Source organism: Pecten maximus, chromosome 10, assembly GCF_902652985.1.
Source record: "Pecten maximus chromosome 10, xPecMax1.1, whole genome shotgun sequence".
Classification (NCBI taxonomy): Eukaryota; Metazoa; Mollusca; class Bivalvia; order Pectinida; family Pectinidae; genus Pecten; species Pecten maximus.
The window spans coordinates 9,324,849-9,396,937 of NC_047024.1; the positions used below are offsets into that span (position 1 = coordinate 9,324,849).

General features: G+C 34.9%; 2 protein-coding genes across 7 annotated transcripts; one reads left to right on the forward strand and one right to left on the reverse strand.

Moving 5' to 3' along the window:
* Positions 1-3,532: 3,532 nt before the first annotated feature.
* On the reverse strand, positions 3,533-44,286 carry LOC117336208. 2 transcript variants are annotated; one of them, XM_033896657.1, is made up of 12 exons: positions 44,160-44,286; positions 42,226-42,301; positions 38,639-38,730; positions 26,139-26,273; positions 19,035-19,143; positions 17,889-17,997; positions 16,721-16,798; positions 13,498-13,562; positions 11,187-11,354; positions 10,171-10,263; positions 9,205-9,326; positions 3,533-8,697 (listed from the first exon to the last, which is right to left on the reverse strand). In XM_033896657.1, exons 2-12 carry the CDS (start codon positions 42,296-42,298, stop codon positions 8,539-8,541), a joined length of 1,203 nt encoding a protein of 400 aa, XP_033752548.1. In that variant the 5' UTR covers positions 42,299-42,301; positions 44,160-44,286; the 3' UTR covers positions 3,533-8,538. The 2 variants fall into 2 exon arrangements, with proteins under 2 accessions (XP_033752548.1, XP_033752549.1); XM_033896658.1 differs by lacking the exons at positions 38,639-38,730; positions 42,226-42,301; positions 44,160-44,286 and adding an exon at positions 29,311-29,402.
* Positions 44,287-44,582: 296 nt separating this feature from the next.
* LOC117336209 lies at positions 44,583-58,822 on the forward strand. Of its 5 annotated transcripts, none has more exons than XM_033896660.1 (8): positions 44,608-44,737; positions 47,716-48,115; positions 49,572-49,680; positions 49,968-50,084; positions 56,475-56,581; positions 56,916-56,992; positions 57,095-57,278; positions 57,975-58,822. In XM_033896660.1, exons 2-8 carry the CDS (start codon positions 47,776-47,778, stop codon positions 58,103-58,105), a joined length of 1,065 nt encoding a protein of 354 aa, XP_033752551.1. In that variant the 5' UTR covers positions 44,608-44,737; positions 47,716-47,775; the 3' UTR covers positions 58,106-58,822. The 5 variants fall into 5 exon arrangements, 4 of the variants coding, with proteins under 4 accessions (XP_033752553.1, XP_033752551.1, XP_033752554.1 ...); XM_033896663.1 differs by having other exon boundaries at positions 47,716-47,808; XM_033896662.1 differs by lacking the exon at positions 47,716-48,115 and having other exon boundaries at positions 44,601-44,737.
* The last annotated feature ends 13,267 nt before the right edge of the window (positions 58,823-72,089 follow it).

Consider the following 72,089-nt stretch of genomic DNA (forward strand, 5'->3'; position numbering starts at 1 on the left):
TAACTTACACGACATATCAGATATAATATAGTGTAGGATACGTTTTACAATAACTTACACGACATATCAGATATAATACAGTGTAGGATACGTTATACAATAACTTACACGACATATCAGATATAATATAGTGTAGGATACGTTTTACAATAACTTACACGACATATCAGATATAATACAGTGTAGGATACGTTATACAATAACTTACACGACATATCAGATATAATATAGTGTATGATACGTTATACAATAACTTACACGACATATCAGATATAATATTGTGTAGGAAGACAATATTAACTATCTGGTAGCATCATACCTCGGTACTTATGATAGTTTAGCGGCGAATCAAGGGGAGACAACCTATGAAAATAGCGCACACTTGTCTTTCTCGGTCGTGTATTTATCCAACCACTGTATGTCGATAAAACATGTTTCATACACGAAAACAACAAAAAATCCATTGTGCGCTCAGGTTTCGACTGATACAAGTAAAAAAATCAAATTACAAAAACAGAAACAACAACATAAAAAAGGCAATAGTTCAAATGTTTTTGTACACCATGTACAAACGTTTATACTTACGGAGGCTGAAGATCTGATCATCAAAAACTGTACCAAGAAGTTAAACACTACCTGTGCAGGTATAGCACTTCCTTGTTTGCAGACCAACCAGGGTGTAAAACGGGTGTAGGCATTTAAAGCCCGCTACGCTTATATCACATACATATTTATAGACTAGATTCTAATCTTAGGTCACACAACTTGTAATGTTAACATTTCCCTTGGACGAGGGCAACTGTACCTCATCACTACGTGGGTCGCAGATTAAACTATCGGTTTTACACAGCGGTTTTTGTTAGTTTAATTATGAAGAGTGCGCGATGTGGTTTGGACTTCTCTGTAATAATTAGACTCAAATAATCTAAACAAAATATGATAAAACGCATGGAGGGCGTATGACAGTGTATTTTTAACACAAGACGAACTAAGGAGATATCAAACGTATAGAAAATGCTTGAGAATACAACAATATAACAGAGATGTAACCAAGTGTTCAAGAAGGGTGAGCGTTTTCTTTAATCGGTTGTTAACTAAAACGAAAGGAGGGAAATGGTATGAATATGTTGGAGGGAGCTGCAGTGTTACTACCAAGGAACGGAAAGTTCATCACGACAGTAAACGTAAAAAGCTTGTAATGAAAAAGACTATGTCATACTGTTGATATGAAGCTTAAGATCAGGAGCATTTCCCATACAGTATTTTGTAAAACGTTTTCTTATTGAAGACAAGAAGTTTAAAAAAAAATACAGTTATTTAAAAACAGAAACATTTTGATATCTGAATAAGAAATAAATAAAGGACCGGTCAAGTATTTTACCCCTTTTTCAGTCACATTGACACCAGTAAAAGTGTCGTATCCCAGTTTTCACTGAAATATCGTAGTTCTGTTGGATTTTGTTTTCGCCAAACCTTAGCTAGATATCACGATCAACCAGATAAACCCTTAAATAACAACTGATACCAATTCAAATTGAAACACTGTAGAATTTTGTGTATTCCCGCAAGACACGAATACCAAACTTGTCTAGAGGAAGGGAGAGAACTCGTGATACCGGAAAGTTGTCATATATTTTATTTACTACAAAATATTTTTGAATAAATTAAGTATAATATAAACTTTCTGCGTAATTCATATAAAAGTTACACAACTCCAAATGACATACAGCCACATAATGGAACCTTCTCCCTGTAGCAACAGTACCCACTAGAGGACTTCAAAGCACCTATCCTCTCACTGTCGGCCCCCACGGATTCTTTTTATTATGTTTCATTCCCTACGTAGCCCTTGAAGCCCTCATTCATATCCTCAGCTTTTATCCTTTATCTTACACCTGTACGAAATAGTAAAACTAATCACTGATTAACCCTGTATGGTCCTATCAGTCAGAATGTTTAGTCGGGTGTCGGGACGAGAGAAAACTCGGCTACACAGACAGTCGTTCTCTTTTCGCTAGTTTGAGTAAAAATTATTATCCCCCGCGAAACGCGTTTGCGGGCGATATTAAATTGGGCTCCGTCCGTCCGTGCGTCCGTCTGTGCGTCCGTCCGAGATTCTTTTCCGGGCTATAACTCCATAACCGTTCAACGCAGCTCCTTGAAACTTTCTGTATATATCAGACTAGTGCCCTAGTTGTGCCTTTTGCTATTGCGGACCTTCCATTTTCGGTACTTTTTCTGTCAATATGGAAACTTAGTCAAGAATACCAAATTACTGTTTCCTTTTGTTTCCGGGCTATAACTCAAAAACCGTTCGACGCAGCTCCTTGAAAATTTCTGTATATATCAGACTAGTGCCCTAGTTGTGCCTTTTGCTATTGCAAACCTTCCATTTTCAGTATTTTTTCTGTCACCATTGAAACTTAATAAAAAATACCAAATTACTGTTTCCTTTTGTTTCCGGGCTATAACTCCATAACCGTTCAACGCAGCTCCTTAAAACTTTCTGTATATATCAGACTAGTGCCTTAGTTGTGCCTTTTGCTATTGCGGACCTTCCATTTTCGGTATTTTTTCTGTCACCATGGAAACTTAATAAAAAATACCAAATTACTGTTTCCTTTTGTTTCCGGGCTATAACTCCAAAACTGTTCAACGCGGCTCCTTGAAACTTTCTGTATATATCAGACTAGTTGTGCCTTTTGCTATTGCGGACCTTCCATTTTCGGAATTTTTTCTGTCACCATGGAGACTTAATCAAAAATACCAAATTGCTGTTTCCTTAATAACTCTTACTTTGAGCTTGATATATACATGTATTTGGGTTTTCATACCAACTGCGGGGCGCGGGGGATAATGCCAAGGTTTGCGGCTCCTTGTTGGTATTTATTATCTCTCTCTATTAACGCAAGTATTATTGAACTGTTCCATTACAATTTCCTCAAAGACGCGCTGACGTCGACCACTGGCCGATTTCAGTAAAATTTTATAGAAATTTTTCATGGCCAACCATCATCGTGAATTTCATGACGCTGGGGTCTCACGTTTCCTCCTGGGGAGGGGGTAGTCTTTACTAAATGTATACTGATATAGGAGAGTCACTCTGTTGGGCATCATTGTTTGAATTGTTATTGAAAATAATTAAAACTTGGTTATCAGTATGGGATGGCAGGCTCATGGCATGCACATATTGGCCCTAACTCACCCAGCCCCCAGGGGCTGATGGGTCGGGCTTTGTCATACTGACTCAGAACGTTAAGGCCCATGGGCTTCATGTTTTAACACATACACGTATCATGTACACGCAACACATACATATATAATGTACATGTAACACATACACGTAACACATACTTGTAACACATACATGTAACACATACATGTAACACATACATGAACACATACTTGTAACACATACATGTAATACATATACATTGTATGTAACACATACGTGTATCAAGTACATGTAACACATACATGTAGCAGAGTTTAACATATGATTTTTTTTACGAAAATATAACAAAAGACAAAATTGCATAACCTTCTTTATTTGTAGAGAAGCTGTAACATTGACAGACATCCAGGGGAGGTTACTCCCATCAATGCTGGTAAACATCTGGTCGTTTGGCAACCTAAAAGTATACTATCATACCCTCATACAATTATTGATCTGACAAAAGGACACGGGAGGCTTGGCCGAATACTGAAAAACTGTATTTTTAGATGTAAACAAGGTAATGGATCTGGTTAACGTTGAGTATGAAGTTTTAATACAACTTTAGAGGTGATTTCAGTTAATGTGAAAGATAGAATTTGAGACATTAATTCTGTTGAACAATCATATCAACTTTCTAAACACTGTGTATGTAGTCTGTATAGTTATGGCATTTTATGTTCGTCAAATTCAGTTTTCAAATTTAGTACTTTATTTCAAATCTAAAATCTACCTTAGTGCCAGTGTAACTTTATCAATCATTTAAAATAAATGAACAAATGGCAATATTCATGTCATTGAGCTTCATACCTTATTTTTAACAGTTCCTATATTAAGCAGTAAAAGCTGTCAATGAATTGATGTAGTCCTGAAGTCAAATTGACACAGCATCACAAGGTTAGACTAGCACAGATGAGTGAAAACGATTGGATCCCACAACCAAAACCAATTATTTACCAACTCCAAATGAAAAATTCTTGAATAACGGTTGTTAGCACATTAAGAACATGTTCAGAACAATCATTTTTACATTGTTGGAGCTTCTTAAATTTTATTTTAATGTCTTAGGGCACAAGTTTCCATGGACTTGTTGAAGCAACAACTACACAAAGGTACCTGACCCTCTGCATCACAGGTTCAGGAGATTGGAAGAACACAGCATGGATTTAAGCAGGTATAAAAACAATGAAACAAATACAACAGCAAGGCATTTCAGCAATATTCCTGTACAGCACCACTAACCACGCTTATCATCACAAGAGCCACATGTGGATCACAGTAAAAAGGTCATAGCGGCCGCTACAAACTCTATCAAACACAACATTTTACCCTATATATTTTTGTTGGCTATATTCTATCTCTCAAGCTGCTGTTTACTTTAGTAAAGACATCATCCAACACACTGTACAGTTGTATCTACAGACCCCAGACAATCCAGTCACTGTGACAGACTGACTTTAGTAAAGACATCTAGACCCCAGACAATCCAGTCACTGTGACAGACTGACTTTAGTAAAGACATCTAGACTCCAGACAATCCAGTCACTGTGACAGACTGACTTTAGTAAAGACATCTACAGACCCCAGACAATCCAGTCACTGTGACAGACTGACTTTAGTAAAGACATCTAGACTCCAGACAATCCAGTCACTGTGACAGACTGACTTTAGTAAAGACATCTAGACTCCAGACAATCCAGTCACTGTGACAGACTGACTTTAGTAAAGACATCTAGACTCCAGACAATCCAGTCACTGTGACAGACTGACTTTAGTAAAGACATCTAGACTCCAGACAATCCAGTCACTGTGACAGACTGACTTTAGTAAAGACATCTACAGACCCCAGACAATCCAGTCACTGTGACAGACTGACTTTAGTAAAGACATCTAGACTCCAGACAATCCAGTCACTGTGACAGACTGACTTTAGTAAAGACATCTACAGACTCCAGACAATCCAGTCGCTGTGACAGACTGACTTTAGTAAAGACATCTAGACTCCAGACAATCCAGTCGCTGTGACAGACTGACTTTAGTAAAGACATCTACAGACTCCAGACAATCCAGTCGCTGTGACAGACTGACTTTAGTAAAGACATCATACACTCTGTACACTGTCAGTTGTTTCTACAAACATGTGTCAATGAACAAGGTAACCCTGTTCATCAATGAGCATGTTTATTACATATCTTAATGTTTAAACTATAAGAACATAATGATGAAGGTTTGATATACCACTATAATACAGCAGCATAGCAATCTCAAAGCAGTTCACAAATGATCATCGGTGGTCAACCTGTCTATAGCAACAAGCCTATGCCTTTTCTCAACTCCACATGGAGCATACAGCCAGAGCTGTCATTTTGGCACTAATAGCTTACACACAACATTTCTTACACTACCGTACGAACTGTACACAACAGAGTAAAGTATCTTATTCAAGGATACAATACAGCGCCTGTGTCACGACTCGAACTAGTGACACTTTGATCACATAGCCCTACATCCTACCACTAGACTACCGTGCCGGGACTCGAACTAGTGACACTTAGGTCACAGCCCTACATCCTACCACTAGACCACTGTGCTGGGACTCGAACTAGTGACACTGAGGTCACATAGACCTACATCCTACCACTAGACCACTGTGCTGGGACTCGAACTAGTGACACTGAGGTCACATAGACCTACATCCTACCACTAGACCACTGTGCTGGGACTCGAACTAGTGACACTGAGGTCACATAGACCTACATCCTACCACTAGACCACTGTGCTGGGACTCGAACTAGTGACACTTAGGTCACAGCCCTACATCCTACCACTAGACCACTGTGCTGGGACTCGAACTAGTGACACTTAGGTCACATAAACCTACATCCTACCACTAGACCACTGTGCTGGGACTCGAACTAGTGACAATGAGGTCACACAGCCCTACATCCTACCACTAGACCACCTTGCCTCTGTAATGTATATCATTCTGTAAGGTTTTATAACACCTTGTGTTATTTTCATACTAAACTATCTAGTGATCAGATATCACAATAGGTCCATGTTTCCTACTGTAAAATGATGATAAAGCATTCCTTGTCTCAACAAAATGTTCGTTATTGAAGCATGTACAGTATCTTTATCATGAAAAACATAATAATTGACGGAATATTTTTGATTGCTTGATGAAAAATATTTTAAATACAGTTTATACATAAACTTTCTACATATTGTATTTACTCGAGAGTTAAATATCTTTTACTTGATTCAGAGTTAAATACTTTCTATTCCAGAGTTAAATGTTTTTTTCATGTACAAAATGTAGAAGTTGGAGTGAAAATGTTGTAAAGTGTATGTCACCTATGATTTAAGTGTTAACCAATAATCAAACAAACAAGCCTTCATTATCCTTTTAGAGCTGTGCAAAACAATCACTAACCAACTAAAAACATGTGCTACATTATAAAACAATAAAAAATAATTATAATGCCATGATGAAGTGATGGGATATCCTACGAATACCATCAATTACTAAACCTTCCTGAAAATATGATTGAGACACGAGGTACAGGGAGATCACTGGCCATGTACATAATTACTATAGTCGTCTGTAACAGCGACCTGTGACCTTTTTACATTCACAGTTATATAATATAGAAATCATATCATATCGGGTATATATACATGATCAAAAAGATGTATATTTAATTGTTTCTAAACATTTCTGTAAGGGCTATGTCCATCCCTGGTGAGGAATTTCCCTTTAGCTTGTGGTAGGGTATTTGTTGAGGGAGAGATCATCATTCGTTCAATCCCCAGTTGGGGCAGGACATTTTTTGTTTCTCCTTCCTGTTAAATTTTTTTTTCTGTAACAGTACTAGTGATAGTAAGATGGTAAGAATTAGGTTGTAAAAAAGATGTTTATGCAAAAGAAATTTACCGGTAAGTAAAAAAAAAAAAAAAAAATTGGAGAAAAAAAAATTCCAGTTTCTGTACAATTCCATGTTTTCAATTGCGACTGTATAATTACATTTTGTAAAGTTAACGACTCACTTAAAGGTAATGGCCATGAGTATTGATACACAAAGCCAATATTTTTTTTACATTTTGTTCATATTTTGAACAGTAAAATACCCAGACATAAAATGTATCCACCAGTTACACAATGTAGTAATATCCTATACAAGTCACATTAAATTTGGTAAAACACAACAAACTCAGCACATGTAACAGAAATTAAAACTTGTTAGTAGTACAACCCGATTCATCAAAACTTTCACTCTTAACATTACCTTTATCCAAATTTCTCAAAAAATACACAATAAAGTCAGATTTATCTGAGCTAAAAAGAAATACCTAGTCTAAGCTCAGTGATTTTCTCACGTATCCAGACTAATCTCTAAAATACCAAATTTTCCAATAACATCTCCACATGATCGTCATGTACAGTAAACAATAACTGCATATAAAAGGCTTTCTATCAAACTTGTGATATAAACAAGGTTTGTATTTATAACATCTTGCTACACACATAAATTTGAAAGATCTATTATGATATTTACTGTATGTTGATGCCTCCACAGAGTCTGTTCACAAAATACTTCCTCTCTGATCTTTGTACAAGACATTGTTAACAAGGCAGGGTTATTGTTAGCCATCCATAGTTCCCAGACATCTGATCAAATTCTGGCATCAGATGAACAAAGGGCCGTAACTCGGTGCATACTGGGACACATGGCTTAGATTCCAAGCAGGTATATTTGTATATAAAATTATTGACTTTTTCTGATGATTGATAGTACTGTGAGAAATGGCATGAAGGTTTCATATGTGATACTCAACAGATCCTTGCATGCAAATTTGGCAGTTTATGTTAAAAGAATATATAAGATATAAAGGATAACCCTGCCTAGGATATAATCGATGGTGTGTAAACATACGGCCTTCTTCATTTAGTAGCAATTAGGGATAAACAAGATCTGTTAGGATGATCTTTCTTCATACAAGATCCCTGCATACATACGATTTATGTAAAAATACTCGCGCACTTATAATCCCTAGACAAGATCTTTCTACGGTAGATATCTGTCTACATCTATCATTTAATAGTCCTCTGTATAACAGATCTCTCTATATGAATGCACCAATAATGAAAACTAGACGTGTCCTCTAAATTGTCATAACAAATCAAAATGAGAACATCATCCACCTTAGGTCCAACAATATCTGCATACGACCCTGTTTCTCAGTCACAAAATTTTAAGGTAAAATCAATGACCAAAATTTTGTAAGGTGTAGTCAACTTGTCCATACACAACATTTTATCTTCACTTGTAGCTTTTCGCATTGAGATTTGGGCGCTTGAAGTCCCCAGTGTTCAGCCTCGGACGTGGTCGATCACCGAAGATGTAGCGTTCATCATTTGTAATACTTTGGGCGAGAGCCTGCATGGAGGCAGCTATCTGATCAGGGTCACTCGGGGTCAACTGAAAAGACGACAGCAATCAATAGCTGGTCATTGGTCTCCACAACCATCATAAAAGGCTTACAGTTTACACTAATGAAATAAAAGAAAATGTGAAAAAAATGGAAAAAAGGTAATTATTTTCCCCACCTAATGATCATTTTATGATACCTAGCCCTGCAATGATAGCAATAATTATTGTGAATTGTGTATACTAAACAAGAGAGTGTGAATGTATTGTTATCAATTTAGAATTTCAAACTGAATTTTAGTGCCAATTTATTTAATGAAAACATACACAAAAAACCAAATCAACATTACATTGCCTTAAGAGCATGCACTCCTAATCCTTTAGTAATTGTTAATTGATGCAAATTATAGGCATTTCAAAAATGTATCCCCCTTAATTCCCTGGCCTTAGGCCAAAACTTGGTTCACTTTGAGGTGATTACTCAACAGGTGAACAAATGAAATCTGGTGTATGACAAAGTCTAGAATCGAGTATCAAGTCAGATTTACTAGTACATACCTTATCACTGTCGGTCACACCATCATCCAGACCAGTCCTATTCCAGATTGGTACAGAAATGGGCATAGAAGAGGAATAGATGGAAGTTTTCATTGGAGTCATACTCCTTCTCTCCCTCGGTCCTTTAAAGATAGATCAGTAAATACTAGAGATATTTTTTATTCAATAGTTTTAAATAGAAACAGACTTCTAAACATTCTAAAAGACAACATAGGGACAGTAATCATTGTACACAACACATATCTGAAGCGCTAAACTGGTTTTCTGTATTAAAACATCTAGCAGATCCTACCTAATTAATCATGTAGTTCACAACTGTTAATGTACATATACAGGTGTGTACTCATGTATTGTCAGATTGATGTTATATATGGTACCTGAGTGTGTTCCGTTTTCTAAAAACATTTTGAGTGTGTGCTATATGTATATTTGTTAGCCCTTTACCCAGAATGATAGAGCCAATATCAGGTCTATGAGCCTCTTGGTTATTGAGAAGAAGTCATGTAAAACTTCATTAAAGATTTCAGCATATTTGACCCATGTGATCGTGAATGTAGGTCAAGGTAATACATTAAACAAACTTGGTTAGCCCTTCACTTCAGCATGCTATAGATTCATTATGAGGTCTCAAGGCCTCTTGGTTGTTGTTAGCCCTTCAACCAAGCATGCTACAGAGCTAAAATCAGGTCTGTGGGGCTCTTGGTTATTGAGAAGAAATTGTTTTAAGATTTTAGCCTCTTTGACCCCTGAGACCTTGAATGTATGTCAGGGTCATTCATTTGATGCTAGACCCCGCACAACAGCATCAGCTCCCTTGCCCTTTGGGAAGGGGAACAAACAACCCATGGAATTTCAAGGATGTTAACAAATAACATTAATCAATGAATGATATTGGACCTAATTAAGGTCAAAATCTCTCACATTCTTAATATTCCAATGATCTTGGTATAAATCTGTATAACTTACTTTCTTCCTCCTCCTCCTCTTCCTCATCTTCATCTTCAGAGGAATAGAAAGCCTCTGGTCCATCGCCCCCATCATCATCCAACATAAACATGCCTAAAACAGTATAGCATTTTACTACATATACAATTATCAATTAAGACTTCAACAACATTACTTTTCACCATATCTAAGTCTATGGAGCTAACATTTAACTAGTAAAAGCATCTACAACAAACATTGAAGCACCGACCATGACCCTAATAGTAATGGATAATTTTATTAAACTATATATATTATACATCAGACATCATTGTATACACGAGTGGAAAATTTCATTTTATTACTTCTGTTCAACACTCCAGATGAATTATAAAAGAAGAATGATAAAAAGTTTATGATTGTATAAATTCATAGTCTGATCAATTGATTATCTGCCCAAAACACTCCAAAGCAGCACGGATCTTAGTTCTAGTTTAACATATGACTCAAGATTTAACTATGAATTTCTAATACATGGTGAAAAGCTTACATGCACAGTTTTGTATACATTTTTATTGTACAATCACGATTTTTACACAGAGGAAATATCTCACACAAAATGCATTGAAATTGCATAGGGCTATTGAAATTAACTTTTTCAATTTATATCTGTTATAATAATCTGTGATTAATTAATTTAAGAAAGATATACAAAATATGTTTCTGGGTCATTATCAAATAAAGGAGAAGAAAAACAAAACAACTGGAGGCATATTTTTTTTAATTCTGGTTTTCAGGTAAACAATTCCAAGTTTTTTTAAATCCATTCAGTCATACAACACAGAACACAAGTAACCTTTAGATTATCAGACCATCAAGGCTAAGTGTAGAGGTATATAATCACCTGTGAGGTTTAAAGCTTATTCTCTTCCACATAGATAGTCACAACATTAACCCATGTATGGCCAGGAAGCTTTTCTGAGCTCATTATCATAAAGCAGATATTATACCAAATCTCCAGACAACTAAAATGTATTAACATGGCCTAGGTAGTATACCTTCTGAGTCAGGATTCTCCTGGTACTCGCTGATGGAATGGATTTTTGGCACCGGTGTAGACTTAGTCCTGTTGACATTTAGGTGTCTGGAACCCTGTCCTGGAACAGCCACAGCAGAGGAAGAACTACCAACTGACTTCCTGTCCAATTTCCTCCCATCTCCAGATCCTAGGATTGTTACAAAAAATGCACAAGTTATCTATAAATAACCTTTCAATACCAATTGAAAGTCAGATACAGTAGAGACAAAGTGAATTTAACTGCATCATACAACTGTTTTGTCCTTCTTGGACTCGTCACAGATGATAGGGACATCATACAACTGTTTTGTCCTTCTGGGATTCGTCACAGATGATAGGGATATCATACAACTGTTTTGTAATTTTAGGACTCGTCAGAGTTGTAAGGGATATCATACAACTGTTTTGTCCTTCTAGGACTCGTCACAGATGATAGGGACATCATACAACTGTTTTGCCCTTCTAGGACTCGTCACAGATGATAGGGACATCATACAACTGTTTTGTCCTTCTTGGACTCGTCACAGATGATAGGGACATCATACAACTGTTTTGTCCTTCTAGGACTCGTCACAGAAGATAGGGACATCATACAACTGTTTTGTCCTTCTTGGACTCGTCACAGATGATAGGGATATCATACAACTGTTTTGTCCTTCTAGGACACGTCAGTGATGATAGGGACATCATACAATTGTTTTGTTCTTCTTGGACTTGTCACAGATGATAGGGACATCATACAACTGTTTTGTCCTTCTTGGACTCGTCACAGATGATAGGGACATCATACAACTGTTTTGTCCTTCTAGGACTCGTCACAGAAGATAGGGACATCATACAACTGTTTTGTCCTTCTTGGACTCGTCACAGATGATAGGGACATCATACAACTGTTTTGTCCTTCTAGGACTCGTCACAGATGATAGGGATATCATACAACTGTTTTGTCCTTCTTGGACTCGTCACAGATGATAGGGACATCATACAACTGTAATGTGATTTTATGACTTGTCAGTGTTGTTAGGGATATCATACAGGTGTTTTGTCCTAGAACTCATCTGAGATGATAGGGACATCATACAACTGTTTTGACTCATCAAAGCTGATCGAGACATCATACACCTGTTTTATCCTAGGACTTGTCAGTGAAGCTGAGGGTATATAAGGAGGGAAGGGAGGAAACTCTCAAGTAGGATCAAAGAAATGTCAAAGTCTGGATTGGGATGTGTAATAGCCCCATAATTCAATAAAAATAAAAAATTATCATTTTTAATACTGGACTTCAAAAGAGTTGTGTATACTAAATGCATTCTTAACTACATTTCTTTTCAAATGAATTATACCATGTCATGATGTGTCAAATATGGGTGACTGATGGTTTACTGAACAGCAGCAATTTATGTCAACAACATAGCACATTATTTACAACAAAAAAATCAGACTGTCCACAAGAAACTAAGACAGTGTCGAGAAACTATTCTTTATTTAGTCAGTCAGATACCCTGCCAATGGAGTCCAGTTATGTGCATGTCTCGCTGAGATTTAACAGGATATCATGAGGTAATAGTCAATCTGGTAATGATGGAATGGAAGTAGTGATAGTCTTGTAAACACATGACATAGTGTAAAGTGGAGGAATTCAGATAATCTGTAGTCAATCATCACCACAGCAGGAGTCATTTAAATATGTTATGGAGATACATGTAAATTCCAGAAAAGACAAAATCAGTGTATCTGACCACTGTTTCTATGGTAACCAAAGAAATAGAAAACTGAAAACTACTTTTCAGCAGAAGCAGTACATGACCACTTGACTGATGTGTGTACCAGAAAGATTTGCTCTGGAAATTCTTAAACCAGTTAATCTGACTCGTGTTTCTATGGTAACCAAAGAAATGTCCAATTTGAAATGCCCCCATAGCAATAAGCACTTCTATACCACTTTAACTGATGAGTGTTCAAAGTTGCATGAATTTATCTCGACAGTTTTACAAATGCTGAAATCAGTAATATTTACTATTTGTTTCCAATGTACACATTAGCTAGCTAATGGTGACCATGAAAATACTGAAACTGAAAACAGCTCTCTACAGCAAAAGGCACAACAAAACCACTTCAATGATTTGTGGAATGTTTTGTGAAGTAATCTTGAACAGATTTCGTGATATGCCACATGTATGGACAAATGGACGGACCGAATCTGTTTGTATATCCCCTGGTAACCTTCACATGACCCACTTTTAACAAATACATGTATATATTCTGAAGCTATCAATGATCTACATGTGTACCTTGATTCCTTTTCCCGCTGACACCAGTATCCTTTGACTGATTCTCAGATGCTGTTAGAAGTAAACTGAAACATAAATCAATAATCCATTAAAACTCAAAGCTATTGAGTCAGTGGCTGCTAATTAGTAATACTAAACTGTACTGTACAGTAAATGTTGACCTTATCATACCTGTAGGATTGACTACAGTAAATGTTGACCTTATCATACCTGTAAGATTGACTACAGTAAATGTTGACCTTATCATACCTGTAAGATTGACTACAGTTAATATTGACCTTATCATACCTGTAAGATTGACTAGAGTAAATGTTGACCTTATCATACCTGTAAGATTGACTACAGTTAAGGTTGACTTTATCATACCTGTAGGATTGACTATTGTAAATGTTGACCTTATCATACCTGTAAGATTGACTACAGTAAATGTTGACCTTATCATACCTGTAGGATTGACTAGAGTAAACGTTGACCTTATCATACCTGTAGGATTGACTTTTATAAATGTTGACCTTATCATACCTGTAGGATTGACTACAGTAAATGTTGACCTTATCATACCTGTAGGATTGACTACAGTAAATGTTGACCTTATCATACCTGTAGGATTGATTATTGTAAATGTTGACCTTATCATACCTGTAGGATTGACTACAGTAAATGTTGACCTTATCATACCTGTAGGATTGTCTATTGTAAATGTTGACCTTATCATACCTGTAGGATTGACTACAGTAAATGTTGACCTTATCATACCTGTAGGATTGACTACAGTAAATGTTGACCTTATCATACCTGTAGGATTGACTACAGTAAATGTTGACCTTATCATACCTGTAGGATTGACTACAGTAAATGTTGACTTTATCATACCTGTAGGATTGACTACAGTAAATGTTGACCTTATCATACCTGTAGGATTGACTACAGTAAATGTTGACCTTATCATACCTGTAGGATTGACTACAGTAAATGTTGACTTTATCATACCTGTAGGATTGACTACAGTAAATGTTGACCTTATCATACCTGTAGGATTGACTACAGTAAATGTTGACCTTATCATACCTGTAGGATTGACTACAGTAAATGTTGACTTTATCATACCTGTAGGATTGACTACAGTAAATGTTGACCTTATCATACCTGTAGGATTGACTACAGTAAATGTTGACCTTATCATACCTGTAGGATTGACTATTGTAAATGTTGACCTTATTATACCTGTAGGATTGACTACAGTAAATGTTGACCTTATCATACCTTTAGGATTGACTACAGTAAATGTTGACCTTATCATACCTGTAGGATTGACTATTGTAAATGTTGACCTTATCATACCTGTAGGACTGACTACAGTAAATGTTGACCTTATCATACCTGTAGGATTGACTACAGTAAATGTTGACCTTATCATACCTGTAGGATTGACTATTGTAAATGTTGACCTTATTATACCTGTAGGATTGACTACAGTAAATGTTGACCTTATCATACCTTTAGGATTGACTACAGTAAATGTTGACCTTATCATACCTGTAGGATTGACTATTGTAAATGTTGACCTTATCATACCTGTAGGACTGACTTTTATAAATGTTGACCTTATCATACCTGTAGGATTGATTATTGTAAATGTTGACCTTATCATACCTGTAGGATTGACTTTTATAAATGTTGACCTTATCATAAATGTAGGATTGACTACAGTTAATGTTGACCTTATCATACCTGTAGGATTGACTACAGTAAATGTTGACCTTATCATACCTGTAAGATTGACTATTGTAAATGTTGACCTTATCATACCTGTATGACTGACTTTTATAAATGTTGACCTTATCATAAATGTAGGATTGACTACAGTAAATGTTGACCTTATCATACCTGTAAGATTGACTACAGTTAAGGTTGACTTTATCATACCTGTAGGATTGACTATTGTAAATGTTGACCTTATCATACCTGTAAGATTGACTACAGTAAATGTTGACCTTATCATAACTGTAGGATTGACTTTTATAAATGTTGACCTTATCATACCTGTAGGATTGACTACAGTTAATGTTGACCTTATCATACCTGTAGGATTGACTACAGTAAATGTTGACCTTATCATACCTGTAGGATTGACTTTTATAAATGTTGACCTTATCATACCTGTAGGACTGACTACAGTAAATGTTGACCTTATCATACCTGTAGGATTGACTTTTATAAATGTTGACCTTATCATAACTGTAGGACTGACTATTGTAAATGTTGACCTTATCATACCTGTAGGACTGACTATTGTAAATGTTGACATTATCATACCTGTACGACTGACTACAGTAAATGTTGACCTTATCATACCTGTAGGACTGACTATTGTAAATGTTGACCTTATCATACCTTTAGGATTGACTACAGTAAATGTTGACCTTATCATACCTGTAGGATTGATTATTGTAAATGTTGACCTTATCATACCTGTAGGATTGACTACAGTAAATGTTGACCTTATCATACCTGTAGGACTGACTATTGTAAATGTTGACCTTATCATACCTGTAGGACTGACTATTGTAAATGTTGACCTTATCATACCTGTAGGATTGACTACAGTAAATGTTGACCTTATCATACCTGTAGGATTGATTATTGTAAATGTTGACCTTATCATACCTGTAGGATTGACTTTTATAAATGTTGACCTTATCATAAATGTAGGATTGACTACAGTAAATGTTGACCTTATCATACCTGTAGGATTGACTACAGTAAATGTTGACCTTATCATAAATGTAGGATTGACTATTGTAAATGTTGACCTTATCATAACTGTAAGATTGACTACAGTAAATGTTGACCTTATCATAAATGTAGGATTGACTATTGTAAATGTTGACCTTATCATACCTGTAAGATTGACTACAGTAAATGTTGACCTTATCATACCTGTAGGATTGACTACAGTAAATGTTGACCTTATCATACCTGTAGGATTGACTACAGTTAATGTTGACCTTATCATACCTGTAAGATTGACTACAGTAAATGTTGACCTTATCATACCTGTAGGATTGTCTATTGTAAATGTTGACCTTATCATACCTGTATAATTGACTATTGTAAATGTTGACCTTATCATACCTGTAGGATGCATACTAACAATTAATGTTGACTTGATCAATGACCTTATCGATATATATATGTAGGATTGTTAAATATTTAACTGTACCTGACCATTTTCTTCTTATCATTTCTGACTTTATTCTGTAGTCTCTGAAAACGTTCTCGCTCTTCCTCTTCATATGTGCTGCAACAAAAAGATATAAGGTGTCACAAACTGATTTTGATGAAAGTTTGATGCCTTGATTTCAGGTCTCCCACTACATCGTTGTGAACCAGCTGCTATCAGGACTTAAATCTGTATTCAGTGTCTTCAAGTGAATTTTAAAATGCAATAATTTCTCTACACCTGCAAACAGGGCTGGTTTGATTGGTACTGTTGGTATGCAAGGTTTATTTGTATGGGGGTCAAATTTTGATAAAAGAAAAAAAGAGAAGTAGAGAATGAACATAGAGAAAATGATTATCTAAAGGGTTCCATCAGGGAAACAGGCAAATTAGGGTCTCTTCAATGTCCGGCAAGTACAGGAGAGACATGGAAGAGAACCCCAGATTCTGCAGGGGTCAACTTTTAGTTGCCTCCTATGATAATCCCATTGTAGGATACAGGTCTTATTCTTGGGTCCTCCAATGTACCCTTACTAATTGATATAGGACATCAGAGAAGCCATCCTAATCCTATAAGTTTGGGGGGGGGCATAAATATTTGTTATAACAACATTCAGTGAGATGGTAGCAGGCATATCCTTCCCCACTCAAGGATGGAATGTTATGATAGGTACAGCTAGTATGATAAAATAACAGCTGTATTTACAATACCTAGTAGATCAGTTATCATAAAGCAGATAAACATGGATTAATATAAATCATGCTGTCATCAAAATCTGCCTTGTAGGTTTATTGACATATTAATATAAAACATGCTGTCATCAAAATCTGCCTAGTAGGTTTATTTACATAGCAGTTGAAAAACAAGCCTGCTGGGTATTGCTAAAGCAATACATGTCCCCTAACGCCACCCGCTAAAAATAGTAACAGTGACCTTGACCCAAAAACTCTGAAACTCGAACTTGATCTGTAGCTACTCATACTGAAGTTACATACCATACCAACTCTCGCCAACACACATTAAAGCATGGCTGAGAAAAGTGTGGAAAACTGAGTGGATGGACTGACAGACGGCTGGCCAGACAGACAGATGGGGAGGAAACCTATCTTCCCTCTATAAATGGAATTCTATTATACTGTACCTGATATCAAGGTACTGTTGTACTTACCGGATCCTGTCTTCCATAGCGGCCTCCTCCTGCAGTAGGTAACTACTCAAGTGTTGCTGGATATTATTGAGCTGAGATTGTAGAGATTCATAGTTACGGGAAGACAAATCTGAAATCATACATGTTCATAACAAAGTAAATACATTAAACAAGTATTTAATCAATTATAACATATTAGCATGATTTATCTTATCAAAAATAGGCTTTAATTATAGTTTTCATATCAGACACTAGACTGGCCCAGGTTATCAGTATCAGGTTGGGTTGATGGGGTCTGATATACATGTAGACTGAGGGCCAATGTATCGTCTGGATGAAAGTTTATCCTTGTTTCATACTTAATCTGCAAGTTGTATATTTTTATTCAAGTAAAGTATTGGAATAGAATTGTCAAAAATTGAAAGTAATTTCACAAAACCAAAAGATAAAAGACGGACCATTTTTGTCCACTTTTCAAATAACATTCAGCAATTATCAATTTACAAAGTTTGAAGCGGATCTCAATTGGAAGAATGAGCCAGAAATGAGAGAAGGTTGTATGTGAAGTTCATCCCTATAGGATTCCTGCACCTTATCAAAAGTTTGTATTAAAGACATCTAAATTAAGTGACGGCAATTAGGTCTGCACACAAAATATACAAAACTGAAATATACTGGTAATGCAGTGGACATCTCCAATTACAGTGTAATGTTGATTTTATATTCAGGCAAATTTAGTTTTGTGCCAATATGTTTACCATAAGAAAGCATAATGAAAATCTGTTGATAGTAAATTGATGATGCTGTATTGGTCTTAGCCCTGACAATGGGCTATTATATAAAGTATGTTTGCATCGATCAAGGGAGGTAATAGGTGATCATGAACTTTGGTAATTCTTAAGTATCATAATCTCAATGATCAGATTATACTAGCTAGAAATGATCCATATATATCATATATGCTTTAAATTTCTTTAAGAAATTTAAAACTGTTTAAAAAATATGCCCCAAACAAGATTGCATCAGGACAACACAGCCAGAAACAAAATGAATACTATATATGTCAACCTTCTATCCCATGGTGAATATAGTAGATAATGTAATCTAGTGTTTTATGGACAACATTTCAAATCTTCCTATTAAAAGCAACTACAAAGGTTCTTTTACCTGGCATACTGCCAGAATGGATATCACTCTCTGCCGTTGTCATGACGATACCAAATACCTGGGAGAAGTCAGGTGACTGCTGTAGTCTCTCTATCACCAGTGAATCTGTCTGTATAACATAAATATATATATATTAGGGTAACCACTCCAGTCTATCTAGTCCAGAAATAATCATTAACTTGAATTTCTGAACATTTTTCCCCGAAAACTGAGGTCTGGTGGGACAATCATGCAGTGTTAATCATTAACCAACACACTATAAGTTAAATCTTTCCGTACAGTTGTCGTCTATAGTTAACATAATAATGTACCCTAGCTCTTCCCCGTTGGTGACTACATAGTCAACAGGCTAATTAGCTGACATTGTTTAAGTGTTGATTTGTTGACATCAGCACCCGACACATACAATTATCCAATACAATGACATAAATCAAAGTACTGAAAGTACTGTAGGAGGCGTTAGTCAGATGTAAAAGGAGATATTTGAAATAAAGCAAGAATACAAATTAAACTGATATCAACATGACTAAACATTTCCACTTAAGTGTGTCAAACCAACCGGACATAATGGTTTTCACAGTCCTGATGAATGTAATGGTTTAGACTGTTCCGATATACATAATGGTTTTAACCATCTTAAAGTTTCAAACCTACTTCTAAAAGTAGTTAAACATTTCTTATTTCAATCAAACCTTTACTTAAGAAGTCAAACATTTTAAATTTTTTCAAATCAACTTCTACTTAGGTACATGTCATTAACATTCATACTTTAAACCATCTTTTATATTTAAGTAGTTCAAAATTTGCATTTATGTGTTTAAAACAAACTTATATTTTATAGGCCTGGGTATTAGAAATGTCGAAACAATATGATATGCATTTCGATAAGTTATAACAATACACGATATGTATTGAAAATACAGGGAGTGTCTGCTACTTTTTTTGTTGAAAGTGTGCAATGTCTTTCAATATCTTGTAAACAAAATTGTTTATTCCTTTCTATTTTGATCTTAGAATAATATCAAAATTAGATTGACGGCTTTTAAAAGTTATTACACTTTTTTTTCAACAAAGACCTCATTTGTTAAGGACAATTATTTTAAAATTAGATATCAATTCCATCTATTTTAATAGATCCAATGTCAATATTAACAATAAACTGTGATTTGTGATTTGTTGCTTTTTAATTTACCACCAAGATGTAGATAATAGCCTAGTAGCTATAGGTACTGTATATAAATATACAGCGTTTTACATGCAAAATATTGAAGAAAACTTTCATATTTGATATCAATTCAATATGATTGTATAAGTCCCTTGGGGTGGGGAAAGAACCCTGGGCCTATTTTTACATCAGGATTGTGTTCATCTCTTGGTCAATTTGGCTTAATTGACATAAATAACTTCTTCTCTGAAACTAAGCAATCGATATAGCTCATACTTGACTGGTAGCATCATTTTGGGTAGGGATTCAAAATTGTAAAAATGGTGGGGTTGACCCCTGGGGGGCAGGGTCAAAAGGGGTCAATTGGTTTCTCTGAAACTAAGTTATGGATATAACTCACATTGGTGTGGTAGCAATCCCTATGGGGTTGTACCCAAAGTCAATTTCATTTCATGGATTAATTGCACAATTTGGTATAAAACCTACATTTGCATCGTAGCATGGTTATGGGGTGGGTATTCAAAATTGTACGAATGTTGGGGTTAACCTCCCGGGGGCTGAAGGATGGGACCAAAATAGGTCAATTTCGCTAAATTGACATTTTTAGAATAACAATAAACCAATGTACATGTTCCCATATAAAATGCTTATGATATATTGACATAGAAATACCAGCGACAAATTAACTTAAGCATCATTCTTGTTTCATATCTCATAAAACCAGGTAAGTGATACAGGCCCTCTGGGCCTCTTGTTTTATCTGTGAAACCATTCAGATCCCAACTCAATAATCTTGCTGGACACCCCTTTTGAGCCAACAATTGAATTGCAATTTATGGATAATTTTTAATTTTGGCAAGAAAACATTCTTTAAAGGAAATGTCTGCATCATTTTTAATAATTTGGCCTTGAAACTTCGCACACACCTTCATAAGAGCCGGTTCTTTAAAATGTGAATGAAGGTCATGGTCAGAGAGATAAACTCAATATTTGTAGCCAGTCACACATGTTACATGTATCTGTTTGCCAAATATCCAGCCTTCATGTGTATGTGCAGTTTTGGGTCATTTTTTCATTTTGGTAGGAATTTCTTTTTAAAAGTGCCATATCTGCGTCATTTTGATTATTTGACATTGATACATTGCACACACCTTTAAAAGGGCCGATTCTTTAAAATGTGACCCAAATTAATAATTTTGAAAGAACTTTGAATTTTTTTCATCATTTGACCCCTGTGACCTTGAATGAAGGTCAAGGTCAAATATAAGTATAACATTTGTAGCCAGCCATACGTTATCGATGCGCCAAACATCAAGCCTTCATGTGTATATAGATAAAAGAGCAGAAACCTTTATTCTGCAATTTTGGATTATTTTTTAATTTTGGCTGGAGAAAATAGCTTTATGATTCCTTTCCAAGTGCCATATCTTTCTGCCTTATTTTTATCTGATGACAATAAAATATGCACATTCTGTTTCAGTGGACTATGTTCTTTCATATGAAATGAAAAAAATAATCAATTTGAGATTTTTATTTTTGACATTCGAACCCATAACAAGTCGTTGGCCTTGACATTCTCTGACAATATGTCATTGAGAAAAGTTTGCCCTAACCACGTGCTAACCAATTTCCAATGAAAATGAAACAAATTATGCTAAAATATGTGTGATGAGTTTCCTATATAAACTATAGTAAAATGTATCCTCTCCCCAGGGAGAATGCGACACATAGGGGGCCATGAAATTAACAATTTTGATAAAACAGCTTAAGAACCTTTTGTACACCATTCTGCGATATCTTGGTCTTAAGAAGAAGACCGACGCATGACGACAGATCAAATTATAACGCATGTGGGTTAATGTTGCGTCCCGTTTTGTTGCTCATTAGTGTATTCATGTAAAATATACATTGTTGTACATTGTTGCAACTTGTACATTCCAATGACGTCACATTGTTTACAGATCCCGCGTTGTGTCTGCACTGCCTGACACGAAAGCGTCATTCTGTGTTTTTTAATGTTTTTGTTAGTTTTCTGATAATTCAATTGATCAGGTATGATTAAACAACCCCAATCAATATGAGGTGTGATTGTAATTTTAAGTTTAAACCGCATGTTGCGAAAAATACTTCAACTTTCACTTTGTCAGTGCATTCGTGATCGCAGCTTCGATCGGCTGTCATGGCAACGACGAGGACGGTGGTTTCATCACAGTGACGAATTTACAAACTTGCATGTGTACAGCCGAAAACTTCTAACTATACCTTATGTCTTTGGAAATCATCTGTAAATAATTAATTGAATTAATTACGATCCATTGCATTCGTTTATGAACGTTTGTTCGTTTCTATATGTCGATTTCGATACTTAAAACACTGAAGAGTTCCAATATTGGAGAATGAACATTAACACTTGCTCTATGAATCGTCCTAGAGCACCCGACTACCCTAAATCAATACGTATGAAACAGGTACGAGCGTGAAGGTAATTGTATGAGAGCAACGAAAAGTGCTGTACATTCTTACGAAAATGACAAACATCGTCAAAATTACTTAAAAAGTAGTCAATTAATCGACATTTCTTCAATTAACACCAGTTTATAACGCCGTTATGTAACCATACTTGAATAAATAGAAGAATGTACAGCACTTTTTCTCGGTTTCTTAGCACGATGAATAAGTGTATCATATTTGTTTGTACGACAAAATACGTTGGTCGGGTGCTCTGGCCATATTTACCGACCAAGTGTTAATGTAGTCCTTCGTGCCGGTCACGTGACCACGCGAAAACACGAGGAACGACGAAAACATCCCGATAAAGACGTTGGACACCTAACATTAAAATCCGATCAAAAAAACAAACAGAACTAACCGGGAAATCATTAAATATTGAATTTATATTAAAACATGATGTTTTTTGTTCTTTTTAATTATAAATGCAACATTAACCCACATGCGAATGGTGTATATTATGAGCTGAATGTCAAAGGATTGTAAACTCTGTACAAATTGTATTATATTATCAGGCAGTCAGCCTAAATGTATGTTTCATATCTACCATATTAGAAGTTTGAGGTTTTGTACGATATATATATATACTTAATTTTTACACATACATTAAATGAGTTAGCTACTTTCATAAATTAAGATGTTTTTTCTAGAGTTTACTAGGCCGGATGAAATATGATCATGAGCAATCAGTATGGTCAATATGAGATTTGATAAAATGCCTCTCGTAGGTCAACCACTCATGATCACTCAACTTCTTTTTGTAGGAGTCAATATTATATGTACGAGAATTAAACTCTCGCGATGTCTGTTGCACATAAGTACAAAGAAATACATTATCACTTAAGCCGAAAAAATTCACACTTAAGTAGCAATAACACATAATAGTCGAAAACCCAATATATGTTATCAGTGATAAGAAACAGTACTTATAAGCATTTTTGGCAATTTATCCTGAAACAGCTATAGCCTTCCATATTTGACATCCCACAGATTGTTGCTTGTATATATATATAGTTTTAAAGGTCAACATTGGAAAAAACCTAAATGGTTATACATGAATTCATAATAAATAGAATTATTGACAAACAAGTTTCATTTATTTTCACACTTTCTGGAGACCAATAAGGAGATTGATGATTATTTTAAGGGATATGTTCGCAACATGAAAATCAAACATTTTTAATTAAATTTCAATAGCAAATATAGATTTATTTTGAAAGTTATGAGGAATATTGATATTTGAGAAAGTCTTATATTATATGGATTTGATATCGATTGCCAATAGATATACATGTATTTATCATTTTACATGAAAACAACAAAAAGTTATATTACATGAAAACAACAAAAAGTTGTACTAATAGGTTAAAATGCAATTGGTATACATTTTGTTAATCTACAATTACTTTGTATTGTTTAAATATTCTATGTAATACAAACATTTCACAGCTTGGTGCATACAAATGTATATATATATTACATGAAAACATTTGAAAAGGTTGAATCGTGAGCTGAATAATATATAAATAAGACAAGCTGGTTCAATAATAATTTAGCATTTTCATATATATTACGAGCGCGAGTAGCTACTGCAGTAAACCTTATCACAGAAATCCAGATTCTGTATATTGTCTCTGTCGGGGAAAGTACAGCACAAATGACCACCAAGACAGATATGTGCCAGTTTTCTTAGTTTTAAAAAATAAACGATCGAATTCCATCACGCCATCACGTAGGTCTACCAATTCATGGATTTGAAACACAGGGACTTCGATCAGTTATCGCAGTAATCCGAAGGGTTCTGGGGTTGATATCGCCTAAAAGCTGATTAAAGTTTGCATATAGTATATAGCAAGATCGTCAGAAAATTCGGACTATAATCGCAGTAGATATTGTGATTTTGTGGTCTGGCCAGGCTTGAACAACTTATCGTAAACAGTTTCGTCCTAAATAAACAAACACTTATTTCAGTGAGTCAACAAACAGATTTAAACTTTGTAAGCAACTTGCCTTTAATTCATGTTGATAGATATTACTTTCTAGCGACAAACATCATTTTGATGCTTCGTGTGAAGCCCGTGTCCACGTGCTTCCATTTTGACAGAGTGCTCGCTCACGTAAACAGACGGAACACGTGATCGCTAAATCTCATAAAATCTCGTGAACAAACTACCAAGTTGTAAACAAAAGAAATGTTGTTAGCCAAAACCTGGAGGGTATTATGAAAATCAGGAATTTGTTTGCGCTTGGTTGTTATGCCATCCTTATTTCTAGTAGTTAAACAAGTGTCCTCTGTAAGGTAACGTCAGAATCTCGCAGTTATCTCCCTTCAAACAGTATTTTCAATATAGATTTGCAAAAATCGATGCAGGTGTAGATATTTACAAGACATTATTCTTATTGTTTATTCAAAATAATTCCTGAAATGTTCAAAACATTATCAGCATAGTTAATACATTTCTGTGCACATCTACTTTGAATGACGGACTACAATGACCTGCCTCATACTTGGAACTAATTATAAGCGAATCATTACCCCTAGTTACAGAAATTACCACCAGAGGTCTCAAATTCCGGGCTTCCGCCGAAGAGAAATTTATACTGAATATACCTTTTTTCATGTAATAGCACTTTATTTGTAGTCTTGATAGTTTTCATAAATGTATATATAGTTCAACTACATCATATATGTACCGAAAGAAACTACAAAATGAACTGTGAAAGGAAATATAACGAAAATGAAAGTGAGAGATTGTGACGTCACAACTCGTAGGTGATTGTAATATGGCAGGCGTAAACGCCTCCATAAAAAGGTGACCATGACTTTTCAAATAAATATTTTGGTTGTTATTGTTTATTTTGTTCAGGTTACGTTTTTTATCTATCAGATTTACAGGTGATATTTTCTCCATCGGTTGTTAATATAAACAAAATGGCAGCTTATACTACATTTCGCTTTAGATATAACTGTCTTGGATGTTGCATAGCGGTCAATATGATATCTATATCTAATTTAGTTAAATATTTCTCAAAAATGTATGTAGATAACACTATAACCTTTGTGTTTCTATATGAGAAAAACAAAAACTCCAAAAACGCACAGATGTGCCATTTTGTTTAAACTTTCAGTACATAATCCGTAAAGAACACAAATATGGAAAGAGTTAAAGTAAAGCATAAATGTTCAGAGTTATTTCAAGATATTGTCTCTTGAACGACATCATAAGAGATACAATTGCAAGTTATCACTCATAAAATGTTTAAAAAGTTTTTTTAAATACACAGACAATCTGAATGTCAAATTTTTACTGATCAACTTCATTAAACAAAATTGTAATTATAGATAGATCTACAAATTTATTTTTCATGTGAAATTATTATATGAATTGTAGGATGGAGGTTAAAATAAAATGTATCTGTCTGATAGTTACCTGAAGCATGTCACTGACCAGCACCTTGGGTGGTCTACTTGTGGAACAAACAGCATGAGTGTCGATTCCACAGCTAAGACAGCGATGTAACACCCAGTCCCCTAACTGTCGCTTATGGAACAGGTAGGACTGCTCCTGGAGATGGAATGACTAGTTTAATTATAGACATCAGTAGAGTTAATTAAACTTAATTCAGGGTAATTTGGTCACTAATGACTTTCATTTTATTTTGTATTAACTTTATCAGGTTGAGTTAATCAATAAATAAGTCATATCAAAAAGAAAACCACTGATTCTAAAGGGGGTACACTTCGTGTCATCTCGGGCCAATGGTCAACATCCAGTGGGGTACAGCTGCTGGGCTCTTCATTGTTCTGGAGTCAGTTAAACAAGCACCCCCAAACCTGAAGGAGGCCCCATAATTACTCGCCTCTTATGTATGTTGACTTTGCTCTTACTCACTTCCCACTAAAGATTTTATTTTTGATGGGAAAAGGATACAATAAGATTTAGAACTACTGTATCTGGCTAAAATGTATACACACGCTCTGCATCCTTTTGTTTCAATTTATCTTGGAGATAATTGTATAACAACGAGGCTAAAAATAGACGGTATATACATGTAATTATAATATTGTATGAGGTGAATGTCAATGCCCTATACTTTCATGCTTGTGTAGATAAATACGTATGTATATGTATGATTGTCATCTGAATTCTCTACAATACATACACACTGAATTTTGATGCAATTCTTTAGTACGTGCATACAGAAATTTAATTTTTACCATTAAAGTTATAATGATGTTGTATGGAAGGAAATTAACAAATACACTGTTCCATTGTTCAAATTGCTATGTCTCACACCAGTACGTAAGTACAAATACAAGAGGCAAGGAAGGGCCTGTATCGCTCACCTGAATATTTTGTTGATTATGACAAAATAGCTCCAATTTAAGTTATATAACAAATACTTTCCAGTCTGGGATCTACCAATCAGTATCAAGCATTACAATCACCACTTTCCTTTAATTAACATTCAGCTTTTTTATTCCAAATGTTTGACATTTGGAGCAAAATTTACATTATACATGTACGATGATGTGACACTTGCTTCCTTCCACCTCGAGCTCTATAGTTTTTGTTTAGCTTTATCTAAACCTTAATTACCTCCCCACTAACAGCCAGGATCATTATCAGAGATACAAATTGTCCTTGACCTTTGACCCAGTATCTGACCTTGATCTGACTCCTTAATTCTGCCCAACGTTGCTTCATAATATCATGACACAATATTCCTCATGGAAAAGATACGAAATTTGACCTAAATCTTTTGAACTAATTACCGTGACATTTGACCTAGATTACTGATGTCAGTATGCATTTCTGTTAACTGAACATCTTGACCAAATTCCATGTATATCGTTCAATAAATACTAAAAATACAATTAACAGCTAGGAACAAAATTTGTCAGTGGACAAATAAATAGAAGGACATGTACAGACAAAGTGAATACTACAGGGCACCTGTATATCCAATGCGGGGACCCAAGACAAAATCTTGTCTTTTCAACCAAAGAAAGAGTTTGCTAAATTTCCCTTATTGGGACCCCATGGCCAACAGTCAGGCTCCAAGGGTCTCAGACCCACTATTAATACAAAATTAATTTCCCTTAACCCATGGATAGTTCAGACAAAAATTGGTCAGAATTCAGGCTAATGAACTGAAACAGAAGAAGGATTTTAAAGAACTCACAGTATTTCTCCTAATGGAGCCCACCTCTCAAATTATAGGGGATCCAGTCTTTCACAAAATGGGTTTCCCTTCACAAAATTATTCTTCAGACCAAAATATGGACCAAATCCTGTCATTCCTAATAGTGGAAATATAACAAATTCTTTAAAATTCTGTAGGCTACGTACAGAATTTTAAAGAATTTGTTATACATGTATTTCCACTATTGTGCCCTGCCCTTCAGTCCCCTGGGGGGGTCAGCCCCACTATTTGTACAATTTTGAATCCCCAACATCTAGGTATGCTTCCAGTCAAATGTCAAATATGAATGATATGGTTTTAGAGAAGAAGTTGTTTATCAAAATATGCCAATTTACCCCCCTTTTGACCTGCCCCTCAGTCCTCTGGTCTCTGTCATACCACTTGAATCCTTGACCCTGTGCAGGCCAGCTATACATTTTATAAATTCAAACGAAGGCTAGTTGATGGTTTCCGGTATGATTAAATGTGCCATTGCTCTCTGCGATATGAATAGAGAATTACCGGTACTTTTAGTAAGAAGATTTTAAAGATTTTAAGATATTTGACCCTACACTTCAGGCCCCTAGGGGCACAGCCCCATAATTCAGATCCCCATGTCCTAGTGATGTTCCATGTGAAGTTCAGTCAAAACTGCCCCAGTAGTTTTGACGAGGATTAAAATGTAAAAAGTTGATGGACAATAAACACACGTTGCAGTATGCATATATAAGCTCACTGAGCGAATAAACTTTGAATTCATTTTCAATGATATATGATTTGCTTTTCAATAAAATCTATTAATATCAATTAAAGGTATTTTTAACAAAACAAAAACAAAAAAATGAAATACCGAAAAGAGATAGCTAGGTTATCAACTCTTATCACAGAAATCAGTTAGTGATAGCTATGTGTTCTGAGTTCAATAAATATGACTACTGGTATTATGTATGTATAATGTATGGGTCAAGATTAAATTTATCGCTTTAATCATTTCTAACATCTGAAAAAAGGATAATTCACCTTAATTTCATTGATTTTCTAATTCCCTTATCTTCCACTTCGAAAAATTGTTAATTTTGCAGAATTGAATTTAGTATTGTTGTAATTGTATTACAGTTTCTTCAGTTTGACTATATATAAACTGACAGTTGTCACTTTACAATTCCTATGTACCAATGGTAAATTCATTCAAGAACTAAGGAAAACACTTTATATACCTGGATTTTTTCTGAAACTTAAGATTGAGATCTAAAATCAAGACACCCTTATTTCTAGGCCTCCAATTGCTGTCAAGCATATACAGTACAGTCCTAACCATGGCATCCGTACTGATAGAGTGGAATAAGGGGAAGTAACTTTGGTAGATCATGGGATTATAAGGATTATCAGAACTTGTTAAGATTCTAATATACTCACAACAAACATATATCCCAAATCTCTTGGTTCTATTCCACGACACACAGAGACAATGACAATGTTACTTCTCTCTCATCTCACGGCCTTGTGATTTGATTACCAAACAATTATTATACAAGTGTTTGTACTCTGTACCTGATTATACTAGTACACACTTACCACTGGTGACCATGATAATACAGGTGACCATGATAATACAGGTGACCATGATAATACAGGTGACCAGTTACCACACACATACAGGTATCTACGTCCATATCAACAATACATGAGCCATTATCACAAATTTTCCAAATTGCTGTCCCCCAACTTTAAACTGATTTTAAAGATTACTTATTCATTGATAGTGAATTTTCTTAATGTCTTTCATGAACATTTTAATTTATATAGATTTATTTGTTTTTTGGATAGTTTTTGTTTTTCACATGCTATTTCACATATAAAATCCTGAAAATTATTATGATAGTTTACCGTATTTGACCTAATAAGGGCGCCTGCCCTTATAAGGGCGCCCCTACCTTTTTTCAAGGAAATAAATCTTTGACTGGGTGTCAAAATGGTGTCAAAATGGTGTTCAAAAGTAATAATTCATGTAAAATATTTTGCTACTTTATGTGTTCAATTTTCTTCAGCAAATTAAGTAACTGGAACACCTGTTTTCGCCACATTTTGTGTATTCCTACAGGCTACAGATGACATGTCAGTGCAAAGAGCACCCAAAACTAAACACACATACAAATAATAACTTACCATCTTTATTTGAAGATAAAGTAAACACTTCATTCTTGTTGATAAATAACTTTTGTTCAGAACAGAAAGCTAGTAAAAGACATTGTAAATCAATTATTAGGTCAAAGAAAACTATGTCTGATTTGATCTGGGAAATCACCTGTTTCTATAAATAGAACACAAAAGAGTTCCATTTGAACATAAATGGTGGAACACACGTTCTCTGGTCTAAAGATCAGCTGGCATGGTTTACAAGTTTACAGGAGTATTCAAGTGATGTTTAAGCTTAATATAATATGATAATGAATAGATATCTTCATCTGGAATATTTTTATGACTGAATATTTTACCGTTTCCACAACCTAGGGTATTCTGCTGTAAGGTATAGTCTGTTTCATAAAACTTCAGAATAACTAATCTTAATAAGGGTGCCCCCACTGTCAATTACCTGCGCCCTGCGCCCTTATTAGGTCAAATACGGTATCTCTACATGTCCTCAATCAAAATGTGGATTACATGTTACTGCAACACCATATATATTTGGTTCAGTTAAAAAGAAATAAAGATGATATTTTTGGTAACCAATATAGTATCTGTTAAGCTTGATTGCCTCTTCATGGAACAAGAGGCCCACAGGCCTTTAACAGTCACCTGAGTTTTGAAATAATTAAGTTAATTTAATTGAACTTTTTTTGCCCCGGCCATCAGCCCAGGGGGTCAGTCAGGGCCAACGTGTGCATTCCATCGAGCTGTCATCCCATGCTGTTAATGTTTACAAAGTTAGAATGAATTCCAAAAGAAACCAGACAAATGACTTAAAGACTTTGTCTCAGGTGACCTAAAAATAGTTTAAAAGTGAAAAGATTTGACCTTAGTATGGTGAGCGATCGGCATAGATTAAGGACACTGCTTGTTATATAGATGAAAAAGAAATAACAAAACTTATAAGATAATAAGACATTTTTCTTCACGATCGAGTAATTATAACACAACTGAGTTTTTAAGTAACAACATGGAATAAATTATTATTTTAATGTCTATAACATGGAAACAAGGGCCCGTTGGAGGGCCGCAACATACGCCCGCTGCAATATTTGACACTTGGAAGGGGGTAGTTTCACAGGTTGTAATACTTTAAAATGAAGTATCATTGTTGGAAAGTTGGAAGGAGATATTGATACATATAATGGTGTGTAGTTCGAAACCATAGGGCAACTTTAAATGATGAGATGTATATATGTTGCAATTATGGGAAACCTTGGTTTAGACACAACAACACAAAAATTAGTTCACATGTTTATATACAGAATATCATTAAGAGAACCTCTTTGCAAAGAATCAGCCTCCTAATACCATTATTAAGTGAATGGTGAGCAATTACAAAATCATCAAAGGGGAATAACTCCACAAATACGGGGGTAAGGGGCATGATTTTGGTATGCAACACTCCGGCTCGTCAAGATGTATATTTGTGTCAAGTATGGAAAGCCAAGGTCGAGTAGTACTGGAGTTATGGTCCGAACAAGTAAAATCATCAAAGGGGAATAACTCCGCAAATACGGGGGTAAGGGGCATGATTTTGGTATGCAACACTCCGGCTCATCAAGATGAATATTTGTGTTAAAAACTGACATAATAAGTATTTATCTATAATTATATAAAAAGTATCATTATTATTTTCAACTTCACAAAACTTACAAATTGATGATTCACAAAACAAGTGATAGACATTATAACAGATTATATGTTTCAAACATTGCCTATAACTTTATCAAACTTAACAGCTTACATTTTGTAAAAGAAACCACTTTATTTCAAGATGATTTTCCTTGGCAGAAACTTATATATATATTATATGCATGTTTTTTTTTTTTTTCAATTTTAATTTATTTTCAAGATTTTATGGTATTAGTTGAAATTATTACATATTAAACTTTATTATTTTATATTGTATCAAGCATTATGTATGTACATGTTGAGATTGACAAATTGTAGTCAAGATTTCCTTATCAAGGGAAATGTCTCCTCATAATTATGCACATTGTAAGCAATGCTGTTAATTAATAACTATGATTATTAAATAAATTAAGAGACTTCATCAAAAAGTACATTTTCACCTTGGACACAATTTATTTTATTTTGGTCAGAAATTAAAGCTGTCACAATTTTTTCTCAGAAAAAAAAAGTTAGTTCTGATGTGATCTGTTTGGTTTTTGGGTGATAGTGAAATTGCAGGAGAAATAGATTCATAATGTACCAACTTTTATGACAACTATTGAAAATCTATCAAATTCTAAATTACAAGCTTATGTTTCTGTTCACTGTACTGGTAGATGAAAAAATGTTACAAATAGTTTGATTAATTAGTAACACAACAGATACTTTTTTATAATATTACAGGATGGTTAACTATGGGATTCTTTTTGACAATTTAGCTTTTTCGGCATTTCCGTATAATATTCTTTTGGCCCCAGATATGACGCGACAGGTGGCACTACTGGTCAAGATGAAGTATGCAAAATGCAGATATGCAGTTAAAAACGAAACAAAGGTAAGATTGAATGCAAGCTGAATAAAAGTGGATGTATCTTTTCAAATGACACATTAATACAATGATATTCCTGATTTAAATGCAGTCTTATTATCACCAAAAATGATTCAAACAGATATAATTTTGTTATCCGTGCGTGAATGCATTAGTTCGTTAATTTATTTCACCAGCAGTTTTACATTATAACCACCAGCATTAACTATGGCGTTTATCTTTTTTAATGATATTTCTTGTTTTGTTTTGATCTTCTTCAACAACCTTAAGGCATCACAATTGTTCTTTGATATTACTCAAATGTCTGTCATGTTACCAGTGTCTATCGTGTTACAAATGTCTATCGTGTTACAAATGTCAGTCATGTTACCAATGTCTGTCGTGTTACAAATGTCTATAATGTTACTAATGTCTATCATGTTACTAATGTCTATCATGTTACAAATGTCTATCATGTTACTAATGTCTATCGTGTTACCAATGTCTATCGTGTTACCAATGTCTATCGTGTTACAAATGTCTATCGTGTTACCAATGTCTGTCATGTTACAAATGTCTATCGTGTTACAAATTTCTATCGTGTTACAAATGTCTATCATGTTACCAATGTCTATCGTGTTACAAATGTCTGTCGTGTTACCAATGTCTATCGTGTTACCAATGTCTGTCATGTTACCAATGTCTATCATGTTACCAATGTCTATTATGTTACCAATGTCTATCGTGTTACCAATGTCTATCATGTTACTAATGTCTGTCATGTTACCAATGTCTATCGTGTTACCAATGTCTATCATGTTACCAATGTCTGTTATGTTACCAATGTCTATCGTGTTACCAATGTCTATCGTGTTACAAATGTCTATCATGTTACAAATGTCTATTATGTTACTAATGTCTATCATGTTACAAATGTCTATCGTGTTACCAATGTCTATTATGTTACCAATGTTTATCATGTTACCAATGACTGTCATGTTACCAATGTCTGTCATGTTACCAATGTCTATTATGTTACCAATGTCTATCGTGTTACCAATGTCTGTCATGTTACTAATGTCTATCATGTTACAAATGTCTATTATGTTACTAATGTCTATCGTGTTACCAATGTCTATTATGTTACAAATGTCTATCATGTTACCAATGTCTATTATGTTACCAATGTCTATTATGTTACCAATGTCTATCGTGTTACCAATGTCTGTCATGTTACCAATGTCTATCGTGTTACAGATGTCTATCGTGTTACAAATGTCTATCGTGTTACAAATGTCTATCGTGTTACTAATGTCTCTTATGTTACCAATGTCTATTATGTTACCAATGTCTATTATGTTACCAATGTCTATTATGTTACTAATGTCTGTCATGTTACTAATGTCTGTCATGTTACCAATGTCTGTCATGTTACCAATGTCTATCATGTTACCAATGTCTGTCATGTTACAAATGTCTATCGTGTTACCAATGTCTATCGTGTTACAAATGTCTATCGTGTTACAAATGTCTGTTATGTTACAAATGTCTATCGTGTTACCAATGTCTATTATGTTACCAATGTCTATTATGTTACCAATGTCTAGTATGTTACCAATGTCTATTATGTTACCAATGTCTGTTATGTTACCAATGTTTATTATGTTACCAATGTCTGTTATGTTACCAATGTCTATCATGTTACCAATGTCTATCATGTTACCAATGTCTATTATGTTACCAATGTCTATTATGTTACCAATGTCTATTATGTTACCAATGTCTATTATGTTACCAATGTCTGTCATGTTACCAATGTCTATTATGTTACCAATGACTGTCATGTTACCAATGTCTATTATGTTACCAATGTCTATTATGTTACCAATGTCTATTATGTTACCAATGTCTATCATGTTACCAATGTCTATCATGTTACCAATGTCTATTATGTTACCAATGTCTATTATGTTACCAATGTCTATTATGTTACCAATGTCTATTATGTTACCAATGACTGTCATGTTACCAATGTCTATTATGTTACCAATGTCTATTATGTTACCAATGTCTATTATGTTACCAATGTCTATTATGTTACCAATGTCTATTATGTTACCAATGTCTGTCATGTTACCAATGTTTATCATGTTACCAATGACTGTCATGTTACCAATGTCTATCATGTTACCAATGTCTATTATGTTACCAATGTCTATTATGTTACCAATGTCTATTATGTTACCAATGTCTATTATGTTACCAATGTCTATTATGTTACCAATGTCTATTATGTTACCAATGTCTATCATGTTACCAATGTCTGTCATGTTACAAATGTCTATCATGTTACCAATATCTGTTATGTTACCAATGTCTATCATGTTACCAATGTCTGTCATGTTACAAATGTCTATCGTGTTACAAATGTCTGTTATGTTACCAATGTCTATCATGTTACCAATGTCTGTTATGTTACCAATGTCTATTATGTTACAAATGTCTATTATGTTACCAATGTCTATTATGTTACAAATGTCTATTATGTTACAAATGTCTATTATGTTACCAATGTCTATCATGTTACCAATGTCTATCATGTTACCAATGTCTGTCATGTTACCAATGTCTATCATGTTACCAATGTCTGTCATGTTACCAATGTCTATTATGTTACAAATGTCTATTATGTTACCAATGTCTGTTATGTTGCCAATGTCTATTATGTTACAAATGTCTATTATGTTACCAATGTCTATCATGTTACCAATGTCTATTATGTTACTAATGTCTGTCATGTTACTAATGTCTGTCATGTTACCAATGTCTATCGTGTTACAAATGTCTATCGTGTTACAAATGTCTGTTATGTTACCAATGTCTATTATGTTACCAATGTCTATTATGTTACCAATGTCTATTATGTTACCAATGTCTATTATGTTACTAATGTCTGTCATGTTACTAATGTCTGTCATGTTACCAATGTCTATCATGTTACCAATGTCTATCGTGTTACTAATGTCTATCGTGTTACCAATGTCTATCGTGTTACCAATGTCTATTATGTTACCAATGTCTATTATGTTACCAATGTCTATTATGTTACCAATGTCTATTATGTTACAAATGTCTATTATGTTACCAATGTCTATCATGTTACCAATGTCTATTATGTTACCAATGTCTATTATGTTACCAATGTCTATCATGTTACAAATGTCTATTATGTTACCAATGTCTATTATGTTACAAATGTCTATTATGTTACTAATGTCTGTCATGTTACCAATGTCTATCATGTTACCAATGTCTGTCATGTTACAAATGTCTATCATGTTACCAATGTCTGTCGTGTTACTAATGTCTATCATGTTACTAATGTCTATCATGTTACCAATGTCTGTTATGTTACCAATGTCTATTATGTTACCAATGTCTATTATGTTACCAATGTCTATTATGTTACTAATGTCTGTCATGTTACTAATGTCTGTCATGTTACCAATGTCTGTCATGTTACCAATGTCTATCATGTTACCAATGTCTATTATGTTACCAATGTCTATTATGTTACCAATGTCTATCATGTTACTAATGTCTGTCATGTTACCAATGTCTATCGTGTTACCAATGTCTATCATGTTACCAATGTCTGTCATGTTACAAATGTCTATCGTGTTACCAATGTCTATCGTGTTACAAATGTTACCAATGTCTGTCATGTTACAAATGTCTATCGTGTTACCAATGTCTATCGTGTTACAAATGTCTATCGTGTTACAAATGTCTGTTATGTTACAAATGTCTATCGTGTTACAAATGTCTATCATGTTACAAATGTCTTTATTGCATTTTTGCCAGTGAAATATAGAGATTTATCAAACTAATAAAACTTATATTTTCACTGCAGCGATGAGCAGTGAAAATATAAGATTTTGCAGTGAAAATGTAAGTTTTGCAGTGAAAATATAAGTTTTCCGTTTTTGACCAATCAGAGCGGACCTTTGTATTCACCTCGTTGAAACTTGCCAATTTTTCCAATCGAAGCGGAGATAGATAAATTGGTTATTTTGCTGTATTTCTGAAATCTGTATTTCTGAAATATTCTGACTAGTTTTTGACTTAATACTCACTTGACGTTAGCTATTCATGCACAGATTCTCCTATAACAGCAGAAAACGCTTAAAATGCGCTGATCAGTCCTGTCAAAATGGCGCCGTCAAGTTGACGTCATTACTAAGTTCCCGCACTTTTTCACTATTAATTGTTCGATATTTTTAATTTTGTTTTTAAGTTTATGAAATGCAATAAAAAGAAAATTGAATGGTTTCACTCGTATGACAGAATATTTCGATATTTTTCACTCGTGCTTCGCACTCGTGAAAATATCAATATTCTGTCATACTCGTGAAATATATATGTTATATTAAACTGGAAACCATTCAATATCCTCTCTATCATGTTACAAATATCTATTATGTTACAAACGTCTATCATGTTACAAACGTCTATCATGTTACAAATATCTATCATGTTACAAATGTCTGTCATGTTACAAATATCTATCATGTTACCAATATCTGTTATGTTATTTGAAATATGCATGTTTTTTTTCAACTAGATATTCCAATATTTTGTTTCATTTATATTTTTAGAGCTATTTTTGGTTCTGTTTGCTCACAGGATTTTAATTAAAAACACTAAAACAGTGAATTATTGTTTCCTAAATATATCATCATTTTGTCACTTTTACGTGGTTGAAATAATGTTGAAGTTAATCTTCAATTCCTGATTCATGTCTATGAAAAGGTAATTTCAAAAATTGGTAACATAAAACACATTTTCATCTTAATTATAAGTTTCCTGTTGCTATAGCAACCATTCAAGTAATTTTCCAGATTTACAGTAATGAAATAACTTATTACTGGTCATGATATATGCCCTTGGATTGATTCAATAAAATTTAGAATTTGCTCATGTTATTTTTGCAATATTTTTTTATCTGAAAATGGTCAATTTCTGATAATGATTCCTTCACAAACACCAGTTCTTCAAGGCCATAGAAAGCTTACACTTTTCAGTTGGTTTTTTTTTTTGCTCACAAGATTTTAAAATATTCAAATCACCAAATACAATCATTTCTAGAATATGCTACAGTCATCTAACATGTGGGCCTCTTGTTCCATGAAGAGGCATGCAATCAACTAAGCCTAAAATGCAAGTTGACATAGCTGATAAAATAAGCCATGATAGAAAGAGATGTTTCTAGTATAGATTTCAAAACATGTAACACATGACATCACCTGTCAACAGGCTCATGTTTTTAATTTGGTACACTCCGTAAAGGTTTCATAACCACATGGTAACAACAGGTCTTTACTTAACTAAAGCTAGTGATAATTTAATGATATAACCATAATCCACAATCGAAAAGATGTATAAGATTATAGATTTATTAACTACCTGAATGTTGATCATTATGCCAAATAGCATTCTAGGCACTTTGGTTTCGTTTATTTTGTTAAACGCCCTATTAACAGCCAGGGTCATTAAAGGACATGCCTGATTTTGGGGGTGGAGGAAAGCCGGAGTACCCGGAGAAACCACCGACCTACTGTCAGTACCAAGCAACGTCGGTTTCGAACTCACAACCCAGAGGTGGAGGGTTAGTGATAAAGTGTCGGGACATCTTATATAACCTCTCAGCCACCGCGGCCCCGCACACTGAGGTTTTTGATGTTATTTCAAATATGGATCAAGCTGTTAGGTATGATTGGTTTGGACTACCTTTCACCTAACAATATATCTTTGATTCGGTTTGATTTGTTTAATGTCCTATCAACAGCTAAGGTCATTTTAGGAAGGCAATATCAGTCAAATACAATGTGCACTACTCCTATGTAGACACATTTGAAGATTTTAATACAATTCAACCTTGTGACCTTATTATGGTAAATAACACAGACATGTTCAATGTAAAGCTTCTGGCCACTTATCAAAGCTAAGGACACAGTCTAATCTATACTAATTATATATAACTGCTAATGATCTATATGTCCCTTTAGTACTGACCTGTGACAAACTTCCATCTGCTATCTCAATTTCATCCAGCTTTTTCTGAAAGAAGTCATATTGGCTATGTTCCTTTGGCAGACCTGCAATTTCTTTTGAAGAAAAAAAAAAGTTTAATACACAGTATATTGTAACAGTTTATCTTTTATGTAAGGATTTATTGGTTACACAAACAATGAATGATTATACATGATGGTTTGATGATTTGTATGTATACTTTCACCTTCAATCAGACAAATATCCAGGGCATCGAAACAAAATATCATTCAGGGTAACACAACCACATATCAATAATCAGGATTATAAAGCCTACCAAGTGTCAACGATCATCGGTTTCAAAATGTAGACGGCAAAAGTTTACCACCCAGATAGACACACACCATACCATAAAACCCCTGTCTAATGTTGACAAACTCGTGACACCCAGATAGATATACACCATACCATAAAACCCCTGTCTAATGTTGACAAACTCGTGACACCCAGATAGATATACACCATACCATAAAACCCCTGTCTAATGTTGACAAACTCGTGACACCCAGATACATACACCATACCATAAAACCCTTGTCTAATGTTGACAAACTCGTGACATCCAGATAGATATACACCATACCATAAAACCCCTGTCTAATGTTGTCAAACTCGTGAAACCCAGATAGACACACACCATACCATAAAACCCCTGTCTAATGTTGACAAACTCGTGACACCCAGATAGATATACACCATACCATAAAACCCCTGTCTAATGTTGACAAACTCGTGACACCCAGATAGATATACACCATACCATAAAACCCCTGTCTAATGTTGACAAACTCGTGACACCCAGATAGATATACACCATACCATAAAACCCCTGTCTAATGTTGACAAACTCGTGACACCCAGATAGATATACACCATACCATAAAACCCCTGTCTAATGTTGACAAACTCGTGACACCCAGATACATACACCATACCATAAAACCCCTGTCTAATGTTGACAAACTCGTGACACCCAGATAGACATACACCATACCCTAAAACCCCTGTCTAATGTTGACAAACTCGTGACAACCCAGATAGACACACACCATACCATAAACCCCTGTCTAATGTTGACAAACTCGTGACACCCAGAGAGATATACACCATACCATAAAACCCCTGTCTAATGTTGACAAACTCGTGACACCCAGATAGATATACACCATACCATAAAACCCCTGTCTAATGTTGACAAACTCGTGACATCCAGATAGATATACACCATACCATAAAACCCCTGTCTAATGTTGACAAACTCGTGACACCCAGATAGATATACACCATACCATAAACCCCTGTCTAATGTTGACAAACTCGTGACACCCAGATAGATATACACCATACCATAAAACCCCTGTCTAATGTTGACAAACTCGTGAACCCAGATAGATATACACCATACCATAAAACCCCTGTCTAATGTTGACAAACTCGTGACACCCAGATAGATATACACCATACCATAAAACCCCTGTCTAATGTTGACAAACTTGTGACACCCAGATAGACACACCATACCATAAAACCCCTGTCTAATGTTGACAAACTCGTGAAACCCAGATAGACACACACCATACCATAAAACCCCTGTCTAATGTTGACAAACTCGTGACACCTAGATAGACACACCATACCATAAAACCCCTGTCTAATGTTGACAAACTCGTGACACCCAGATACATACACCATACCATAAAACCCCTGTCTAATGTTGACAAACTCGTGACATCCAGATAGATATACACCATACCATAAAACCCCTGTCTAATGTTGACAAACTCGTGACACCCAGATAGACACACACCATACCATAAAACCCCTGTCTAATGTTGACAAACTCGTGACATCCAGATAGATATACACCATACCATAAAACCCCTGTCTAATGTTGACAAACTCGTGACATCCAGATAGATATACACCATACCATAAAACCCCTGTCTAATGTTGACAAACTCGTGACACCCAGATAGACACACACCATACCCTAAAACCCCTGTCTAATGTTGACAAACTCGTGACATCCAGATAGATATACACCATATACCATAAAACCCCTGTCTAATGTTGACAAACTCGTGACACCCAGATATATACACCATACCATAAAACCCTTGTCTAATGTTGACAAACTCGTGACATCCAGATAGATATACACCATACCATAAAACCCCTGTCTAATGTTGACAAACTCGTGACACCCAGATAGACACACACCATACCATAAAACCCCTGTCTAATGTTGACAAACTTGTGACACCCAGATAGACACACACCATACCCTAAAACCCCTGTCTAATGTTGACAAACTCGTGACTAAGACAAAGTGCATACTCGCCATTATACAGTTTTACCTAGCAGGTCTTAAATCTTTTATATTTACCAAATTTCTTAATTAAACATAAGTTTAGTCATGCTGCCAGTGAATAATTCTGATTATGATAATGTTACAATGTTCTATTTCACAAGGCACCTTAAGCTTGTCGCTTCAAACTTACTTCAAAGTAGTTGTGCAACAAGCTTAATGCTCTATATTTCAACCTTAACAGGTTTAATTATGACAGATGTTCTAAATTCTTATCTTGATATTGACTTAGCACATGGGGCTATAAAACAATTATTGCTTAATAATTGAAATATTTTTCAATTCATTTTAATTAATTATTGGCATCATAGGCTTTAAGTCATACTTATACAAAACATGTAAGCTTACAATGTAAACATTTGAGTTATACATGTAGAAACTAGTATCATGTATTAATTAGTTAATTAATTATATGCCTACTATCTCATATAATGGTCTAAGGGAGACAACTCCATCATGTATTTTGCATAGCTAAGTTATTTTCCTATAGTTATAACACTCTTTCTAGTATTTGCACAGATTTTTAGTAGATAAATAAGTCACCAGATTAATTATTGTTTTAATAGAGTGGTCACCTGTATACAGTGTGGCATTAAAATATGTCTCTGAATTTTGACCTGAATTAAATTTCTCATTTAAATCTATAGATAGCAAATTGTTGTACTACTACTAAAAAAAATATGTTAACTTCTTGATCCCCCAACCAATTAAAAACTTAAAATTGATCAGTGTGACCATAAGGGAAGTAAAACATTTTGAATTCATTCACAGTAACACTGCAAATAAACAGATACGTGTATTGTAGCCATCAAGTACAAGGTAATATCAAATCCCAAAAAAGATCCGTAGTAGTACACTACAGTACATAGTGGTACATACACATCCTGTTATCCAGGACTGGTGCCTTTCTGATTTTTCTGATAAATAACCACAATAAATTCTTGATTTTCTTCCATAATTATGGAACTCTTAGCTGAAGGAGGAAGCAAAGGTCTCTAAGTAAGAACAGATTTTATAACTCTTTTTTTTTTGCTGGAGATAAAAGCTTTAAGCACTCGGGGGTTTACTTTAAGTACATATAATGACTTTTTTTCATAAATCACTCTAATTAATACAACCTAGAATCTAATTTAATTCTGGTAAAAAGTTTAAACATTGACAATTTTTTAGCAACAAAACTCACCAGATCTACATGTGAAATTTAGACCCTGGCTTGTCCGTAGCTTGAAGTTCAAACAGTGACAGGTGAGAAGCATTATCTGAAACAAATAACCAATAATGCAATGAGTATCATTTATAATGAAATAAGACAATGTGCAAGACTATCCTCAAGTAAAATTGTAAAATTTCCCAATTTACTGGTTTCATATTCCCAATCGGATAAGTTGTCATAAGAATCAAAATTGTCTAAAGAAAATACAATTCTATTACAAGGCGAAGTTTTTCCGGTCATTCCATGAGCCGGCTGCTTCTGTAAAGAATCCTGTAATTTGATTGCAGTTGGCTGATGATCATGACCATTCATAGATCTAGGTTATTTCCTAACCTGAATAATGTTTCTTGCTAGTTCATTACAGATCTATGCAATCATTGCTAGAGATCATATGGTACATCAAACATGTTTATCTTACATACCGTATTTGACCTAATAAGGGCGCCCCTACCTTTTTTCAAGGAAATAAATCTTTGACTGAGTGTCAAAATGGTGTTCAAAGGTAATAATTCATGTGAAAAGTTTTGCTACTTTATGTGTTCAATTTTCTTCAGCAAATTAAGCAACTGGAACACAAGTTTTCGCCACATTTTGTCTATTCCTACAGTTGACAGTTCCTACTGTTGGTGCAAAGAGCACCCGAAACTAAACACACATAGAGTGAGGGTACCTGATTTCATACACTTTTTAAACATATTTGCAATTTTTTTCGCAAATACATCTCCAAAAAGATTTTATCTACGTCGACCTAAAAGATGCACACAATCTGCGATATTTTGTCAAATACGGTAATTTAACACGGAGCCGTCTATGAACAAAAAAATGATTGAAATTTGTAAAAAATATATTAACCCAATGGGCCAATATACCTAACTGCTAATAATCTTAATGAAAGTCAATATTTTTCGTTTTCAATTCAATTTATAATTAAAACTATAATTTGATTGCTAAATATATCATATATGTACAAATAAGTAACCTTGATATGTGAATTTCTGCTAGTACCCCTGAATTTATGTTTGTACCCTTTTGAAGATTTGAGATTTTGAGAAACAATTTATAGGCAGAAACCACTGCTTTGATCATGAGTTGTAATTCTCAAGTCAACCTGGTTAGATTTGTTAATATTATTGTATATACAAACACTTAACAGTTATTGCAGGTGTTTTTTTACACGGTAGATGCTTAAAAAGCATCACATGAAATTCTAAATCGTGTAGAATATCCCTTTCGGAAGAAGTCCCAATATGCTGGGCCACACCATCAGGACACCATACATGTATGTACAGGATGAATTTTGTGTCTATCTTACTTGGTTGAGACTTGAGTTCATAATGATTTGTATGTAGATTGTAATTATTAAACCATAAATTCCTCAATGAGAGCACCCCCCCCCCCCCCCCCCCCCCCCACCCCACTTTTCTGCAGGTGTTTATAAAGGGCCAATAACTTACTTGAATCTATTGTTTAAAAAAGTTAAACCATAAAATAGCCACAGCCTATGCATAATATGTAGTGTAAATGATAAAAAAAAACATTAGTAATAACTTATACGGAAGCTTGAACCAGACTTTAGTTAATTAGCCTAGTTACAGATCGATCGATCACGAGTGAAGCCCGAGTGACAATACTGACTCCGATAACAAACGCAGATTATGATTGGAATTATTCATAAAACTATTTAATTGCAATCCACTTATAAATAGAACTAAATTTAAAATAACGGGAGTTGACCTAGATGAATAATACACTGTTTAGTCCTAAAACTGTCCAAAATGTTGGTCGACGTGATGCCGATCACACTGGCTGGACATAGGAAATTTCCCAAACTTTAAATTTCTTGGACAGACTGAAGGTGGCATTTAAAAGATCAATATTGAAGGTCCATATGGCCGATATTATACCTGGAGTTTATGTTGTCTTTGTAGTGTCCTCGTCCACCAGAAAAGCTACGTTGGTGTAGGCCACCAGACACAAAATTATGTTGAACTCTGTCAGTGGCCTCTTTTCGGAAATAACTTCTAACGAAGGGGATTTCTAAGACAAGTCAAGAGGGGTCCCGAATGTCTTTTTTGTCGCTACATTTCATCATTCTGGGACAGATATTTGCCTAGGTTTAGGGTAGGATGACATGCGACTTCGTAACTTGTATCACAAAATCAATATAACGATTTCGATGACATTGAATATCGAAAAGTAATAAAATTTGGTAAATAAATAGGTATGCTCCAATAACCTATTTATCAACCAATCAGGATCAGTTTCGCCAAAACCGTGTTAGGCCTATTTTTAGACGAGTCTCGATAGAGGTCGGGGTAACCCACCAGTCGGAACTCCTCGGCTGTGCTGCACAGACTTGCGCAGTTACATCCGAGGAGTTCCGAGTGGTAACCCTGACAGTTGTCTGTCTTGAAATGAATAGGCCTATTGATTAAAAGGTGATTTCACCTCTGGTTAGAGAGGCTCCCAAGCTCGATGACAAGTAAGTAACAGTCAACAATCAAAGCATATTCTATTTGACTAATATTGACTTAATAATTATCTGTTGTCACCTAGAATATGGACAGGAACAGTGTAAAAGCGACTCAGCGAGAGTTCGCTAGTTCGAAGCACGGCACTGCATGGCAAGGTATTCTTACAACAGAATGATACATGTAAGAATCTATATAATATGACGAAATTAAATAATTATTTACAATTTATTACCGGGTATGTAAACTATTTGTTATCCTGTGTTTATAATCCATAACATTTACTATAAAATTTAGTTTTTGTATTTTGTAGCATCTTTACTTTTTGTACTTACTGAATTCTCATGTACAATCCTCGATTTCTTTAAAACTTGGTAGACTCACAGGCGTTTGAAGTTCTGACTGTAAATTCATGGGTTATGCAATATGCATAAAGCTGTGAAACTTTTTGTGTTGCATAAAAAAAATCGGAAAAAAATTCATATCATCAGAATCTGAATGTATACTTATTGCATTTTTTACCTTATACAACTTTTTGTTGTTTGCATATACAATATGATTAATATCTAAAATAAATACAACTATTCTTTATCACTTTCAAAATTAGTCAATTGCTAAAAATTTGAGTAAAAATGTCGATATTTATGTCGCGCACAAATCTCCCTTATTTTAGGCAAAATTCCCTTAAAATAATCATCAATCTCCCTTATTGGTCTCCCAAAAATATGGCATGTATGAAATTGTGATATAATACCATATAAAAAATAAGGGTATTTACTATAAAAAAAGAATACCTTATTTTTTATATGGTATTATACTATTATATCTTCAGGAGTACCTCAAGGAACCTGTTTGGGCCCCATACTCTTCCTCATATACATTAACAACCTACCAGACTACATCAAACACAGCACTCTCAGACTCTTCGCCGACGATAGCATCATCTACAAGACAATCCACAACACAGACGACGCACACAAATTACAACAAGACATAAACGCAGCAGGACAGTGGGAACAAGACTGCATTGCTCATGAAATTTCACCCAAACAAATGCAATATCATATCCACTTCAAACAAACGCACCAAAACAACATACAACTACAAACTGCACGCCCACACACTGCAACACTGCGACGCCAGCAAATATCTAGGACTCACATTACAGAAAAATCTCAAATGGAACACACACATCAACAACATCACTGCAAACGCCAACAGATCACTAGGCTTCCTAAAACGCAACCTGAAAATAAACTCACAACATATAAAAGAACACGCATACAAAGCCCTAGTGAGACCCAAACTAGAATACTGCTCTTCCATATGGGACCCGCACAACACAAACCAAATCAACCAGATAGAAAAAATACAACGCAGAGTAGCACGATACGTACAAAACAGATACCACAACACAAGTTCAGTACAAGACATGATGGACAAACTCAATTGGCCCACACTTCAAACAAGCAGACTCAAGACCAGACTTATACTACTATACAAAATCATTCACCATCATGTCGCAATAGACCCACATGGCATCATGCACCCAGCAGACCCTAGGACAAGGCAAACACACCCCTACACCTTCAGACACCTATCTGCCACCAATGACACATACAAATACTCCTTTTTCCCACACACAATAACACAATGGAACCTCCTCCCGGTGGCAGCAGTACAATGCACTACACTAGAGATCTTCAAGGCACATATATACACAATGCAGCCCTTGATGATCTCACCGTAAACACACCCACATGTTTTCATCTTATAGTTTCCACTAAAAAAAAAAACTTAATAAAAAAAAAACCTCTCACTGTAACTAAATTCCCTCACTTTTTTAACAGCATCCAACCAACAAATTAACCGTAATCGTCATTTTTGACGGAGGTCGTACCAAGAAGAAGAAGAAGAAGAGTTTACAGTCAGAACTTCAAACGCTTGTGGTAGACTTTAAAATCATAAAATTAAAATCATTTACAAGTGTTTCCAGGAAAGGCATTTTGGGTAGATCACTTTTGCAAAAGTTATGTCCTTTCTTTATTTCTTGTGTCCTTGTACAGAGATCTCCTATCGTTTTCTATAGATTTCTTTCAAACTTGATAGGCTTTATAAGCATGATATCAAGTTGTGTTTAAATTCTTGATTTACTTGTTTTTTTAAACTGTTAGAAAATTAAACAGTGACTACTGTAGTGAATGGTGAGGGTTACAGCATGCCATTTAACCACTCATATGGTGTATAAGGTGATGCATATATCTTATTTCAATGTAAGATATATATAATACTGCTATTTGATGGATGTATTGTTCCACCCTGTTATACTCATGTTCTTAAGTATTCTAATGAATTTTAGCACTGGTCTTCAGATCTATCCTTCTCATTGCTGTAAGGGTTTTATGATGGTTATGCTTGACTTGCCTAAAGCCCCAAATTGGTAAATTTTGGTATCACAATAATAGTAATTAACATACTAACAATGCATCAATGCAAAACCTACATCATGATTCACTAATGCATCAGTGAATTAAATCACCTCTGTTAGAAATATTGTATACCTACCATTCCCAATGTACATTGTATCACTAACATAATGTCAACATGAAAACTCCAAATAGTAATTTTCCATTAATCCTTTATACTAAGCCATGTGAGCAAAGTTCCCTTTAGCTCTATCAGTTGAACCTTAGACTAGTAAGCCAGAGGTCCCTGGTTAGATCCCTGAATCATCGTAACCAACTTAGACTAAGCCAGCTGAGGTCAATGGTTCGATCCCTTAATTATTGTACATTAGACTAGTAAGCCAGAGGTACTTGCTTTGATCCTTTTAATATAGCAGAGTTATGATACAATGATTTTATGCAAATTTAGTCTGGAGCTAATCCCAAGGAGGCACAGTAATGTATTTTATTACTGTACAAGTGGAAGATTAAATTGTTGAAGCAGAGTATTGATTACTAGGTATGTGTCTATAATTTTTTTTCAGATGTTCTGTTTCAAGATATGGTGAGCATGCCTAAAAGACAATCTACAACACAATAAAAAGATGCTGTTAAGAAATCCAACATCATCAGTAGTGGTACGATTGCTCCTGTCGGGAAATAAATGTTTCAACAGAGTTCAAAATCATTTATTAGTAAGAGGACTTGTTTCTAGCTTAGACAATGAACAATATTATACCTTACCGGTCTCATTCCAAACCCGAACTCCTGGGGAGAGGATGACAGTAGATGTGGGTATTTGGGATGTTCGTCCGTTCAATATGACACCCCACACTCCGCTTGTTGTTGCCGTCCACGGAGAACCTGGATCCTCCCGGGACTTTGAGGTTATAGGAAGAAAACTGGCAGGCCATAATATCAGAGTGGTTGGATTGAACTTTCCCGGTAAACATCAATTTTACACCTATACAGAAAGTATCTATATAGCCTCACTTTTTGGTCACTAAATTGTTAATTGTATTTGTAATTTATAAAAGAAGGTGTTAAGAAATATTTATTTCAGCTGTACTTATAGTTCACCTACCTGAAAGATAAGTGAGCTTATGCAGTATTGTGGTATTTGCTGGTATTAATTTTTCTGTTTGAATAATTGCCAAGTTTGTTCAAATGAATGACCTTGACCTACTTGGCTTATTGATGTTTATTTTAGTATATACAGAACATAGTTCGATATTATACAGAATATAATATTAGTTACTAGTATCTGGCAACAACAGTACTCTGTTATTAAGCAATCTCTCAGTTCAAGGTCACAGGAGTCAGATGAGTTAAAAAAAGAGGCCCAGAGTCAGTAGTTTGCTGAGATGAAGGGCTTCCAAGTTTGTTTGTATAACTGAACAACTCCGATCTACTTTCAAATGTTACAAGATTCATCTATGTTTGAAATCTTTAAACAACTTCTTCCCTTTAACAATGAGTCCAGGGGTCATGCTGTACCAGGTAGGTCAGTTAAGTATGCTGGGATAAAGGACTATCAACTTGTTATCTCCCTTATGATGAAACTGGAGACTGTATGTATAGGTTTTCTCTTCGACTGTCTTGTACATATGTAACACCAACGTCATTCATTGAGGGCTTTGATCGAAGTTCACACAATGATAAAGGACTCATAATACAGTGGAACCTCTATAAACCGAACATGTATGGGACATGGATATTTGTTCGGTTTACAGAGGGTTCGGTTTGGAGAAGTTGATCGAAAAAATGACCGTATCGAACAAGTCAGAGTTTCTGCAGGTCAAGGTCAATGTTACTATTTTAGCGGTGACCGGTAAGGGACATGTATTGTTTTAGCAGTACCCAGTATACTTGTTAAAATGAATGACCTTGGCCTTCTGTCAGGCATCATCAGATACTGACAGTTGATCGCAAGTGACGTAGCATAACAAAGTGCAATCAACTGTAGGTATCAAACGACTGTTGGGGTCATCAAGATGAAACATGTTTAATATGTTTTTATGCCCCTGCCATGAAATTGGGGGCCTGTAGTGTTACCTGTGTCCATCCCATCTTGTCCAGTCCCGTTCCGTCCCAATTTGATATAATTAAATGTAGCTAATCTCAGAAACTCTTGATGTGATCCTCACCAGACTGTGTTTCGGGGTGTCAAGTGGCAGTAGGGGCATTTATTTCTATTTTCTAGTTTATTGTTATTATTATTATCTTAGCCTAGTCTAGACTTATACTTGAATAAAGTGGTTATCATTTCATCATCCTCATGTAATGACCTAGATAAACTTAAACTTGCATTATAAACAGGGAGCTACACAGGCACATTGGGCCTCTTTTATATTCAGATGAATGAAATGTAATCTTTTCTAAACACTTGTTAATGTTACAGGAAATGGAAAAAGCAGACTTCTTAGACAGGATATATACCGCCTTGACTACAGCACAGAAGGGAAATATCACATGCTGACTACCATACTGGATGCCTTGGCAATCACTAGGTATTGATAAAATTGTATGAGTACTTTGATACCCAGTTAATCTTTTACTCTTTAAGTTAACTGTACCTTTCTGTTCACTAAATTGTATTAAGTAAATCTAGGATTATTATGAATTACCCGAGTAATGAAATATGTCTTTGAGACATGCTGTTTAGTATTTACTGACATTGCTAATGGAACACATTCATTTGATGATAGAGCATTTAAAATGTGCTGTACTCATCTCTGACATTGCCTTCAGATAAAATCTTGATTTGATACACATGCAATGTACATCTTCCTGACAGGGTCGATGTGCTGATGGGTCACAGTGCAGGGACCTGGCTGGGCTACAAGGCAGCATCTGACCTTCACCTTGTCAAATCATCTGTTATTCTAAACCCTCTTTCAAAAAGACACCATCGGTGAGGAGTATAAAGGCTTCAGATCACAATTTATTTCCCTATGATATGTTACTACCAAAAGGAACAAGAAAAAATAATTGAATTGTAAACTACCTCTATTCGAGCCTCATAATACAATGTACTAGTATGTGTCCTGTCGCACAAATAAACATGGGACTGTGTCAAAACAAAATTCTACTAGAATAAATGTTGTACTACAAATCTATGTTGACATTATGCACATATCTGCAATAGCTAAGACAGTAAAAAATACTTAGTAACAGTCCTGAAATTTCCATTTGTTCTACATTTGTTTACATCAACTAAGTATAATTGTGGCCTGAGGCAATATAAAGGCCTTTTTAAACGAACATTAATGTTCGGTTATTGCCATCAAGAACTGGACTGAGAAATATGACCATATTTGGTAGCCACATTCACCAATACGCCATCTACTGTCTGTTTCAATGAAATATGGCTGGCCCCATTGCCTTACGCTTCAAATAATTTACTGGCAAAAACATCTTCGTTTTATGTAGTAGTATTACCGAAAATGTTGAAATGTATTCAGTAGATGTTTTCAAGATGCATACGATTTGAGAAATACATAACTCTAGCGAAATGTGAAGACTAAATGAACCTGAACTTTGTGAATAACTCCAGGTCAATATATTTATGTAAACAAATATTGCGCAGGCGCATTCGTCTCCGGATGTTTAGAAAGTTTTGCTCTTCCGTGTTCATTCCAAAACGGCTGACATTATAGCATAGGTCTGCAAATATGTCCGCGATTTACTTAAATGTGTAATATATATATTCTAGAATGTTACATCATTATCAACTAGATGAGTATTTCTATAATTAAGAGAAAAAAATATATCAATAACGGCATACGAGACGATACATTGTATCATACTATAGGTTACTGTACATGTTTGCGAGAAAGGTAGATACTAGGTGGCATTTGTGGTCAGGGTGACTGGTCATAGCGTTAACATTGTCATCGATTTCCATATTCCATTTTCCTTTGACGAAAACGACCAATAAATCAAATGCAAATGATAATATCTTGTTGCCATGTGCACGGGATTGGTTGTTGTAGGCGATACTTGGAACGTATTTACTGTTGTAAGGGAGGTAACTGCAAGATTACGGAATTCAAACGTTAAACCAATTTGATTGGTCGATTCTTCCATGACTTTGGCAATGGGTTTACAATCGAAGTGACAGATAACTACGGCAATGTTCAGATGATATCAACAATAACATTTTTAGATACGTGTGGTCGGCAGTTGTCATGTTTAAAATGAATAATTATATAGCTTGTTTTTATTTCGGCAAAGTCGAGAATATTTACTGAAACGGACCACAGGTGAAGCAGACTTGGAAATACCGAAACGAAGAAAATTGGGGCTTAATTATAATATAAATTGGCATTATTTTCAGAGAATTGACCCACATATATGTTTTTCAATGCCTAATTGTATCATATGTAAAATATTAGAGGTTTACGAATTTTAAATTAATTTTTCATTTGCGAATCGCGGCCCGATTGTCGTTGAGTTGAATTACCGAAATGGCCGATAGTGGACCCAAATCGATATTTTTACGAGAGATTGGACCCAATATAGGATCTATTAATCTTTGGTGTGTGTATAGAGACCCTTTACCTGGAAGTATTTTGAAAGAATTTGCAAAATACCGAATTCACGATCAAATTTTCGATTGTGACGAACTACTGAGACGGTGTTAAGTTCATGTTAAGTCAAACTGATTGAAATCAGCTGTTACATATGTACACATGGCTACGTTTACTATGCAATACGCCTACGTATTTTTTTTTTCAAAGACGGAAAACGGAAATCCGGATTATCTAAAAACAAATGCAAAAAGACTTGTGATATTCACTTTAATTTGATATTCAGCCATTAATTGTTATTTGTAGTTTTATAACTTCTGAAATAGTGTGATCGATTCTCTATATAATATTGCTGTGGAACTTGTGTTATTTTTCAAACAAATTCATCTTGATAATTTGTTAATTTAGAACGTTCATCAAGTCATGATCAAGACTTGAAATTCTCGCTACACCATACTTCAAACACGGAGTAATCAATGAATTGATAAATTGAAAATTGAAGTCAAGCAAATGAGTTAATATTTACCTAAATAATTTTTCAATATACAACACATGTTCAGATGACTATTTGTGCCATGCTGTTACAAGATTTCAGTTACAATTCTAAAAGTCAAGCAAATGAGTTAATATATATTTACCTAAATAATTTTTCAATATACAACATATGTTCAGATGACTATTTGTGCCATGCTGTTACAAGATTTCAGTTATAATTCTAAAATTGAATTACAATGTAGTATGTAAATATATGTTATACTGTCAATATCCACAAAGCGAGTGTAGTCTACTGTACTCCGTCATGCCGGTAGATAGCGGTACATATACGTACTGCTTACATCTAGTGCTTACTTGTGTGAACTATAAATCAATAACAAAAATGGTTCATATATTTCTATATACATTTATGACTTCACAAATTATGCAGTGTCTGAAGATCTGAATGAAGTGAATAAACGATGTATAAAATTATTTTTATGAAATATTCAAGTCATAGATCATTCTTTTTTTTAAAATACTGATTTCATGTCCATTTTGGTAATTCAACTATAACGGCAATTAAAATACTTCTCGTTTTTTTTAAGCCGGAAAACGGAAATCCGGATTATCTAAAAACAAATGCAAAAATACTTGTGGTATTCACTTAATTTGATATTCAGCCGTTAATTGTTATTTGTAGTTTTATAACTTTTGATATATTGTGATTGATTCTCTATATGATATTGCTGTGGAACTTGTGTTATTTTTCAAACAAATTCATTTTAATAATTTGTTAATTTAAAATTTTCATCAAGTCATGATCAAGGCTTGAAATTCTCACTACACCATACTTCAAACACGGAGTAATCAATGAATTGATAAACTGAAAATACAACAAATGTTCAGATGACTATTTGTGCCATTCTGTTACAAGATTTCAGTTACAATTCTAAAATTGAATTAGTATGTAAGTATATGTTATCCTGTCAATATCCACAAAGCGAGTGTAGTTTACTGTACTCAAAGTCATGCCAGTAGATAGCGGTACATATACTTACTGCCTACATCTAGTGCTTACTTGTGTGAACTATAAATCAATAACAAAATGGTTCATATATTTCTATATATGACTTCACAAATTATGTGGTGTCTGAAGATCTGAATGAAGTGAATAAACGATGTATTACATTATCTTTATGAAATATTCAAGTCATAGATCATTCTCTTAAAAATATTGATTTCAAGTCAATTTTGGTAATTTTACTATGACGGCAATCAGGCCTAGAATGGCGTATAAACCCCTAATATTTTACATATGATTAATTTTGACATTGGAGAGCATATAATTGTGTCCATTCTCTAAGCACTGGTAGAATGTACAGAATAGAGCTTCATAAATATATTCTCAAAATTACTAATTACCCCGATAAATATAACATTTTACATAAACCTCCCATGACTGATGATTAAACTTGCAAATCTCCTGTGTCATTCCAATTTTGATATGTGTAAATATATACACGTACTGTATATATATAGTTATAGATATGGAATGCTTCACAATTTGCATACAGTTATGGAATATTATAACACCCCCAAAAATGTTCTCTCCACATAAAGGTGTGATTTGTGCAATTACATTGCTGAATTGTGTGGTTCAGTATGATTGGATGATCAACATTGGAAAAGGACAATAAATAGGGAATGTGTCGTCCCATCGAATGGACTGTAATCTTTGTGATCAGGTTTGAAGTTGAAAATGAATCTGGAAGTTTTCTTTTCCTGTTTGCTGAATTATTCGATGAAGATAGTCTTTATCTGGTTGTTATTCTTTATCACATTGTTTACAATACTGTAATTATACCAGAAGTTTATCTTCTCATATACAGATTTATTAACATCAAATGATTCCTGAACAAAAGGAGTCAGTTTTGTTTTGTTTTGAAGTACCATAAATGCTTGAGTACAGTTTCATTCTTAGATACATTCTTAATTCGGGCCTTGATTAGCAGCTCTGGTTTTGGTTTTCAGTAATTCTTTATGTGTGTTTCATCATATTAAGTTGAAATACAACTATGTAACGATGGAACTAGCCTAAATTTAGTGCATATTAGAAGTTGGCATCAATAAGGTCACAGAGTCCTGGCTGTATTATAACTGATGATGCCTTCCCGAAAGAAAGAAGACATATTTTATTTTCATCGATCCAAGATAGATCAACAAACTTCCAATTTCAATTAGGACCTTACAGAAACATGCACGTGTACAATCAAATCAGAACAGCTGCAAATATTTCAAATTATTTGCAATTAATTCCTAAACCGATATCAGTAAATTTATCAACTTAAAACTTAGAAGATTACCGATTTTGCATTAAACAATAATGTTCGTTTACAGTACTTCCAGTACTTTGATTTAAAACCCCAATCAGTATTAAATCATTTATAAGAAAGATCATTTGTTAATTTTACATGTGAAACAGACATTATCTCTAAATATTTTGAGATCATTAGTAAACTTATTTAAGATTGGTTGCAGATGTATATTGACTTAAGTTTTTGAAACCTGTATTGCAGAAAAGAGTTATCTCCACTTGTATGAACTATCTATGGATATTAGAGATTTATGACCAAATTTTACACATTAGGAATTGGAGGAGACATAAGACCCACTACAAGTTTAAGGTCAAGGTAAAATTGGAAACTTTTAAAAGTGAGACATCTCATTAATGAAGTCAATTTGCACTTTCAAAATATCAAGGTCAGAAAGGTCAATGGTTCAGTTTGAAATTAATAATGAATTTGAAAATCAAAATGAAAAAACGATTTGTAAAAAGGTACAGTATAGGAATTTTGAATTCTTATAATTAAGACCCTAGTTCCCAAGTTCAAATCCATTTAAGAATCAAAGGTCAAATTACCCATCAATGTTGTTCAGTGGTATAGATTTTGCAGGTTTTTAATCATGATGAATATTGAGACTATATGGTTTTAAAAAAGTTCAAGGTTACAGGTTAAGTTCAGAGGTTAAATTAAAAAAGGAAAAAGAAAAGAAAGAAAGAAATTAGGCATCAGTTTTTAAAGTACAAATGTACAGCTGATGGGGTTCAAGGGGTTTCCCTCAGTTTTTGTGTATAAAAAATTGGTTCACTCCTCAAATGCAGTAATAGTCAATTATCAAAATGACCAGTGTTCATGCAAGGTCAAGGAGTCAAAGGTCAAGTTTATTGCAATAAGAAAAATAATCTGACCAAGAATCAAAATCAACTTCAGTACCTCTAAATTGTTCAATGTTTTGTTATGATATTATGAAACTAGTCTGAATTGAACCTAATTGGGTAATGATCCAGACAACAGGATCAGAGGTTTAGGTGGCTACCATCTTTGATTTAATGGTTTAATAATTATAGAGGATATCGAGATCAGACATAAAGCAGGGCTCTTACTGACCTATGGCAGTGATCTAATGGGTCATTAACATTTTTAGGTCACCTGAGACAAAGTCTCAAGTGACCTATTCTAATCGCCCTTTGTCCGTCGTCGTCCATCGTGTTGGATTTGTAATGGAATTCAATCTAACTTGGTTAACATTATCAGCATGTGATGGCAGTTTGATGGTATGCACATGTTGGCCCTGACTGACCCCCAGGGACTGATGGGCAGAGCTAAAAAGGGTCAAATTGACTTAAATTTCAAAAATCTTCTTCTCTACTCTGAGATATGATGGAATAAAACACTCTTCATATATGGAAGGGTCTTAAGGTGCTTTACCAAAATTGTGAATTTCATGACCCAGGGGTCTCAAGTTTGCCCCTGGGGAGGGGGTAAACTTTACTCTAGTTTATATAGGGAAATCACATTTTTGACTATAATTTGTTTGATTTCTATTGAAATTAATTCTAACTTTCTGAACATAATCAGCATGGGATGACAGCTTAATGGTATGCACATGTTGGTCCTGACTGACCCCTAGGTGCTGATGGGCGGGGCCAAAAAGGGTTATTTAAAATAACTGAAATATTTCAAATCTCAGGTGACCCTTAAGGCCCATAGGCCTCTTGTCTTAATTCCTGATGCATTTTACTGTAATTCTAATTTCACCTGAAATTGATGGATTTGGCTTTTGGAAGTGATATGAAGGGTACAGTACATACCCCTACATATTACAACTATCACATACTGTAATAAAAAATCAAACTTCTGTGAAACTATTTCTGAGAAATATTCCTACAATCAACAGATGTGCAATGAGCATACTGTTAGGAGTAAAACTAATATATACCAATTGATTTACAGAAGTCTCCGTCCATTTGTGGCTATCAAAATGTTAGCAGCAATCCTGAGGAACTCATATCTCCACTCAGCAGTTTACAAATGTCTTCCATTCATTTACAAGATTTCTGGTAAGTCTGCATTGATATTCAAAAAGTACATTAAATTTTGTATTGTTTAGCCCACCATCATCAGATGGATGGCTATTTAAATCGCACTGCCTCTGTGGTTCATCTGTTGTCTGTCCGTCTGTCCAGAAACAATCATTGTTATCACTATTTCTTGAAAAGTACTGAAGAGGAGTTTTTTCAAACTTCAGTGCACAAAAAACAAACAAACAAACAAAAACATTTCAATTATTTAATTTTTAAATTTACGCTTTGTAAGTACAAAATATTTTGTCATATTAAAAAAATCAATGAAAACTTCACCGAAATGATTAGGTGCTGGTTCTGTTTTCTGTAGGATTTATGTTGGATGAAGAAGCATTTGCATCACTCCCCATAGCTGTAGAAAGTGTGAGATATGCTGATTTTAACAAGGTAATACTTTTTTTCTTCTGGTCTTAAACCTTCATCTTTGAAAAAATATTAACATAATGTAATGTATATTTATAATAAATTTAATTTTTCAATTTCCTTTAGATGCAGGCCTATGCTGAAACTGCTGCCTGTAAGAAACACCCCTTTATAATGGCTATTACTCGGAATGATAAGATCGGAGAATGGCATTTTGCCATGGAGATGGCACATCATATGGGAATCGAAGAAGGGGAGATAACCGAGTACAGAGGCGACTCTGTCACTATCGGCGATTCTGTAGGGAAATGTAAGTTTTCATCTGAATTTTACTTATGTATGATTTCAACTCTATAAATAAAAGTTATCATCATTTCATTATTATCTGCTAAAGGAGCAGGAAAAGGACATGTTGCAATCATGTCGTGTTCCATTACACATCGTGCTATACAGTTTGATACATAATCTAGCTCTGGTAAATTAGTGAAACATGTAAACATGTAATTACAGTCAGTTTATCAATAAAGGGATTGTCTTTAGTCTTGAACACATTGCTAATGCTGCTAATCAGTACCGATAAATTTTCCTGTTTCCCACCCCCATTAAACTCCATGGGGTGAACATCTGGGCCAACAAAAGGAATTCAAATATTAAACTAAAGATATTTGCTTGTTTCAAAATGGTTGTTAGGTAATAAATAAAAGGTTTAAGTTAATTTTCCAAATCTCTCATGTTTATCCATTCTCCCAATCTGGTTGCTGTAGAACCAATGTCATGCCTTAAAGAAACTAAACTGAACACAGATTTTTGATATGGAAGCCAATGCAAATGGAAAAAGTAAAAAAATCATGCTATCTCTTTTCTTTTCCCAACAAGACAGAACACAAGTTATGATTTGTTTTGAATTTGATAGTATATACATTTATACCTGTTACTGTGTATTTATTGAAAAGCAAATTAATGTAAATGTTTGGTATACTAATGTCATCAATGTTGTCCTTTTCAGATGATAATAGCTGCTATAGGCGAGTCCTCTTGTTTGAGAGAGGAGGCCATTTAGTACACAAAGCCCACGAGACAGAAATCATCAAACAAATACTCCTGCTTTTGAAAGTTGTCTGTAACCACGATTCTTGACTCCATATCACCCTCTAGTATTTTATAGAGACGGTTTGTAGACACTTTTACAACATTAATTGTGCCATAAACTTTTGTCTTGAAACAATCAAAATGTTTGAAGATTCCTGGACCAGATGGTTTGCCATATGTTTTTGTCTTGAAACAATCAAATTGTTTGAAGATTCCTGGACTGGATCTTATGCCATAAGTTTTTGTATTGAAACAGTCAAATTGTCCGGAGATTTCTGAACAGGATAGTATGCCATAACTTTTTGTCTTCTTTTTTTTAACAAGATCTTATATTTAACATTCATCATAGTTATAAGTGTATTTCAGCTTATTAGGAAACGGGCATCATTAAAAAAAATCTTCAATTTGCAAAAGATAATTTTTATATTTATAAATAATAATTCTGGTTTCCTGGTTTAAACTTAAAGTCTTAATATAAGTTACTATTTCATGTATGGCATGTAATCGCTTTATTGTTTGTACATTACATGTATTTGATACATTTTTGACAGTTTTAAATATTACTTGTTATATTGTTAATAACTTGCATAGCTTTAATTCTTGTTGAAGTAGGCAGGTAACCGTAAGTAAGTCAGGTTTGTGACCACATATCAACTTAATTGAGATAGACCTATACAATAAACCATTAACATGTGTTACAGTCAGCCATGTTTTATTATCTTTTATATATTTATATGTTTTAATAAACAGAATGTTCATTATTCAGCTTGATGTCAATTTTTTTGTATATTTATATTTATATACATATGTATATTACAAGATCAAGTTCTAGAATTACCTGTAGCCTCTGTCATACACTACAGCTTACGTGGACTTTGCGGTTTCCACGCGTCCGTCACGGACGTGGGCAGCGCGGACCCCACTCGCCCACCGGATATGGCATTCCGCGACGTTCCGTCATATATCGTGGACATCAGCTGACTGATACGGTATCCACTCGGCATCGCGGTATGTGACGATCCGCGATTAGTGGTGGGCATAGTTCAACTCGAGACACCGTGTTCCACGACGATCCACGATACGTGGTGGACATGCATTTCATTTTAAAGCCCGTGGTCCATGTCGATCCGCGATATACAGTGGGTACAAGTTGTTTGCTGTTCATTTCTGATCTACACGAGTTATATCCCTTCGTCTTTCGGTAGCGGTAGAGGTATCGGTATCGTTTATCAGAATTATGCATGGTTCCATGTTGGCGGTGTAGATAAGCCTTTATGATTCGGATGAAATTGAAGAACATTTCAAGTTTTATTTAAAGCTTTAGACCCTTGGTCCATCAATAGCGTTATTATGGCCATATTATAAACATTAAAAAACAATCGCAATATATTAAGCACCGTTAATATTTAATGTAACTTAACATAAGCTGTTTCATCCATCCAGCATATTATTCACGTTTTTAAAAAATATTCATTTATTTTAGAAATATTGCATTCATTACACGACATTGAATTAGGAAAATAGAAAATACCACTGCGACATAAGAACAGCTTTACCAAATCTCATCAAAATATCTAAACTTCGGCATTTGAATCCTTATTCCGTTATCTTTTAAACATCGGTGTTATCATGTTATCAGACTCCAACCATATTAAAATATGCGGAATATCGAATGTTGTGATAACTAGTTGTATATCTATTCTAAAGTGTACACACAAAAGAGCTGTAAATAACTGCCTATCTGGGTATCTTGTATACATGTAATATCGTTAATGTGGTATCTAAACGGAAAACACAAAAATGAATTAAACATTACATTATTGCATCAAAAGCAGAATGGATTCAGAATGTAATTAAAACATTACTACGGCCCTTTCTGCAATATAATTTACATGTACAATGTTTATATACATTCCCTAAATGTACCGATTTATGATAACCATTTAATGTCTTTATATTTATCATGTATATTGAGTGCTTTGCATTCAGGTCCAATTATGGTTTCTGTTTCTATCACCACTGTGATTTCAATGATTTGTATTCAATCATATTTCAAGTCATAAATTACTCATTGAATGCAACACTTTTTATGCGGTGTTTTGCATAAACATGGCAGCAATAACCGCTGATTTTCTCGGCAGCTCGTCACACGCAGATGATTTTATTTTAGCTGTCTGTCAATCAAACGGGGTATCTGACGGCATCCGTGAGTTTCATTGGTTAGTGAGAATGATTGACAAGACACTAAAGCTTGTTACACTCCAGTGATCTCTGACTCTGTCAATCAAACACTGTAGAAAGGCGTCCGTTAATTCCATTGGTTGGTGAGAATGATCGACAAGTCAGCGTACGTGCACATGTTTTGTCATCAGCTGTAATAGCAGACGTAAAACCCGTTAAATAAATATTGAGAAACATTATCAAAAACTGTATCGATACATACCGTCAAAACTGATTATCTACCGGTTCTAATAGCCTATATAGGGATATATTCCGCACAGTGACCTCACGTGTGAGGTTCGCCCAGAGACCGTATTTGAGTCATTGCAATAATAGTCTATTAAAAGTTTATTCTAGAGATGCTAATATTTTAGGCAACGATGTTGCACGATTTGTGATATTCTGTTCCGACTCATCCACTCATCGGTTTTGGGTTACATTTCATTTGTTGGAGAGCTCGAGCTAAATTATTGGAGATAGGGAAGTCTCAATGCACCTTCGATATCAGAGACGGGAATCGGTTGATCTGTGGAATAAACAATAAAAAAAAAGTCCTGTCCTAGGACTGGTCATGATAATGTTATATGAATATCTACACGTAGAAACACGAACTGAGATACATCCGAGTCCGTTTTATAACCGACGAGTGGCCAACACCACAAAGGCCAGAGACCGGCAAGCCGCGGTCACAGAGGCGTGTTTAGATAATAGCCCGGTAAATACCACATCTTAATTAACAGGTGTATCTCTAAACTCTAACATGTTGAATTTACCTGTAGGGCAGTTTGTTTTGATAATGATTATATAAAAGGACTCCCAATGCCAAGAAGTGGATCCTTAACTGTAGGTAAATTTAATTCATTTATTCCTTTGGTGTTTCAGCCAATCTGATTTTACAACATATACAAATACATATACATTAGCAATATAAGATCGTGATATCACAGGTTCAACGGGATCAGACCGCTATTTAGGAAATATATATAAACAAATGTAAACACGTGCCTGCAATTAATGCGAATAAGACAACGATAATGCAAATGTAACATTTGGTATAATATTCTATTATAACGGGCCGTATACAACATGTCACAATTATATAATGTTCTGTTTTAACGGACCGTATATAACATGTAACCTCCCACTAAATGTGTATTATAACGGGCCGTAAATCATATGTAACATTTGAGCAATATTCTATTATAACGGGCCGTATAAAACATGTAACATCTCACTAAATGTCTATTAAAACGGACCGTATATAACATGGAACATTTATATAACGCTCTATTATAACGGGCCGTATACAACATGTTACAATTATATAATGTTCTGTTTTAACGGACCGTATCTAACATGTAACTTCCCACTAAATATGTATTATAACGGGCCGTAAATCATATGTAACATTTGAGCAATATTCTATTATAACGGGCCATATAAAACATGTAACATCTCACTAAATGTCTATTAAAACGGACCATATATAACATGTAACATTTATATAACGTTCTATTTAGTGTTATAACGGCACGTATATAACATGTCACAATTATATAATGTTCTGTGTTAACGGGCTGTATATAACATGTAACTTCTTACTAATTTTCTTTTATAATGGACCGCATATGGCATATGGCATTTGAATAATGTTCTATTTTAACGGGCGATATATAACATGTAACTTCTTACTAATTTTCTATTATACAGGCCGTATACAACGTGTCACAATTATATTATGTTCTGTTTTAACGGGCCGTATATAACATACATATTCTTACTAATTTTCTTTCATAATGGGCCGTATATAACATATGACACTTGAATAATGTTCTATTTTAACGGGCCATATATAGCAAGTAACTTCTTACTAATTTTCTATTATAACGGGCCATATACAGCATGTCACAATTATATTATGTTCTGTTTTAACAGCCTGTATATAACATGTAAAATTTGAGCAATATTCTATTATAACGGGCCGTATACAATATGTAACATCTCACTAAATGTCTATTAAAACGGACCATATATAACATGTAGCATTTATATAATGTGCTATCATAACGGGCCGTATGCAATATGTAACATCTCACTAAATTTCTAATATAACGGGCCGTAAACAACATGTAACATTTCACTAATTTTCTATTACAACGGGCCGTATGTAACATGTCACAATATATAATGTTCTGTTTTAACGGGCCGTATATAATATGTGATGCTGATGTAACCTCTTACTAATTTTCTATTATATCGGGCAGTATACAGCATGTAACATTTGAATAATATTCTATCATAACGGGCCGTATACAACATGTAGCATCTCACTAATTTTCTATTAAAACGGGCCCTATATAACATGTCACAATTATATAATGTTATATTTTAACGGGCCGTTTATAACATGTAACTTCTCTCTACGAACCTCACCTTAATTACGACCACCTCAAAATTACTAACACCCCGCTATTACGGGCACTTTTTTTCAGTCCCGATTTTTTTCTCTATATATCTTTGTATTGGTCGCTTCACTATTACGACCACTTTGCTATTCCGTATTACGACCACCTTGTTGCTATTCCGTATTACGACCACCTTGGGCAGTCCCAACGAATACTAATTAACGCTTATTACCCCCACAATTACGACCAGTTGGTCGTGTCTAAAAAATTACCTGGTGTGTAGCGAACCGTGAACAGCTTACGGTAATGCGTGTCAAACTGGCCATTGACGTGTGTATACGTAATTATCGATCTTTTGTTTACTGACCAGTGTATCGACAGGTGAGTAGAATGGCTATTAATCTCTTTGAAATCTTCGCACTGACCGGAAGGTAAAATAAACATCCAGTCTTTCATTGTTCGTAACAAGCCAACATGTGCCGGGTTTTAGTTTGTAGTCCTTTGTTTACCGTTACGGGTGACCGCCCTTCCTTGGTGGAGCTGTGACGGATTAAATACACAAGTGATCAGATTATCTATATTGCCTTGAACATTGTAATAACCGTACATTTGCTTATTAATTATGGTATTCAAATAATTGATTTGTGGCTGTTGGTCGTTTTAAGACCCGATTACATACAAGCGAGTAAAATAAACATAGTAACGTTTGATTTTTTTTTCAGCGATCTCGATGTTTTTGTATCAATGCCGAATAGGGTCTGTAGATAGGTGTTATTATAATTTGAAAAAAAACATGTTTGGTTTCAATATTTCGCTAGAATTATGCTATTCTTTCTAACTTCATTTCTTTTTTCGCTCACGATGGCCACATCACGTAAACGTAACGAGTTATCACTAAAAAAGAAAATTGAACTGATTCAATGTAGCAATGGTCGTAGCCAACGACAACTTGCTGAACAGTTTGGGGTCGGCAAAACACAGGTCAGAGCATCTTGAAAAGAAAGACAGAAATTTTAGAAGGTTATGAAGAAAATAAAGGAAATGATAGACAAAAACAATTGTCTTTGTTTTTATTTAAAGTTAAGACTATGGCATGTATTTAGCCAAATCTATACAACTTGCACCTGAGTTCAGTCAATTAAGAGTTACGGTTCCTGATGGTCTAGCTCAAATTGGTCCACCTCGGCACTTTGACCCGGACCCCCAGGTGTTCTTAATAGTGAGGTTTCACTGTAATTTTCTTTTATAACGGGCCGTATACAACATGTAACATCTCACTGAATGTCTATTATAACGGGCCATATATAACATGTAACATTTATATAATGTTCTATTTTTCTGCTTGAACGGACCGTTTATAACATGCTAATTTGCTATTGTAACGGGTCGTATACACCATGATACATCTCACTGATTTTCTATTGTAACGAGTCGCATATAACATTTAACTTCTTACTAATTTTCTACTAAACTGGTGTAATGGGCCGTATACAACATGTAACATTTGAAAAATTTTCTATTTCAACGGGCCTATATAACATGTAACTTACTACTTTTCTGTTATTACGGGCCGTATACAACATATATAACGTGTAACGACTTACATCACCCTGTTCATAGCCTTTATTACGAGGACACGGGTTTCGTTGCATACCAATAACGATTTCGATTACAACACTTCTAATAATATAAGTTTAAAATGGAATTCGTACATGAAATAAATGCTTAAAGTAAAGTTTCAACATCGTGGGTATGTGAATGTTCAAACTTAGGCTAATTATTTTATTTGTGATACGAATGTTTATTGTTTTAACTCAACGGAATTTAAATGTAAATAATGTGTTTAATTTAAAAATGAATACCTACAGTAAAAAGAAATTTTTAACAAAACTCAAGCTAAATATACATACAACCTGTAAAAGGATATATTCGGAACATTTTTGACGTGCACGGAAACCATACGTGTCAACTCACCAGCAGTTATAGGCGGGTTCCGATTAGAACACCCGACAGAACAGATACCTGTGGTGCTGTGACAGGCGTGACGACCGTGTCGACCGTAATTTCACACCTGATTATTGTTAAATGGTATACTAACCCACTCACAGTCGAGTACACTTTTATGTCTATATGATTTGTAATCAGTTAAGTTAAATAATATCAAGAAAAATATCAGTGATGGTTCGCCATGTTGATAAGGGTTATCGGATAGTAGTAAATGGTCTGATGTGATTTTGTTTCGCATTTTCAATCATTTAAAACAGTAAAATATCTACGTTGTTGTACTATAGCTGTCTTCTGCAAATTTGGTTTATGAAAATGGTATGCAAAATTATTAATAAGGAATGAAATGAGATGAATTCAAAGTTCGTGTAAAATAGAGGTAAAGATCATGTAATGTCGGAGAATACAGATAAGATACAGGTAATTTTGGAGAACTTTGGAGATCACAGGTAAAATCCAGGTAAGGTATAGGTGAAGACTATAATGACTGTCACAACATCCCTGCCCGTAACTTATTTGTAAGAAGTGGGAGAAAGGAGACCCCCCCCCCCCCCCCCCCCCCCCCCCCCAGCCGCGGTAATCCAGACGATTTTTTTCTTACCTTGTGGGTCAGTCACCCGTGTCGACAGATTCACAGCTCACACCAAGTCGTCATAGCAACCGCTGCGAGGCCTTAGCCCCAGGCTACTCAGTTTTTGTAACGGTATTTTGCTTTCCTATACAGCGAATTAATTAATGATGATAGACTGGTCTTGCTTTTGTTTCAAACTTAAAGCAGATGATAACTATGATATCAACAAATTTGATTCCGTAGTTAGTACGTGAGAACCCATAAACCAACATACATAATGTACGTAACCAAAATATCATTATTATTGATCAGATCATAAGTAATATACGGAAAGAATATCTGTAATATAGTTCACACTTAATGAAATTTAGATATATATATTTTTTAGATAGAAGGTGCTCCACACAGACATGGGCTCGTAAAGATGACGCATTAAAAGAATTTATCATATAACACAGTATCAACTGATATAAGCACATCGTTTACTTTGCGTTTTAACTTCTGTAACATAAAATACATTAATACAATGGTGTACACGCAAATTACATAAAAGATATTTACTAGTGTTAATCTGAGATTATTAGATTATTTACAATTAAAATTATTATGTTATATACGGCCCGTTACTAAAGGAAATAAGTGAGATGTTACATGTTGAATACGGCCCGTTATAATAGAGCATTATTGAAATATTACATGTTATATACGGCCCGTTACTAAAGAAAAATAATGAGATGTTACATGTTGTAAACGGCCCGTTATAATAGAGCATTATTCAAATATTACATGTTATATACGGCCCGTTACTAAAGAAAATTAATGAGATGTTACATGTTGTATACGGCCCGTTATAATAGAGCATTATTCAAATATTACATTACCAGTGAAACGGAAGGGAAGTAACTCTTATATATCGGGAGGACATCATGCCTTCGGCCGTGATTAGAAGACGCGGTAAAGTAAGCATAACTTCAAAACATAAGCTAGCCACGCTATCTAGCGTTCCATGACGGATTGCGCTGTTCCGTGGACATACACGGCATCCGGCGGGCCACGATATCCAGTGTTCCTCGACGGGCCGCGCTGTTGCGTGGACACCCACGGTATCTGCCGATCCATCACGAGTCGCGGAATCACGTGGACACTTTGCCCACGCATGTCCACTAGTGGACATTGCGTGGGCAGTCCACCGTGGGCGCATGGAAACCGCAAAGTCCACGTAAGCTGTAGTGTAGGTACTTCGATATATCATGTAATTACCTACTGTCATTATTTCCTATCCAAATGTTAGGGAACTTGATAAACTATTGTTTACAAGCATTGTATCTTGACCCGATTCTTGTTCCCCACCACATTATGTAGAACTAGGTCCTTTGTTGATTTTGCAAAACTTTCCTGAAATAATTTAATATAACTTCATTCTTCAAAAATAACTCATTCAACTTCTCAAGTAAAGACTTAAGTAACAAAGTCAGCTTCTCCTACAAATTTGGAGGTTTTAATAACCCAGTCAATGTCCAATCTAAGGTTTCAACAACCCAGTGAACAACCAAGTAAAGGTTTCAATAACCTAGTCAATTTCCAAGCAAGGGTTTCAATAACCCAGTCAACTTCCAAGCAAAGGTTTCAATAACCCAGTCAACTTCCAAGCAAAGGTTTCAATAACCTAGTCAACATCCAAGCAAAGGTTTTAATAACCCAGTCAATATCTAGCCACAAATTTCAATAACCCAATTAAATTTTCAAGCAAGGGCTTCAAACAACCAGTCAGCATTTCAAGTGAAAACTTCCAAAACCCAGTCAATGTCCAGCCAAAGATTTCGATAACCCGGTCAATATCTCAAGTGAAAACTTCAATAATCAAGTCAATGTTCAGACAAAGATTTCAAAAACCCTGTCAACTTCTCAAATGAAGGTTTCAATAAACCAGTTAATGTACACGGGTAGATTTCAATCAACCAGTCAATTTCCAAACAAAGGTTAAAATAACCCAGTCAACATCCAAGCAAAGGTTAAAATAGCCAAGTCAACATCCAAGCAAAGATTAAAATAACCAAGTCAACATCCAAACAAAGGTTAATATAACCCAGTCCACATCCAGACGAAGGTTAAAATAACCCAGTCAACATCCAAGCAAAGGTTAAAATAACCAAGTCAACATCCAAAAAAAGGTTAAAATAACCCAGTCAACATCCAAACAAAGGTTGAAATAACCCAGTCATCATCAAAGCAAAGGTTTAAATAACCCAGTCCACATCCAGGCGAAGGTTAAAATAACCCAGTCAACATCCAAGCAAATGTTAAAATAACCCAGTCAACATCCATGCAAAGGTTAGAATAATCCACTCAACATTCATGCAAAGGTTAAAATAACCCAGTCAACATCCAAACAAAGGTTAAAATAACCCAGTCAACATCCATGCAAAGTTAAATAGCCCAGTCAACATCCAAGCAATGGTTAAAATAACCCAGTAAATATCCAAGCAAAGGTTAAAATAACCCAATCAACATCCAATCAGGGGATTCAACAAACCGGTCATGCAACATCCAAGCAAAGGTTTCAATTACCCAGTCAATATCTAGCTACAGATTCCAATAACCCAATCAAATTTTAAAACAAGGGCTTCAAAAAACAAGTCAGCATCTTAAGTGAAACTTCCATAACCCAGTCAACGTCCAGCCAAAGATTTCAATAACCCTGTCAACTTATCAAATGAAAGTTTCAACAGCCCAGTCAACATCCAAGCAAGGGTTTCAACAGCCCAGTCAACATCCAAGCAAGGGTTAAAATAATCAAGTCAATGTCCAAGCAAAGGTTTCAAAAACCCAGTGAACATCCAAGCAAGGGTTTCAACAACCCAGTGAACATCCAAGCAAAGGTTTCAATAACCCAGTCAACATCCAAGCAAGGGTTTCAACAACCCAGTCAATATCTAGCCACAAATTTCAATAACCCAATTAAATTTTCAAGCAAGGGCTTCAAAAAACCAGTCAGCATTTCAAGTGAAAACTTCCAAAACCCAGTCAATGTCTAGCCAAAGATTTCGATAACCCGGTCAACTTCACAAATGAAGTCAATGTACATGCGAAAATTTCAATCAACCAGTCAACATCCAAGCAAAGGTTAAAATAGCCAAGTCAACATCCAAGCAAATGTTAAAATAGCCAAGTCAACATCCAAGCATAGGTTGAAATAACCCAGTCATCATCCTAGCAAAGGTTTAAATAACCCAGTCAACATCCAAGCAAAGGTTAAAATAACCAAGTCAACATCCAAGCAAAGGTTAAAATAGCCAAGTCAACATCCAAACAAAGGTTTAAATAACCCAGTCATCATCCAAGCAAAGGTTTAAATAACCCAGTCATCATCCAAGCAAAGGTTTAAATAACCCAGTCCACATCCAGGCGAAGGTTAAAATAGCCCAGTCAACATCGAAGCAAATGTTAAAATAACCCAGTCAACATCCATGCAAAGGTTAGAATAATCCAGTCAACATCCATGCAAAGGTTAAAATAACCCATTCAACATCCAAGCAAAGGTTAAAATAGCCATGTCAACATCCAGGCAAAGGTTAAAATAATCCAGTCAACATCCAAGCAAAGGTTAAAATAACCCAGTCAACATCCAAGCAAAGGTTAAAATAACCCAGTCAACGTCCAAGCAAAGGTTAAATTAACCCAGTCAACATCCCAGCAATGGTTAAAATAACCCAGTCAATATCCAGGCAAAGGTTAAAATAACATAGTCATTGCCCAAGCTAAGGTTTCAAAAACCCAGTGAACATCCAAGCAAGGGTTTCAACAACCCAGTTAATATCTAGCCACAAATTTCAATAACCCAATTACATTTTCAAGCAAGGGCTTCAAAAAAACAGTCAGCATTTCAAGTGAAAACTTCAATAATCAAGTCAATGTTCAGACAAAGATTTCAAAAACCCTGTCAACTTCTCAAATGAAGGTTTCAATAAACCAGTCAATGTACATGGGAAGATTTCAATCAACCAGTCAATATCCAAACAAAGATTAAAATAACCCAGTCAACATCCAAACAAAGGTTAAAATAGCCAAGTCAACATCCAAGCAATGGTTAAAATAGCCAAGTCAACATCCAAACAAAGGTTAAAATAACCCAGTCATCATCCAAGCAAAGGTTAAAATAACCCAGTCAACATCCAAGCAAATGTTAAAATAACCCAGTCAACATCCATGCAAAGGTTAAACTAATCCAGTCAACATCCAAACAAAGGTAAAAATAACCCAGTCCACATCCAAGCAAAGGTCTAAATAACCCAGTCAACATCCAAGCAAAGATTAAAATAACCCAGTCAACATCCAAGCAAAGGTTAAACTAATCCAGTCAACATCCAAGCAAAGGTTAAAACATCCCAGTCAACATCCATGCAAAGGTTAAACTAATCCAGTCAACATCCAAGCAAAGGTTAAAATAACCCAGTCCACATCCAAGCAAAGGTTAAAATAACCCAGTCAACATCCCAGAGATGGTTAAAATAACCCAGTCAATATCCAAGCAAAGGTTTAAATAACCCAGTCAATATCCAAGCAAAGGTTAAAATAACCCAGTCAATATCCAAGCAAAGGTTAAAATAACCCAGTCAAAATCCAAACAAAGGTTCAAATAACCCAGTCAAAATCCAAGCAAAGGTTAAAATAACCCAGTCAACGTCCAAGCAAAGGTTAAATTAACCCAGTCAACATCCCAGAGATGGTTAAAATAACCCAGTCAATATCCAAGCAAAGGTTTAAATAACCCAGTCAATATCCAAGCAAAGGTTAAAATAACCCAGTCAATATCCAAGCAAAGGTTAAAATAACCCAGTCAAAATCCAAACAAAGGTTCAAATAACCCAGTCAAAATCCAAACAAAGGTTCAAATAACCCAGTCAACGTCCATGCAAGGTTTCAATAAAAAGATTTGAAATTTTATTTATTTTTTATTTTCATTGGGTTTTTTTTTCTTTTTTTTTCACCTTTATTTTGACACACTTTTTTGTACCCATTTTAGTACCCATTCCGATATGTACTTGGTTCTGCTCTTGAAGTCTGTCCTGCTGTCCTGTGACTATGGTATCATCACATCGTGCGCACTACGCCTAGTTTCTGAGGTAAAGGATGATGAGAATTGAAGTTCATGTACATACGTATTGGTCTGTGTGAGTCTTCTATAGAAATACGTTTATGGCAGGCTATCGTCTTCTTTCTTTACTAAGAATGTCCGGGAAAGGCAGAGTGTCGTGGGTTTCTTCTTCACAGGTGAATTTGATGTTATCAAGAAGTGGCACCTATGTATGGTGCGGGAAGGATGTCATAATTAAATATTTTTGCCTAGGCAAAAATTCAAAAATCGAATTTTGTCTATACAAAAATAGAATATTGAATTTTGACTAAGCAAAACTAGAATATTGAATTTTGTCTAGGCAAAAATAATTTTGCATACGCAAAACTATTTAATCATGACATCCTTCCCGCGCCATATCCATGTTTATGTGACCCCTTCTTGATTATCTCGTGTATGTCATCAACGTTCGACTTTTTCCATAAACTCGCGGCTTGCATTCTATGGGCGCTGTGGCGAAGACAACTCGTGTACGTTTTACACATTTGTGTTTAGTTTAAACATATTTTATCTGAAAATATTCAAAAGGAATTGGACAAAAGTTGTACAACTTCTATAAGCATGTATACATTGGTATTTACAAATGGCAGCATATGTTATATACATATAACGATATTACTTACTTAGCGTTACTTGGCATTGTTTCCTAATTCAGGCTACCTAGAGATCGTCTACATCAGACTCATTTGACTTCCCGTATAACTCAGTTTGGCCATTAAGTCTTCATACATTATTCATTGATCTTCCATATATTTATCGAATCTTTTCTTGAAAGTGTTTATGGTGTTTGCACACACTACTTTTTCTGGTAAACTATTCCATAAGTTCACAACACGGACTGTAAAGAAATTTGTCCTTAATTTTGAATTCGTCCTTTCTTTAAATAACTTTTTTGTATTTCCTCTAGTTGAAATCCTTTCGCATTTTTCATCCCAGAATGTTAATTTGGGACAGGCTACATTGTCGTATTTATTTGTCATTTTGTACAGTTCAATCATATCACCCCGAATTCTATGGTAGTTTAGTGTAGATAGCTTTAGTTTGTTAATCATTCTGTGTAGGTTAAGTGAGCCATCCCGGGAAGTTGTTTCGTTGTTCTTCTTTGTCGCATTCGATTTGTTCCACATGTTTTATTTTGTAGGGCACCCAGACTAAACTAGCGTAGTCGAGATGCGGTCTTACTAGTGACTTGTATAATGGAATAAATGTTTCTGGTCCAAAATGTTTAAAAATTCTCCTGATAATTGCGAACATGGAATTTGCCTTTTTCACTTTTTCAGCTTTGTGTTTATCACATTTTAGTTCATTGTCGATTGTGACTCCTATGTCCTATTCCTCAGTGGCCATTTCCAGTGTTTGATTTCCTAATGTGTATGTTATTTGGTCCCCATGAGTGCCTTTTCCGATGTGCATGTGCTTACATTTTTGCGGGAGGAGCTTTAGCTGCCACGTTTTGCTCCAATACTGTAGTTTTTTAAGATCTTGTTATAGTGTCAATTTGTCTCCATCCGTGTCTATTATTTTGAAGATTTTGGTGTCTTCGGAAATAGGTAAACGTTTGATTGGATTAAGTCCGGTAGATCATTGATAAAGATAACGAACAGCAATAGCCCGATTACTGACCCCTGAGGGATTCCTGATGTCACCTCTGCCTATTCCGAAGATACACCGTTGAATGTTATTTGCTGTTTCCTACCC

Bases quoted from the DNA above. Each gene is read 5' to 3' on its own strand.
- LOC117336209 (XM_033896660.1), top strand. From the start codon at position 47,776: ATGCTGTTAAGAAATCCAACATCATCAGTAGTGGTACGATTGCTCCTG. The intron at 48,116-49,571 runs GTAAACATCAAT...TTAATGTTACAG, and splicing joins GGTTGGATTGAACTTTCCCG to GAAATGGAAAAAGCAGACTT. The intron at 50,085-56,474 runs GTGAGGAGTATA...ATTGATTTACAG, and splicing joins CTTTCAAAAAGACACCATCG to AAGTCTCCGTCCATTTGTGG.
- LOC117336208 (XM_033896657.1), bottom strand. From the start codon at position 42,298: ATGCTTCTCACCTGTCACTGTTTGAACTTCAAGCTACGGACAAGCCAG. The intron at 17,998-19,034 runs GTAAAAGAACCT...GTATGATTTCAG, and splicing joins CCATTCTGGCAGTATGCCAG to ATTTGTCTTCCCGTAACTAT. The intron at 10,264-11,186 runs GTATACTACCTA...ATACTGTTTTAG, and splicing joins GGAGAATCCTGACTCAGAAG to GCATGTTTATGTTGGATGAT.